A 72089-nucleotide genomic window follows, 5' to 3' on the forward strand; every position below is an offset into this window, starting at 1 on the left:
AAAGGCCTTCAATTGGAGTGTTGTATTAGGGTTTCAACTACTCTTTTCTGTTGCCATATGGAGACGCTACTAGAGTGTTCCAAACACCTTACCTTTAATTGGAGTGTTGTATTAGGGTGGCGAGTACCGTCTTCTATTTTCATATGGAGACACTACTTGCGTGCCAAAAATGCCTTCAATTGGAGTGTTGCATTAAGGTTGCAAGTACCGTCTACTTTTACCATATGGAGACACTATTTGTGTTCTGCGAAGGCCTTCAATTGGAGTGTTGTATTAGGGTTGCAACCACTCTCTTTTCTTGTCATCTAGGAACACTACTAATGTGCTGTGAAGACCTTCAATTAGAGTGTTGTATTAAGGTTCCAACTACTCTCTTTTGTTGCCATCTGGAGACACTAAAAGAGTGCTCCAAACACCTTTAATTGGAGTGTAGTAATAGGCTTACAACCACCCTCTTCTCTTGCTTCTGGAGACATTACTATAGTGCTTTAAAGACCTTCAATTGGAGTATTGTGTTGGTGTTCTAAGCACCTTCAATTTGAGTGTTGTATTAAGGTTGCTATTACCCTCTTCTCCTGCCATATGGAGACACTACTTGTGTACCGAAAAGGCCTTTAATTGGAGTGCTGTATTAGGGTTGCAACCACCATCTTCTCTTTCTATCCGGAGACACTATTAGAGTGTTGCAAAAACATTTATTTGAAGTGTTGTATTAGCATTGCCATTACCCTCTTCTGTTGCCGTATGAAGACTCTACTACAGTGCTGCAAAGACCTTCAATTGGAGTTTTGTATTAGGGTTGCAACTGCCCACTTCTCTTGCCATCTGAAGACACTACTTGGGTTGCAACTACCCAATTCTCTTGCCATTTGGAGACACTACTTTAGATAGAAAGAGAAGAGGGTGGTTGCAATCTTAATACAACACTCCATTTGAAGTGTTGTATTAGCATTGCAACTACCCTCTTCTATTGCCATATGAAGACACTACTACAGTGCTGCAAAGACCTTCAATTGGAGTGTTGAATTAGGTTTGAAACTACCCACTTCGCTTGCCATCTGGAGACATTACTAGTGTGCTGCAAAGACCTTCAATTGGAGTGTTACATTATATTTATAACTATCATCTTTTCTTGCCATCTAAGAACACTACTGATGTGCTGCAAAGACCTTCAGTGGGAGTGTTGTATTCCAACTACCATAGTTTGTTGCCATATGGAGACACAACTATAGTGCTCCAAACACCTTCAGTTAGAGTGTTGTATTAGTGTACTGCAAATAACTTCAATTGGAGTGTGGTATTAGATTTTCAACCACCCTTTTTTTCTTACCATTCGGGGACACAACTAGTGTGCTGCAAAGACCTTCAAACTAACCCCTTTTGTTGCCATCTAGAGACACTACTAGAGTACTACAAAGACCTTCGATTGGAGTATTGTATTAGGGTTGCAACCACCCTCTTTTCTTGCCATCTGGGGATACTACTGATGTGTTGCAAAGACCTTCAATTGGAGTGTTTTATTAGGGTTGTAACTACCCTCTTTGGTTGCCAATCTTGTGACACTATTAGGCTGCTCCAAGCACCTTTTATTGGAGTATTGTATTGGGGTTGCAGCCAGTGTTGTAAACAACATCCGTTTAGGCCATTTAATCGTCCGACTAGTCATTAACGGTGACCAAACCATCATAGATTTTTTTGATTAATCGATTGATTATTTTTTATTATAGCCAATTATTCCCGATTAATCGCTTGGCGGTACCCTATCCGTCCCACGACCGCATACCATTATTTACAACACTGGTTGCAACTATCCTGTTTTCTTGCCATCTGTGCACACTTCTAGAGTGCTAGAAAGACCTTCAGTTGGAGTATTGTATTAGGGTTTCAACTACCATTTTCTCTTGCCATCTAAAGACAATACTAGAGTTCTGCAAAGACCTTCAATTGAAGTGTGGTATTGAAGTTGCAACTACCATCTTCTCTTGCCATATAAAGAGACTACAAGAGTACTACAAAGATCTTCAATTGGAATATTGTATTATTGTTGCAACTACCCTCTTCTCTTGCCATCTAGAGACAATACTAGAGTTCTGCAGAGAACTTCAATTGGAGTGTTGTATTGAAATTGCAACCATCCTCTTCTATTGCCATATAGAGACACTACTAGAGTGCTAAAAAGATCCTTCAATTGAAATCTTGTGTTAGTGTTGCAACTACCCTCTTCTCTTGCCATCTGGAGACACTAATCGAGTGCTTCACTGACCTTTAATTAGAGTGTTGTATAAGATTGCAACTACCCTTTTCTCATATCATATGAAAACACTAGTAGAGTGGTACAAAGAATTTCAATTGGAATGTTGTAAGAGGGTTGCAACTACCATCTTCTCTTGTCATATGGAGACACTACTAGTGTGCTGCAAAAATCTTCAATTGGAATGTTTTATTAGGGTTGCAAGTACCCTATTCTCTTGCCATATGGAGACAATACTAGTGTGCTACAAAGACCTTCAATTGGAGAGTTGTATTCGGTTTGCAACAACCCTCTTCTCTTGTCATATAGAGACACAACTAGAGTGCTACAAATACCTTAAATGGGAGTGTTGTTTTAGGGTTGCAACTACCCTCTTCTCTTGCCATCATGAGACACTACTTGTGTGCTGCTAAGGCCTTCAATTGCAGAGTTGTATTAGGGTTGTAACCAACCTCTTCTCTTGCCATTTGGAGACACTACTAGTATGTTGCAAAGACCTTTATTTGGAGTATTGTATTAGAGTTGGAACTACCCTCTTCTCTTGTTATTTGGAGACACTACTAGAGTGCTGTAAAGACCTTCAATTGGAGTGTTGTATTTGGGTTGCAACTACTCTCTTCTCTTACCATCAGAAGACACTACTAATGTGCTGCAAAGACCTTCAATTGGAGTATCGTATTAGGTTTACAATTACATTCTTCTCTTGCAATCTAGAGACACTACTAGTGTGCTGCAAAGGCATACAATTGGAGTTTTATATTATGGTTGCAACCACCCTCTTCCTTTGCTATTTGAAGGCACTACCGGTGTGCCGGAAAGACCTTCAATTGGTGTATTGTATTAGGGTTGCAACCACCCTCTTTTCTTGCCATCTGGAGACACTACTAGTGTGCTACAAATAACTTCAATTGGAATGTTGTATTAGGGTTGCAACTACCCTCTTCTGTTTTTATCTGGAGACACTACAAGCGTGCTACAAAGACCTTCAATTAAAGTGTTGTGCTCGGGTTGCAACTACTCTCTTCTTTGCCATCTGAAGACATTACTAGAGTACTACGAAGACCTTCAATTGGAGTGTTGTATTGGGGCTGCAACTACACTCTTTTCTTTCCATCTGGGGACCCTACTTATGTTCTACAAAGACCTTCAATTATAGTATTGTATTAGGGTTGAAACTACCATCTTCTCTTTCCATATAGAAACATTACTAGAGTAATGTCTTGACCTTTAATTAGAGTGTTGCATTAGGATTACATCTACCCTCTTCTCTTGATATATGGAGACACGACTAGAGTGCTCTAAAGACCTTTAATTGGAGTGTTGTATTAGGGTTGCAACTATCCTATTATCTTGCTATATGGAGATAATACTAGTGTGCTGCAAAGACCATCAATTAGAGTATTGTATTAGGGTTGCAACCAACCTCTTCCCTTGCCATCTGGAGATGCTACTAGTGTGCTGAAAGACCTTTACTTGGAGTGATGTATTAGCGTTGGAACTACCCTCTTCTCTTGATATTTTGAGACACTATTAGAGTGTTGTAAAGACCTTCAATTGGTGTGTTTGGAGCCACTACTAGTGTGCTGGAAAGACCTTCAATTGGGGTGTTGTATTAGGTTTGCAACTACCATCTTTTCTTGTTATTTGGGGACTCTACTAGTGTGCTATGAAGAACTTCAATTGGAGTGTTGTATTACTGTTGCAACTATTCTCTTGCCATCTGGAGACACTACAAGAGTGTTGCAATGACCTTCAATTAGAGTGTTGTATTGAGGTTGCAACTACCCTCTTTTCTTTGCATATGTGGACATTGCTATAGTGTTAGAAAGGCATTTTATTGGAGGGTTGTATTAGGGTTGCAACCACCCTCTTCTCTTTCTATCTGGAGACACTACTAGTGTGCTGCAAAAAACTTTATTTGGTGTGTTGTATTAGCATTGCAACTACCCTCTTATTTTGTCATATGAAGACACTAATAGAGTGTTGCAAAGACCAACAATTGGAGTGTTGTATTAGGGTTGCATCTACCCACTTCTCTTGTCATTTGGAGACACGACTAGTGTGTTACAAAGACCGTCAATTGGAGTGTTGTATTAGGTTTACAACTACCATCTTCTCTTGCCATCTAGGTACACTACTAATGTGCTGCAAAGATCTTCAATTGGAGTGTTGTATTAGGATTCCAACTACCCTCTTATTTTGTCATATGGAGACACTACTATAGTGCTCCAAGCACCTTCAATTAGAGTGTTGTATTAGGGTTGCAACCACCCTCTTCTCTTGTTATATGGAGACACTACTAGTGTACTGTAAAGAACTTCAATCGGAGTGTGGTATTAGGTTTTCAACCACCCTCTTTTCTTGCCATCTGAGGTTACAACTAGTGTGATGCAAAGACCTTCAATTGTAGTATTGTATTAAGGTTACAACTAAACTCTTTTGTTTCCATATGGAGAGAAACTACTAGAGTGCTACAAAGACCTTCGATTGGAGTATTGTATTAGGGTTGCAAGTACCCTATTATCTTGCCATATAGCGACCCTACTTGTGTGCTACAAATGCCTTCAATTGGAGTGTTGTATTAGAGTTGCAACCACTCTCTTTTCTTCTCATTTGGGGACACTATTGATGTGTTGCAAAGACATTCAATTGGAGTGTTGTATTAGAGTTGTAACTACCCTATTCGGTTGCTATCTGGAGACACTACTAGGGTGCTCTAAACACCTTTAATTAGAGTGTTGTATTGGGATTGCAACTACCATCTTTTCTTGCCTTCTGTGGACACTACTAGAGTGCTACAAAGACATTCAATTAGAGTGTTGTATTAGGGTTGCAACTACCCTCTTCTCTTAGCATTTGGAGATAATACTAGAGTTCTGCAAAGACCTTCAATTGGAGTGTTGTATTAGGTTGGAACTACCCTATTATCTTACTATATAGAGACACTACTAGAGTGCTACAAAGACCTTCAATTGAAATGTTATATTAGGGTTGAAACTATCATCTTCTCTTCCCATCTGGAGACACTAATAGAGTTTTGCACTGACCTTCAATTAGAATTTTGTATTAAGAATGCAACTACCCTCTTCTCTTGTCATATGAAAACACTACTAGACTGGTACAAAGACTTTCATTGGTAGTGTTGTATTAAGGTTGCAACTACAATTTTTTCTTGCCATATGGAGACAATACTAGTGTGCTACAAAGACCTTCAATTGGAGAGTTGTATTCGGTTTGCAACAACCCTCTTCTCTTGTCATATAGAGACACAACTAGAGTGCTACAAATACCTTAAATGGGAGTGTTGTTTTAGGGTTGCAACTACCCTCTTCTCTTGCCATCATGAGACACTACTTGTGTGCTGCTAAGGCCTTCAATTGCAGAGTTGTATTAGGGTTGTAACCAACCTCTTCTCTTGCCATTTGGAGACACTACTAGTATGTTGCAAAGACCTTTATTTGGAGTATTGTATTAGAGTTGGAACTACCCTCTTCTCTTGTTATTTGGAGACACTACTAGAGTGCTGTAAAGACCTTCAATTGGAGTGTTGTATTTGGGTTGCAACTACTCTCTTCTCTTACCATCAGAAGACACTACTAATGTGCTGCAAAGACCTTCAATTGGAGTATCGTATTAGGTTTACAATTACATTCTTCTCTTGCAATCTAGAGACACTACTAGTGTGCTGCAAAGGCATACAATTGGAGTTTTATATTATGGTTGCAACCACCCTCTTCCTTTGCTATTTGAAGGCACTACCGGTGTGCCGGAAAGACCTTCAATTGGTGTATTGTATTAGGGTTGCAACCACCCTCTTTTCTTGCCATCTGGAGACACTACTAGTGTGCTACAAATAACTTCAATTGGAATGTTGTATTAGGGTTGCAACTACCCTCTTCTGTTTTTATCTGGAGACACTACAAGCGTGCTACAAAGACCTTCAATTAAAGTGTTGTGCTCGGGTTGCAACTACTCTCTTCTTTGCCATCTGAAGACATTACTAGAGTACTACGAAGACCTTCAATTGGAGTGTTGTATTGGGGCTGCAACTACACTCTTTTCTTTCCATCTGGGGACCCTACTTATGTTCTACAAAGACCTTCAATTATAGTATTGTATTAGGGTTGAAACTACCATCTTCTCTTTCCATATAGAAACATTACTAGAGTAATGTCTTGACCTTTAATTAGAGTGTTGCATTAGGATTACATCTACCCTCTTCTCTTGATATATGGAGACACGACTAGAGTGCTCTAAAGACCTTTAATTGGAGTGTTGTATTAGGGTTGCAACTATCCTATTATCTTGCTATATGGAGATAATACTAGTGTGCTGCAAAGACCATCAATTAGAGTATTGTATTAGGGTTGCAACCAACCTCTTCCCTTGCCATCTGGAGATGCTACTAGTGTGCTGAAAGACCTTTACTTGGAGTGATGTATTAGCGTTGGAACTACCCTCTTCTCTTGATATTTTGAGACACTATTAGAGTGTTGTAAAGACCTTCAATTAGTGTGTTTGGAGCCACTACTAGTGTGCTGGAAAGACCTTCAATTGGGGTGTTGTATTAGGTTTGCAACTACCATCTTTTCTTGTTATTTGGGGACTCTACTAGTGTGCTATGAAGAACTTCAATTGGAGTGTTGTATTACTGTTGCAACTATTCTCTTGTCATCTGGAGACACTACAAGAGTGTTGCAATGACCTTCAATTAGAGTGTTGTATTGGGGTTGGAACTACCCTCTTTTCTTTGCATATGTGGACATTGCTATAGTGTTAGAAAGGCATTTTATTGGAGGGTTGTATTAGGGTTGCAACCACCCTCTTCTCTTTCTATCTGGAGACACTACTAGTGTGCTGCAAAAAACTTTATTTGGTGTGTTGTATTAGCATTGCAACTACCCTCTTATTTTGTCATATGAAGACACTAATAGAGTGTTGCAAAGACCAACAATTGGAGTGTTGTATTAGGGTTGCATCTACCCACTTCTCTTGTCATTTGGAGACACGACTAGTGTGTTACAAAGACCGTCAATTGGAGTGCTGTATTAGGTTTACAACTACCATCTTCTCTTGCCATCTAGGTACACTACTAATGTGCTGCAAAGATCTTCAATTGGAGTGTTGTATTAGGATTCCAACTACCCTCTTATTTTGTCATATGGAGACACTACTATAGTGCTCCAAGCACCTTCAATTAGAGTGTTGTATTAGGGTTGCAACCACCCTCTTCTCTTGTTATATGGAGACACTACTAGTGTACTGTAAAGAACTTCAATCGGAGTGTGGTATTAGGTTTTCAACCACCCTCTTTTCTTGCCATCTGAGGTTACAACTAGTGTGATGCAAAGACCTTCAATTGTAGTATTGTATTAAGGTTACAACTAAACTCTTTTGTTTCCATATGGAGAGAAACTACTAGAGTGCTACAAAGACCTTCGATTGGAGTATTGTATTAGGGTTGCAAGTACCCTATTATCTTGCCATATAGCGACCCTACTTGTGTGCTACAAATGCCTTCAATTGGAGTGTTGTATTAGAGTTGCAACCACTCTCTTTTCTTCTCATTTGGGGACACTATTGATGTGTTGCAAAGACCTTCAATTGGAGTGTTGTATTAGAGTTGTAACTACCCTATTCGGTTGCTATCTGGAGACACTACTAGGGTGCTCTAAACACCTTTAATTAGAGTGTTGTATTGGGATTGCAACTACCATCTTTTCTTGCCTTCTGTGGACACTACTAGAGTGCTACAAAGACATTCAATTAGAGTGTTGTATTAGGGTTGCAACTACCCTCTTCTCTTAGCATTTGGAGATAATACTAGAGTTCTGCAAAGACCTTCAATTGGAGTGTTGTATTAGGTTGGAACTACCCTATTATCTTACTATATAGAGACACTACTAGAGTGCTACAAAGACCTTCAATTGAAATGTTATATTAGGGTTGAAACTATCATCTTCTCTTCCCATCTGGAGACACTAATAGAGTTTTGCACTGACCTTCAATTAGAATTTTGTATTAAGAATGCAACTACCCTCTTCTCTTGTCATATGAAAACACTACTAGACTGGTACAAAGACTTTCATTGGTAGTGTTGTATTAAGGTTGCAACTACAATTTTTTCTTGCCATATGGAGACAATACTAGTGTGCTACAAAGACCTTCAATTGGAGAGTTGTATTCGGTTTGCAACAACCCTCTTCTCTTGTCATATAGAGACACAACTAGAGTGCTACAAATACCTTAAATGGGAGTGTTGTTTTAGGGTTGCAACTACCCTCTTCTCTTGCCATCATGAGACACTACTTGTGTGCTGCTAAGGCCTTCAATTGCAGAGTTGTATTAGGGTTGTAACCAACCTCTTCTCTTGCCATTTGGAGACACTACTAGTATGTTGCAAAGACCTTTATTTGGAGTATTGTATTAGAGTTGGAACTACCCTCTTCTCTTGTTATTTGGAGACACTACTAGAGTGCTGTAAAGACCTTCAATTGGAGTGTTGTATTTGGGTTGCAACTACTCTCTTCTCTTACCATCAGAAGACACTACTAATGTGCTGCAAAGACCTTCAATTGGAGTATCGTATTAGGTTTACAATTACATTCTTCTCTTGCAATCTAGAGACACTACTAGTGTGCTGCAAAGGCATACAATTGGAGTTTTATATTATGGTTGCAACCACCCTCTTCCTTTGCTATTTGAAGGCACTACCGGTGTGCCGGAAAGACCTTCAATTGGTGTATTGTATTAGGGTTGCAACCACCCTCTTTTCTTGCCATCTGGAGACACTACTAGTGTGCTACAAATAACTTCAATTGGAATGTTGTATTAGGGTTGCAACTACCCTCTTCTGTTTTTATCTGGAGACACTACAAGCGTGCTACAAAGACCTTCAATTAAAGTGTTGTGCTCGGGTTGCAACTACTCTCTTCTTTGCCATCTGAAGACATTACTAGAGTATTACGAAGACCTTCAATTGGAGTGTTGTATTGGGGCTGCAACTACACTCTTTTCTTTCCATCTGGGGACCCTACTTATGTTCTACAAAGACCTTCAATTATAGTATTGTATTAGGGTTGAAACTACCATCTTCTCTTTCCATATAGAAACATTACTAGAGTAATGTCTTGACCTTTAATTAGAGTGTTGCATTAGGATTACATCTACCCTCTTCTCTTGATATATGGAGACACGACTAGAGTGCTCTAAAGACCTTTAATTGGAGTGTTGTATTAGGGTTGCAACTATCCTATTATCTTGCTATATGGAGATAATACTAGTGTGCTGCAAAGACCATCAATTAGAGTATTGTATTAGGGTTGCAACCAACCTCTTCCCTTGCCATCTGGAGATGCTACTAGTGTGCTGAAAGACCTTTACTTGGAGTGATGTATTAGCGTTGGAACTACCCTCTTCTCTTGATATTTTGAGACACTATTAGAGTGTTGTAAAGACCTTCAATTGGTGTGTTTGGAGCCACTACTAGTGTGCTGGAAAGACCTTCAATTGGGGTGTTGTATTAGGTTTGCAACTACCATCTTTTCTTGTTATTTGGGGACTCTACTAGTGTGCTATGAAGAACTTCAATTGGAGTGTTGTATTACTGTTGCAACTATTCTCTTGTCATCTGGAGACACTACAAGAGTGTTGCAATGACCTTCAATTAGAGTGTTGTATTGGGGTTGCAACTACCCTCTTTTCTTTGCATATGTGGACATTGCTATAGTGTTAGAAAGGCATTTTATTGGAGGGTTGTATTAGGGTTGCAACCACCCTCTTCTCTTTCTATCTGGAGACACTACTAGTGTGCTGCAAAAAACTTTATTTGGTGTGTTGTATTAGCATTGCAACTACCCTCTTATTTTGTCATATGAAGACACTAATAGAGTGTTGCAAAGACCAACAATTGGAGTGTTGTATTAGGGTTGCATCTACCCACTTCTCTTGTCATTTGGAGACACGACTAGTGTGTTACAAAGACCGTCAATTGGAGTGCTGTATTAGGTTTACAACTACCATCTTCTCTTGCCATCTAGGTACACTACTAATGTGCTGCAAAGATCTTCAATTGGAGTGTTGTATTAGGATTCCAACTACCCTCTTATTTTGTCATATGGAGACACTACTATAGTGCTCCAAGCACCTTCAATTAGAGTGTTGTATTAGGGTTGCAACCACCCTCTTCTCTTGTTATATGGAGACACTACTAGTGTACTGTAAAGAACTTCAATCGGAGTGTGGTATTAGGTTTTCAACCACCCTCTTTTCTTGCCATCTGAGGTTACAACTAGTGTGATGCAAAGACCTTCAATTGTAGTATTGTATTAAGGTTACAACTAAACTCTTTTGTTTCCATATGGAGAGAAACTACTAGAGTGCTACAAAGACCTTCGATTGGAGTATTGTATTAGGGTTGCAAGTACCCTATTATCTTGCCATATAGCGACCCTACTTGTGTGCTACAAATGCCTTCAATTGGAGTGTTGTATTAGAGTTGCAACCACTCTCTTTTCTTCTCATTTGGGGACACTATTGATGTGTTGCAAAGACCTTCAATTGGAGTGTTGTATTAGAGTTGTAACTACCCTATTCGGTTGCTATCTGGAGACACTACTAGGGTGCTCTAAACACCTTTAATTAGAGTGTTGTATTGGGATTGCAACTACCATCTTTTCTTGCCTTCTGTGGACACTACTAGAGTGCTACAAAGACATTCAATTAGAGTGTTGTATTAGGGTTGCAACTACCCTCTTCTCTTAGCATTTGGAGATAATACTAGAGTTCTGCAAAGACCTTCAATTGGAGTGTTGTATTAGGTTGGAACTACCCTATTATCTTACTATATAGAGACACTACTAGAGTGCTACAAAGACCTTCAATTGAAATGTTATATTAGGGTTGAAACTATCATCTTCTCTTCCCATCTGGAGACACTAATAGAGTTTTGCACTGACCTTCAATTAGAATTTTGTATTAAGAATGCAACTACCCTCTTCTCTTGTCATATGAAAACACTACTAGACTGGTACAAAGACTTTCATTGGTAGTGTTGTATTAAGGTTGCAACTACAATTTTTTCTTGCCATATGGAGACAATACTAGTGTGCTACAAAGACCTTCAATTGGAGAGTTGTATTCGGTTTGCAACAACCCTCTTCTCTTGTCATATAGAGACACAACTAGAGTGCTACAAATACCTTAAATGGGAGTGTTGTTTTAGGGTTGCAACTACCCTCTTCTCTTGCCATCATGAGACACTACTAGTATGGTACAATTGTAGGGTGGTATTAGGTTTTCAACCACCCTCATTTCCTTTCATCCAGGGACACAACTAATGTGATGCAAAGACTTTCAATTGGAGTGTTGTATTAAGGCTACAACTATTTTTTTTTTTGTCATCTGGATACACTACTAGAGTGATGCAAAAACCTTCTATTGGAGTGTTTTATTTGGGTTGGAAGTACCCTCTTGTCTTGCTATATGGAGACATTACTTATGTGCTGCAAAGGCCTTCAATTGGAGAGTTGTTAAATTAGGGTTTCAACTACTCTCTTCTATTGGTATCTGGAGACACTACTAGAGTGCTCCACATACCTTCAATTGGTGTGTTGTATTAGGTTGCAACCACCATCTTCTCTTGCTATCTAGAGACACTACTAGTGTATTGCAAAGACCTTCAATTGGAGTGTGGTATTAGGTTTTCAACCACCCTTTTTTCTTGCCATTTACGGACTTTGTGTGCCATAAAGACATCCAATTGGAGTGTGGTATTAGGTTTTCAACGACCCTCTTTTCTTACCATCTAGGGACAGAACTAATGTGATGCAAAGATCTTCAATTGGAGTGTTGTATTAAGGTTGCAACTAAACTCTTTTGTTGTGATCTGGAGACACCACTACAGTGCTGCAAAGACCTTCAATTGGAGTGTTATATTAGGATTGCAAGTACCCTCTTCTCTTGCCATATGGAGACACTACTTGTGTGCTGCAAAGGCCTTCAATTGGAGTGTTGTATTTATGTTGCTACCAACCTTCAATTGGAGTGTTATATTAGGATTGCAAGTACCCCTTTCTCTTGCCATTTGGAGACACTACTTGTGTGCTGCAAAGGCCTTCAATTGGAGTGTTGTATTTATGTTGCTACCATCCTCTTTTCTTGCAATCTAGGGACACTACTGATGTGCTGCAAATGCCATCAATTGGAGTGTTGTATTAGAGTTGCAACCACCCTCTTCTCTCACTACCTAGAGACACTACTAGTGAGCTGCAAAGACCTTCATTGGAATGTTGTATTAGCATTGCAACTACCCTCTTCTCTTACCATCTGGAGACACAACGATAGTGTTACAAAGACCTTCAATTGGAGTGTGGTAATAGGGTTGCAACTGTTAGGTAGTAATCTAGTAGTCAATCATAATTGTACTTTGTTCATTAATTGGATGATTAATATATATCATTTTGTTCCATGAGTTTTATTGCCTTTATGAATCATTTTAAGTTCATGACTGAAATTGTGAAACTTCATAATATAGATGATAAATACTCTAAATAGTCACTAATCGTGGTAATTAGCAGGAACACTAATTAGTCATTATAAGGTTAGTATGTTGATTAAATGATGGTTAAGTTTCACAGATCATAGACAAAGTTGTCATTTAATCACATAGATACAGTTAAGAATATGGTATTTGACTGACCCTAAATGAGACGTTAAATGGTAATGTGTTTGTGTCATTAATGATTTTATTTCAGTGTTAAGTTCTACAGTATGAGGTGTGGTCTTTTTTTTTTTTGATTGAAAGTGAGGTGTGGTCTTTCCTACATGAGAAATGTGTATTCTTAAGTGTTATCAAACGCTATCTGTAAAAAGTAGTTATAAAGGTGACATTTCAGTACACATGACTTGTGCGGAGGAAGAGATGCTCATCAAAAGTACTATCGTCCCTCGTATTATTATATGAGTGATAGTAACACTGGGCCCCTTGATAGGAGTAGGATTATACGTATACGGTATGATTAATAGAGATTAATCATATAAAATAATCTACTCAAAGATCAAGAAAAGATTAGGTTTGCAGGGATGACACATACCTACCCTGAACCTGATCTGTTGCTATGAGACGATGAAATTAACACAAGTAAATTAATAAGTTTATTGCAGGATCGTGATATTGTAATGGACAACATCATCTATGTAATTGGGGGCCATACTGTACTGCCAGGTGCCACCTATCATCTATAGAAGTTAAAATAGTTTTAACTCTATTGCCAACATAACACAGATCCTATCGGGTCACACCGCATAGGAACCAAATCAGAGAGTCTTATTATTAATTATAAACAGTTATAATTAATTAATAAGATGGCTAAATATTAATTATAAATATTATAATTAATATAGAAATGTCATAGAGTAGACAAGCTTAATTAGATTAAAATTCTAAGCGTGTATGACACGTTGTACAATAGTTATCACAACTCAGACCGAAAAGGAATATAATTGTTCAGAATAATTATATATTTGGGCCTTAATTATATTTAGAATATAATTAAGAAAGCTCAAGAGTTAAAGCCCAGGTCCAATACTATTCATTATGGGCCCTAAACTATTCATTTTGGGCCATGTAAATACAATATTGGGCCAGGGGCATTTTGGTCATTGGGCAAACCAACCTTATCCCTTGAAACCGCCATAATAACCTTATAAATAGGGGTGGAGGGTGGTGGTAAAGGCATACCAATTTCCATTGAAAGATAGGAAAGTCTGACTGATCGTCTACAGAAGCCAAGTTCCTTTCTTTCTCGGTTTTTCCTCTCAAATAGTGTTTGGGTTAGGAAAGAAATATATATGTATAGACGTATATATTTTGAGTGGTGAGTGAGTTGTAATCTCATGAAGTCAACAGTAACTCTACTTTTGCACGTGGTTGTGAATCAGAATATCTGCAGATCGTGAGACAACTGTTTTAGCTGAGTGCTACAGGTAGAGTATTTCTGGAAAAAGAAATACCTGCTCTCTGGTTGTTCCTGATGGATTATTGATAGAGGCACTGGACGTCTGGTGCTCTTGTCCATAGCAGCAGCAGCAGCGAGGCAAGCTCAGTAGCAATTCTAATTAGAATTTGGAACCAAGGTATAATATATTAATTTATTTAATTGTTAAATAAATTTAGTTTTAGAAACCAATTATGGAGATAGATCATCGGCTTAAGTTAGACGTAAAATTTTTGATTTTCGGTCTTTTTCCGCACTTAAGCCAGTACAAGGGTAACAACAAAACCCAACAGCAACTACCCTCTTCTCTTTAGATCTAGAGACACTACTAGTGTGCTGAAAAGGCCTTCAATTGGACTATTATATTAGGGTTGCAACCACCCTCTTCTCTTGTTATTTGGAGACGCTACTAGTATGCTGGAAAGAGTTTCAATTGGGATGTCGTATTAGGGTTGCAACCACCCTCTTTTATTGCCATCTGGGGACATTACTAATGTGTTGCAAAGACCTTCAATTGAAGTGTTGTAACTGCCCTCTTATGTTGTCATATGGAGACACTACTAGAGTGGTGCAAAGACCTTTAATTGGAGTGTTGTATTGGAGTTGCAACTATCTTCTTTTCTTGCCATCTGGGGACACTACTTATGTGCTACAAAGACCTTCAATTGGAGAATTTTATTAGGGTTGCAACTACCTCTTTTTCTTGCCATGTAGAGACACTACTAGAGTGCTGCCCTGACCTTCAATTCGAGTGTTGTATTTGGATTGCAACTATCTTCTTCTCTTGATATTTGGATTGCAACTATCTTTTTCTCTTGACATATGGAAAAACTACTAGATTGCAACTACACTATTGTCTTGCTTTATGTAGACAATACTAGTGTACTGCAAAGACCTTCAATTGGAGGGTTGTATTCGGATTGCAACAACCCTCTTCTCTTGTCATATGGAGATACGACTAGAGTGCTACAAAGGCCTTCGATGGGAGCATTGTTTTAGGGTTACAACTATCATCTTCTCTTGCTATCTAGAGACACTACTTGTGCTGCAAAGACCTTCAATTTAAGTGCTGTATTAAAGTTGCAACCAACCTCTTCTCTTGTCATCTGGAGATACTACTGGAGACACTTTATGATATTATGTAATGAGGTTTTTAATATATTTATTTATTTGCTATATCTTTAAAAAGTAAAACTGGAGTGTGATGTGCTCACCAAGAGGGGTTGGTGAGAGCACATCTTCAAAAGATTATCGGATTAACTTCGAACTATGAGTCTAAATCGTTCAAATCCAAGTACTTCATGAGTGATGCATGTACATGCAAAAAATTTAAAGTTTCGAATTCATTTAGTACATGGTCAAGCGGTCAAAAAAATGATAAAAAATTAATACATAAAACATTTAAAAAAAATTATAAAATGTTCATTATTTTGACCGCTTGACCATGTACTCAATGAATTTGAAACTTAAATTTTTTTTCATGTACATATCTCACAAAATATTTGGTTTTGAACTGTTTAGATTCGTAGTTCAAAGTCAATCCGATAGTCTTTTGTAGGTGTGCTCACCAACTCCTCTTGGTGAGCACATCACACCCTAGTTTTGCTCATCTTTAAATTATATTACAAAAGCTATTAATTTATTCGATAATTATCTATTATTTAATTTGTTATATGTTATCTTAACAAGTGTAGTATGAAAGTACCTCAATCTATTGATAAGAATCAATATTTAATCTAGTGGTAAAAGATAACTTTTTATGTGTAGAGGTCGCAAAATTAAAATTTAAATGGGAAAAATCCACAAAACGTACTTGAATTCGAACGGCAAAATTAAAAAAAAAAATACTCGCGCTTCCTTCGCTCAATAGTCAATACATGCAATTCTTGATTTTTGCGCTAGCACATTTAAAAAGCATGTTCCAATGGTAGTGAACATCTGGTTTTTGTTTCTTATCATATAGATTTTAATTATCTGGTTTTGTGCTATTGCAAAAAAGTAACAGCTACTAACAAAATTTATTGATCGAAAGTGCAATTTACTGCCGTTTTATGTAAAATATCTAAAAATAATTCTTATTATTACCCTTTGTTATGCGACATTGGCACATTGCGTAACTAACACCGAACGGTTCATCAGTAGAGAACAATTTATCCCAGTGCCAGTATAACAGTACAACAAATACTCACATTTTTGTGAAACTTTCCCTCAACTATATACATCAAAAAAAATTATTCAAAATTTTAATTCAAATTTGCTTGACATTCACATGTATGTCCAAAGGAGCGTCTCAGTAAAATCCTTTTGGTAAAACTGGTGTGTTGCAAAAGAAATCTGTACCCATATGCTGCTCAGTCTTGAGATTCAATCCACATGTTGCTTAGTCTTAAGACGAAGATTTACATACCATGTGGCCAGAAAGCGAAGAAGTAAAATTACAAGCGTCTTAAAAACTGCGAGCGTAATGTAGGTCAAACTAGACCATACTATAATCCAAAAAACCCTCCAATGAAAGGGGCCACTTGGAAGAAATGTAGCATACACTGGGGTTAGAACTCTTATCACCTGTATGGTATAAGAAATGAAGTATTAATTTCAAATAAATGTGACTTTGTAAGGTTATTACAGTATCTTCTCTCTTTTAGAAAGTATGTTGGACAATTATGTTATATGAGGGCGTCTTGGTCATTTTGCATTTAGAAACATATGGTTGGTTCTATAGATCTTACCACACATGCAGGTGCGAGAGGAATGAAGGTGAGATCCTTTTGGCGTTCGTCAGGCTTGTCATTTAGTATCTGCACCAAAAAGTGTTGTTTAGTTATTCTTTTGTTTTTAGTTTTTACTGTGCATAAGATAATATATGAGGCTATCATAGTAGGAAGGAAAGAAAATGACCTGTCTGCAAAGGTCTTCCAAGAAGTCAGAATATGCAACAGGTTTAATCTCATTAAATTTCGCAAGAAATGAATGCTTCACTGCATCTATAAATATTTCACAAACATATACTTCCAGTGCATTCTGCACAAGTAATGAAAATATATATATAAGTAATGCAGAAGTAATAAACACAAATATATAACATAAAAGGCGTATGAAGAACATTTGTTCTCATTATTTCCAAGATGTGCCTACTTCCTGTTTGGTACCAGTGAAGTATCACTTCTAATTGTCCGGTAGCAACTGGCAGGCAGTAGATTTATCCTAATTGTTCTGTAATGATCAACATTATTGTCGTGTACCCTTTCTGACATGAAACGGCTGGTAAAATAACATATGACAGCTACTGGAAAACTTACCCAAACAAAAGTGCTGAACCAGGGTCCCTCAGCCTCCAATAAATTTTGAGCAAGCACAAATAATAAAAATGCCATTATGTGAAACCTCTCGATTATATCTGTTCAACACATAAATAACATATTAGTGACATGCATATGACTTAGCCATCAAATCTAAAAAGTTCACAAATGCAACTTAAACCTTCCCTAGTATATGACAGACAATTACAAACTTGAAAGTTAAAAAAAAAGAAGAAGAAGACATCTACATAAATATGTTCAGAGTAACTAACCATAGTACACTAAATTGTGCAGGTTCTCCTTGCTAACACGCTTGAACACGTTACTTTTTATCTCGGCAAAATTGTTTGACACCAAAAGTGCAAGCAAGGCATTGTTGTGGGCTATAATACAGGTAGATAACGTAATAGCCTGAGCTAATAACACAAAAGAATGCACAAGTACTGAGTAGTTAAGGAATTCCAAATTGTTTGTATATACTAAAGTTTCGCATATAGTACCAAGGAAAGACAGATGCATATACTATGCATTTGAAATAAGTTCAACAACCCATATCCTAATCCCTATAAACATATCCAGCACAAACCCTTAAAAGAGATGACAAAATATCCTGAACCCTTAAAAAAGCTGATTCCGCATCCTCACTGTTTCTCTCCACGGGAAGAAAATGAAAAATTAGGGGCTTGTTGGGCATGTTCTGGAAAGTGAGGAAATATTATTCTTTTGCAAGGACGTGCAAAACATATTCAAATTTCTGCAGATGAAGTTTTTATCTACCATGTTTGCTGTTATTAGTGTTTCAATTTTTCAGATCCCCTCTTGTATTTGCTTGCCAATGTGTCAACAATGAGGAACGAGCAAATAGACAAATACTGAAAAAAACAATTGAGAAGTAGAAAAATGTTGAAATCATTAGAAAGGATATCAAATGCTATGACAGCTATAGCTTCATCTAAAACAAACTGCATCAGTTCAGAAGTGAGATTATCTTTCGAACAACTTGAAAGTCCCTCAGCAGAGTTAAATAGAACTTGAAGCACATCCTCACCAAAAGACTGGCATAACTTATCAAAAATCTGTCCAAATTTCACAAAACCAAAAATTTAATATCAACAAATATAAAAGCAAGGTTGGGCGTGTGGTCATATATTCACAAATTCTTCTGTCATAGCATAATTTTGTTTTACCTGCCAAAACTTCAACTATTTCGAAACATACCCATCAAAACTTTTCATTATAAGTACTCATCAAAATTTCAGTCCTGTAGATAATCCTTTATAATCTTAATTTCAGTAAACATTTAACTTATTTTTGGTCGGTAAGGAGAACTATTTCTACCTTTTGTTAATCTCAGTTATAAACAAACCAACAATACATACTTTTGAGCTCTTCCCCACCACCTTCCTCACTAAAACAAAATAAGTTTTCTAGTAAACGAGCTGTTTCTCAGAGGAACAGGGGTAATGGTGGGCTTAAACCTTAAAGGTGAGAGAAAATAGAAAATGCTGAAATTTTTATTCATAATAAATAGAAAAAATTAAAAATGAGAAGACATGGGGAAATTTCAAAAATGAAAAGACATATAAGGTATGGCATCCCTGTGAGATGCCATACCATACCCAGCCCCCGCCCAAAAAAAAAAAAAAAAACCCAAAGTGGGATGCCATACCATCTAAAAAGTTGGAAAAAAAAAAATTAAGTGGGATGCCCTGTTTTTGGCGTTCCACGGGGACGCTATACCATATTTCTATCTTCTCATTTTTTAAATTTCCCCATGTCTTTTATCATTTTCAATTTTTCTTTTTTTTTCTATTTATCATGAATAAAAATTCCTGTACAAAATGAATTTGATAAGCTTTTCCTTTTTTACCACTAGTACCAAAGTAATGGTAAGCTTCTATTTTTTTATTTTTGAAACAAACCATCAACAACAACAACCAAGCCTTTAGTCCCAAACAAGTTGGGGTAGGCTAGAAATGAAATCCAATCACAATCATAAAATAAAGATAAGTAGTAATAAAGTAGTAGTAAAAAAAAAAAAGTGAACGTGAAAGTGATAGTAATAGTAATAGTGATAGTAATAATACTTATACTAATATTAACTATATTCTACCTAAATTATCAATCGTAGAGGTCAAAGTCCTAAGCTTACATCCTTGACTCCAAATTCCTAGTCCGATGACCTAAGACCTATAATACTACTCCTAAATAATCCCTAACTACTACTAGGTCATGATTATGGTACGTGGATCGCTTTCACTTTATTGGGAATATGTTCAACAATTTACCAAATTTATTGGGAACATCAATTTTGATGGGTAAATATCAAATTTTGAAGTATAAATCAGGAAACATATAATAGAGAAGAACTGATAATTATAAATTTAATTTTTCCAGGAAAATATAGAGACTGTCAGACAAAAACTTGTGCCACCTCCTGAACTATTACAGTCGGTGGCCAATAGCATTAAAAAAATTGCAACTTTCATAGCCAATAGAAGGGCTTCTTGAAAGTTCTCCCAATAAAAAAATCAGTCATTTTGCTAAAACTACTCACCTCTAGTACATTGTAAACAACATATAGAGACTGTCATTTCCAGGAAAATATAGAGACTGTCAGACAAAAACTTGTGCCACCTCCTGAACTATTACAGTCAGTGGCCAATAGCATTAAAAAAATTGCAACTTTCATAGCCAATAGAAGGGCTTCTTGAAAATTCTCCCAATAAAAAATCAGTCACTTTGCTAAAACTACTCACCTCTAGTACATTGTAAACAACATAGAGCTTAATTGTTCCCTGACCACGAATGACATGATAAATCAAGCTAATATCTGACAAAGGAAAAATTAAGATCTCAGAACAAGAAGATGTATGACAAGTATATTTGAAATTTTTGGAAAATCAAATAGAGGTTACCTATCATTTGCAAAGAAGCAACACCTAAACCTAATACAATGAAACAGCCATAATCAGCTAACTCAGCAGCGTTCGGCCTTAGTAACTGCCTGTCACAAAACTAACTCGTTAGTGGAAATTGTCAAGTTAAACTGAACAAAAAGATATGTAGAAACTTTGGTGAAGAGGTTAAACCTACCGGGTCTTAAGCAATTTCCAAATGGTCATTAAAATTCTTGCCGGCATGATTGTTAGGAGAGAGAGAAATGAGTCCAAGCACACAAAGAATCCTGCAACTATGAGCTACACAATTTTTAAAATTATAAATTGGTAAGAATGAGCTTATGCTAAATTTTGAGGGTCTCTACTAGAAAAATAATCAGCTGTAAATCTTGTCTATTAGCAGTAGCACTAACCTTATTTGGTTTAAAGTTGACAAGTTTTTGCAACATCCAATAATCCATTTTTCCTAGGTCTGTATTAAACACCATATCAAACCGATATGATTTAAATGTTGGGTTCCAGGCAGCTATGAAGCAATTTAATTAGAACAGAAAGTCATGCATAATTTGCTCACCTTTTTATTCTAGGTTAATGCTGATAACAGCAATTGGATGTCATTTAGATATAATCCAACAAAATTAGTTGGTCCTTTATCACTAGCTGATAGTTAACAGATCAAACTTACTCTTTCACATCTCCATGGTACATGAAACATAGAGTTATATACTCTCTGTCGTTTCTTATCATTTCCTACAGAGATGGTGCTCCTCAATGAATTCCCACTATATACCTCTCCCAAGAAGTACTTCAATGGTGATTTCTCCAAAAATGATGAATCTGAAATCAATAGTGGACTATGACAATCTGCATTTTCTATATGACATCAACTCAACTAACAAAACAGAGAGTAAAAATTAAATTTACCATGTGGAAAACCAGTATTATCTTTCATAACCTGATTCCAATCCAGAGACTTCTCCTTTTCCAATCCCTTAAATCGAACATCAACATCATGACCTTCCCTCTTAAATCCAGCATTAACATCTTGTACGTCCTTGTTATTTCCCAATTCATCTGACACGTCAGCATCGCCCAATCCACCATTGACATTTCTTTGTCTCAACTCAAAACGAACACAACTCACGCTAGGGCTATCATCAACCTGGTTCACCACTGTAGTGGAGCCCCCACACACTGATCTGGAGCTCTCCAGGACCTTAAATCCAATATCTTGCGCATGCAACAACAGCGACTCGTCGTCTGAGTTGGGGATCGTCTCCAAGGTGATGTTACTGTCCGTGTTGTGTTTTTTCTTTCTTGGCTTGCGTTTGCGTTTGCGGCGAGGAGTGACCTCACCGGGGGGCGGCTCTCCGGACGATGGGATATAGTCGGAGAGGATCTCGAAGGAGAGGTTTCGGCCGTTGGATCTGAAAGACATGGCGCGGCAGGGCTTAGACTCAGCTCCAGACGAAGGGAACGGAAGGGAGGAAAAGGGAAGGGGTGGGAAATGTCGGAGAGTTACTCGCTCCACAAAAAGAAATCGGAAGGGAGAGGAACTCAGTTACGCTAGACAGACGAAGGGAAAGAGGGCCCACCACGAAAATTGACTGAATTTACTGGTTTGAGGATTTTAGAGCTGGTTCAAATGCTTCATGGTTTTGGTCATGTTTGGTTGTGGAGTAAAGTTAAACCGGATTAAATTTCTTACTTCAAGCTAAATCAGAGTAAGTTAAATCACCTCTTTAGATGGTGTAAATTATTCCGGTTTAACTCAAATCTTACTCCATCTTAAACCGCCTATGTTACTCCTCGTTTGACTCTTTAAACGTGGAGTAAGAGGTTTACTCCATCTCTTACTCCACAATCAAACATGGCCTTTGTAGTTAAATTGGCTTTTGGTTTTGATCCATGTGTGGTGATTGGGTTTGTTGATTCATATACTAAATGTATAAATCTTATGAATGCACACAAGTTGTTTGATGAAATACCCATTAAGAGCCCAGTTGATTGCAATGCCATGGTTCAACTTCAATTTGAATGCGTACAAAGAAAAAGCTACAAGTATTTTTACTTGCTTATGCTTTGGATGAATATGTTTTCCACACTAAGGACTTCATTTTTTGCAACTTTGTGAAATGAATAATTGCTAATCAATGAGTCAAAACTGAAAAAGATCATCAGAAATCAGACTGCACAAGTTGTGCCCAAAATAGTGTCTCATGTTGTATAGTTAATCAATGAGTCAAAACTTCTTGTCTACGTCAATTTGTAGTAAATTATGCATGGATAATATGATAAAATTTGTAGTCTCTATACAATTGTTAATGAGTGCAATTTGTAGTAGCTAGCTATCTCATTTATCTCTTTCTTTATGTTAACCTTTTAACTTAAAATTAACATTTGACTTAAATATGCTTTCGCAGCTTTGCAATGGCAAAAGGGAACGATCCAAACTCTGCTCGAATTGGTAAGATAAAATCCTTTATTTAAAATCACTGAACTTGGAGTTAGAATTGAAATAAGTAATTTTTGGTAATCCTTTATCTACAAGCTGATTTATATCATTGGTTTAAGCTGATTTTTTAAAGTTCGGAGACAGTTAATGATTTGACTAATATTGTACCCGTGTGTTGCAACGGAAATACATTATAAGATTGAGTATAAAATAAAGAGACTTTTTTTATTTGACATTCACACAAAATTAAGAAAATATATACTTAAATGAAAATAAAGACACAAATTAGAAAAAAAAATGGAAATACAAATAATAAATAACAATAAAAGAAACAACAACAAATGAAAAAAAATATCAACTATAATATGAAAAAAATTCTTGAAGTATCATTGAAATTTGATATCTAATTTTCTCCACAAGCAAAACAAGTTATTAAATGATTTAGAGAAGAAATAATATGTAAAGAAACAAAATTGGGAAAGATATGATTAAATGATTCAAATAAGAATTTTCTCTACATTTATATTCTTGATGGAAATTATTTTAACAATAAAAATTTATCTATAAATTATTTTTCTACACAAAAGTTCTAGATATTCTTCATTTTATCTTTAGATCGGAAATATCAAATATATGATTGTTTCCATCAGCACAAAATCTGCTATTCATCTATTAAAAAAAATACAATAGCCCTAAACAAAATCCGGAAAGATATGATTGTTTCTATTTTAATTGTCGAAACTATAAAAGAAGAGGAGAAATAAAATGGAGAAAACAGAGAAATAAGAAAATAATGTAATTGTAGGAATTGGAGATAGCTATAAATAGAAATAAGGAAACAGATCGCTAGTGATTCATTTAATTTTAATTGTGACAAACTATGTAGCAGTCTGTGTGACAAGTTTGTTTTTAACTAAATTTAGACTTCTACATATAAAATAAATGTATTTAATCAAAATAAGACAGATTATGTAATTGAAGGGTTGATATTCAATTTGAAAGTTCATCTTTCAATCTCAGCTGTTGACGGATCAGGACAACTACGTGCATAATATAAGAATGGAGATATCAGGTTAAAACCTTGCATACTGAGAGACAGTTTTCTTTTTCTTTTTCTTTATATTTTTAATTAGCATTTTCATGCTTCAATTTTTGGTACTACAGGTTGCCGCAACATTAGTTCACCGTTAATAGTAAAGAGATCGACTAACAGTCCTCCTACTTCAGTCTTCTATCTGTCCCCCGCACTAAAAGACAAAAAAAAAAGTTAAAACGTGCTAACTACCACCAAAGAGCAAGATTAATGCTATTTTATTAATAGTCAAAACGTATAGTATTCATACCTACGAATTTATAGTATTCATACTTATTATCAGAATCATTCGTCATATGTAAACACAAGCTGGAGGGGACCAGTAACAACCAGGGGGACCGCTGACGTCTTGTGACAGCCTGGATTGGGGACCGCAATCGTCTGAAAGCGACATTTGCCAAGATTGGGGACCACTACAGCGAATCTATATATTATTTATATCTAAATAAAGAAGTATTCATATCTAAACAAATGAAGTATTCATACTGACGATTACGAAGTATTCATACATGTTTGAAATAATTTATACAATTCAAAATTCAAAGTCAGATTCATCTCTCTCACCCCACCTCTTCCAAGAAGTATTCATACATGTTCGAAATAATTTATACAATTCAAAATTCATTGTCAAATTTATCTCTCTCACCCACCTTTTCCAAGAAGTATTCATATCTAACATGAAGTATGCATATCTAACAAATGAAGTATTCATATCTAACTAATGAAGTATTCACACATGACACTAACAATATTCACATCTGACACTAATAATATTCACACCTGCCCAGATTGGAACCAAGAAATATTCTCAACAGACTAGTATGCATATCTAAAACAATGAAGTATTCATATATCTAACTAAAGAATTATTCATACTGACGATTACGAAGTATTCATACATGTTCGAAATAATTTATACAATTCAAAATTCAAAGTCAGATTCATCTCTCTCATCTCACCTCTTCCAAGAAGTATTCATATGTAACATGAAGTATGCATATCTAACAACTGAAGTATTCATATCTAACAACTGAAGTATTCATATCTAACTAATGAAGTATTCATATGTTGCACTGTGACAACCTTCGCTGGGCTAGCATGGACCCCCTCCAATGGTGCACCACGCTCTCCCCACCGAATCTTGACGGTGCACCATGCTCTCCTCGTCGGATCTTGACGGTGCCCCACGCTCGCCTCACCGGATCTCGACCGCCATCACAACTGTCGACGTGGGTAGATGGTGACGAGCAGTAGAGGAGAAGAATAGGGTGAGTTTTGAGTTGTGTTAAATTTTTTTTTTCTTTCTAAGAGAAGATTGAAGAGGGTGGGTTTTGACCACGTGAGGAAACAAAAAATGAAGGTTGTTAGGAGGACAGATAGGGGACAGATTCAAGGGGGACAACATCTTTACTCAATAGTAAAAATATGAATTCATGCAATGCATGGTTGCCGTTGATATTAATCTTTGTGATAAGAAAAGTGCAGTTGCCATAAGTTCCTTTATCATCTACATTAATTTTTTTGGCTTCTCATGTTTTGTATTTTTTTGCCAGATATTTGTTAGACAAGCCTAGCTAGAATCAAACCTATTGTAGAATATCCGGTGTGAGAAAAACTGCCTAGCCATATTATCTGAAAGGATTCAAAACACAGGTACGCTAATGGAAATTGTAAGCTCAAAGCTCAAAGCTGATTTCCCATTTTGCTGGGGTAAAAAATAAATCAAGTCTATTGTTAAAGAGGTTGCTGTTAGGAAAATATGATGATCTCCTTTGCTTCTTTTCTCTACCATTATATGCAAATAGCATGGTTGCCGTTGATATTATATGATAATGATATCACTGTACTATGGTATGATGTTGTATGTAGTTTGAGGGGGTGTTGTTCCACTGTATCGGTATCGTATCGTACCACTATACCAGTATGGAAATTATTTATATATTGAAGGAAGAAAGGTACAGGTCATCAGAACAAATATCAGAGAAGCAATTTATATGATTTGTAAAGTTGTACATGATTTATCTAATTATTATGATATGTAACCTAAGCAAAGGAGAAGCCATGAGAGAAGGTCGTGAAGGGATGCAAGTATGTAAAAAATGTTGATTATCAGAGCAAGTTGTGAAGAGCTTCTCTATTTTGTTGACATGAGGGTAAAATAGTCATTTTAGATAAATTATAAGTTGAATTAAAAAATGTACCCAGCTCCTTCCCTTCCTTGGTATACTTTTTTGGAGCAAGTAAATATCTTAAAAATTTCCCCTCCCTCTCTACTTAAACTTATGGAGCACAGCCTTAGAGAGAAAGGGGTAAGGATAATATAGAGAGAGAGAAGCCGAGAAGGGGTTAAGAAGTAAATTTTATAGGTGGTCTATTCACCGTAGACCATACCACTGAAAGTGGAACCCATGGTCTCCTGACCTAGCAAGGCCTATGTTGTAGACTTGTAGTGATGTCAAGCTTTCGAGGTGGGTCCCGGAAGGCTCCGTAATTCGTAACGAAAGGAGATTGGTTCTTACGCGGACAGCATAAGACAAAAGTGTGAAATGCTTCTTAAAATGCTCTTAAAGGTGGTCCAACTGTCCAAGAGGATACATACAGGTTTCAGAAATCAAATAACTTTTCCGATTCTCATAAACCTAGAGGTCCATGTCTATAACGAATTCAGATCCTCCCAGTATCATAATAGGAAAACTTTTAGAATTAGTGGATCTGGACTGTTTTTCTTTTTAACTTGACACAGCTCTCAAAGCCAACTAATATTGCTTCCACGTTAGTCCGAATCTCAAAGCAGCTGAAAGTTAATCTCAAACAATAAAGTGAGAGAAATCTTTTAGGTACCTGGGAGGATACTTTTCCGTTCTACGGCACGTTCGGCTTGTTAAAAAAATTTGTTTAAATCGATTAATCGGTCAATTAGTCATTAAGAGTGATTAAATTGGATTTTTTTCTAACTAATCAATTTATTAATTTTAATTATGACTGATTATTTTTAATTATTTACCGGTACCCTATCTGTTTAATGAGCACATACAATTATTTACAATACTGCAACTCATATCCTCAAGTTCTAAATTATACTGTTTAATCAGACTTTAAAATAATTGTAGTTGATTTGTCAAAGTTCAACTTGATAAAGATTCAAAGAGAAAAGATCTGGCCCCGGTCTTCCATCCCTCATTCTGTCATTCGTGCGCACTTCTCTTTTTAAACTTTCATACCTTCATTTTTATTGAATTAATGTTTATATATATTTTTTCTCATCACTCACTCTTCTCTTTATATTTCAATGAGATTCATATTAGAATATTCTTTTAAAATTAATTATTAGATTTACATACTTGAAATCAACACTAAACATAATTATGTAATAAGATTTACAGATTTAAAATATTCGATTTATTAGCTAGATGCAACAACTTGAAATCAGCACTTGACAGAGCTGTGCAGTAAGGTTTATAAACTTGAAATCTTGGATTTAAATAATTTTATGCAGCAGCTAGCGTCATATCTAAAAAGATAAAATTCATAAATTATTTGTTAGGTTTACAAATTTGAAATCAACACTTATATAGTTGTATAGAAAATTTACAGACTTGAAAACTTGAATTTAATTTTTTTGATACAGCAGCTAGTGCCATATCTAAAAAGATAAAATTTTGAAATTACTTATTAGATTTATATATTTAAAATCAGAACTTTACAAAGTTGTATACCAAAGTTAACATATTTGAAATACGTTATCTTATAATATAATAATAATAATAATAATTACTCTCACTGCTTATTCTAAAAAAAAAAGTAAGATCGATAAAATGCTAAACATTAAGGTTGGGCCTTATTAATACAAATAACATATTCTAACATGCCAACCAAACGAAACAAGATGATGGGGACAAATAAAAATTCAGAAAAAAAATAAAACAAATTAATATTGAGTAAATAATTACTATAATTTTAAAAAGATCAATTAAGTAAATGGGTTATCTCAGAAAAGCTGATAGTATCACAGTAATACAGTGTAAAATCAAAGAGAGGAGGTATAGAATTATGTCAGAGTGGAATGACTTGTGATCAATATATTGCTAAAATAGTTGGCGTACAAGGTTTTAAATAGTGCGCTGTAACAGCGCTATAATGTTGTTATAGTGTTTTTGAACCATAAAAACTATGGCGCTATAGCGCGTTATTCTACACTATAGCGGCATTATATGGACATAGCACCCATTTTTTAGCTATTCCGTTATGACGCGATAAATGTTATTTAAACCTTTGACATAAACTAAGTTATGGAAACATATGTCAAGTTTCTATCCGAATTGTGTGATATCACATATCTTTAAAATTATTTGGCTTCATATATTTTTTAAAGGGTAATTATAATTTTTTCCGTCCTCCCATCCCCCGTTCCATCTCCCAGATTATATCCTTCCTTAATTAATGGAATTACAACTATTTTAAACTGATTTTAACTAAATAGTGGGGCCCTCTTATTAATTACTGTATATTAGTCAAGGATTGACTACATTTTTTGAATTTTTTTGTGCAGTGAGCTATACTGCCATTCGTGATTTCCTTCCGGGCGATTTTTGCGAGGCGATATTCGGAGGCGATATTCTCAGGCGATCTCCCCAGGCGATTCTCACAGGCGATCTCCCTTGACGATCCTCCCAGGCGATCCTTCCCCGGCAATCTTTTCCCAGGTGAATTTTTCAGGCGATCTTCCCAGTCTATCTTACAAGCTATCTGACAGGCAATCTTACAGTCGATCGGTATTTCAGAGGTTGTTTATCGATAATTTTCTCAGGTAATTCGATCTATTTTTATCGTTTTAATAATTTTGATCATCGTTTTGAATTATTGAATCATACAAGTTTTGAATTATTGATTGTGATATTATATTGAAACTTTTAATACTTCAGTAGAAAGGATGAATATAAGACATTTTGTGAATTTTATATCTTTGTTTTGAATTTGTGAATCTGTGATTATATCTATTTTATGAATCTTGTATTTTTGTTATGAGTTTGAGAATAGTGAATACTTATATAAGGAGGATGATTACTACAATTGTTAATGATGAAAACTTGATACTGTTGTATATAATTCGATGGATGTGTACTTTATACAATTGAGGTTATTTTGTCATTCAATTGAATAATTCGAACTAAACTGATCAATTTAGCAATATGTGAATATGTTGATATTATTTCATATAAAGAGGATGAATACTAGAAATGTTAAAGATGAACAATCGAGGTTGTTGTTGATAATTGGATTAATTTTTTTTTAATCGAGGGTCATTATGTATAGATTTTTTGTTGCATATTGTATTGTTCTTCTGAAGGTGAATACTTTTGTTGTATGATGTAAATACTTTTGATCCATGGGATGAATCTATATGTCTTTCATGTTGTTTTTTTCATGATGAGTTTTGATCTTAATGAAGTATGTGGAAGTGACATGTGGTTTGAAAACAGTAGTATTGATGTTGAAAAGGTTTATCGTGCAAGTGAAATAGTGGTTGATAATGTTGGCAGCAGGGAGGTTATTTTTGAATTGGATTTAAATGTGGAACCTGTAGACGATGATTTAAATGTTGTTGTCAACAATGGTTTATACGATGGGGTTGAAGTTGAAGTAGGGAATGGTGATGAAGTTTCTGATGATAATGATGGTGATGATAAGGATCATCATGTAAGAGAACCAGCAGTTGGGGATGAGTTTGATTCCATTGATGATGCACATTCGTATTATCAATTATATGGATATCAATCTGGATTTGGTATTTGCAAAAGGTCGAACCACAAGATTGGTAATGTAATCACTCATTATGTGTTTACATGCGCTAAGTGGCCAAAAAAAGAAACATCGAACAATGGTCGTATCCCAATTAGGAAGAGGGGTTGTGTAGGAACCGGTTGTCCTGCTTGTGTTAAGTTGAAACCTTCTAACTTCGGTGGTGGATGGGAAGTAGTAGAATATGTTGGGCATCACAACCACATTTTGCAACCCCAATCTGCATTTCTGATATATGGATTCCGATACATCCCTGTTAAATATCAGAATATGTTTGAGTTTAATGATGATCAGGGTTTGGGTGTCTCAATTAATATAAAATTGGTAATAAAGAGTGCTGGAGGTTACATGAGGTGCCCATTTTACGAAGAAAGATGCACAAAATCATATTGAAAAGTACAAGAGGATTAAGTTACGGACATTTGAAGGAGATGATGCGAGTTTAATATTTCAATTTTTTCACAACAAATCTCTGATTGATAGAGATTTCTTTTATGCACACGATCATACAAACGAAGGTCGATTATGGAGCATTGTAGGTCTCGGTGTTTTAATGATGTACACGATCCTACAACTTTAAATTTGATTGAATTTGTTCTGTTCAAATATAGTTATTTTAATGATGTAAGTTGCGTTGTAGGTCTCGGTGTACTATGTTTTTTTTTTAGAATATAAAATAAATCTTTGCAGAAGCTGCAAAGTCGTGAGGGGGAATCGAATTCTCGACCTTTAGTTACAACAACTCTAGAATTTTTTTTCTAGCCAATTGTACTACCTCCCCTTTCTCCTTGGTGTACTATACTGATCAGGACGGACTCATATGGTCTGAGGGAGGGACATGTGCTTTCTCCTAAATTGACATCTCGATCGATTTTGCCTTCTCCTTAGAATTTTTTTTTTGCCTCCTTTAAGATGTTTGATTTGTAATTCAGTTTAAATTTAGAGTTAAAATTAAAATAAATTTCTTGAATAATGATTGGTAATTAGAATTATAAGTTAGGACATCAGATATTACAAGTCAGAGCATTGGAAAGTACAAGTTAAAGTATTATTTTTTATCAAATACCTAATTAGTTCATGAGTTTAAATCTAATTAGCTATTTAAATCCGATTCAATATTTTTTCGCCTCCCTCTCTTTCAAGAGGGCGACATGTCAAGCCCTGGTAAGGTTCTTCGCTCTGCATCGAATTAAGCCACGTCTCCTAACAAAAATCCAAAATATGCCCCTAACACCGACAGCTATTTACTCGGCGCCAAATAAAAATACTGTTTTTTCTCTATAGTTCTCTAAAAAATCATATTATTCTGAAGCGAAAAGGAAAAAAGTAAAACATAAATCATGAACACTGGAATTACACGTAATTATTAGAAGATCTAAGCTCAAGACATTTCTCAGTACATTACTGCACAAACTCATATTAATTAATGCGGGAGAAAAATATAAAATCTCCGAGTGTATATATTAAATACCGTGCCATATGCACGAACGTTATACAAATTAAAGCAACAATTAAAAATGTTCAGTTGGTAATTAAGAAATTTGAAGCTGTGGACAACTGTCACGAGGGCTATTTTATTTGATAAACTTCCTTTTGACTCAGATGAATGGGAGACTAAGCAAAAAAATCATTCCAAATCACTCCACCGTGTCACCAAAAATTTTATATTTACTATTAAAGAGGATTTTTTTTTTTTTTTGAAATGAAAGGTAGAGGTCTAGTCTAGTCTACCAGTTTGAGATAGTTTGCATTACATAAGGGCTATCAATGATATTACCAATTTGAAAGGATAAATTTATAAGAGTAGAACTAGGGTGCTCTTAAGCTCACCAAAGTTTTGGTGAGCTTAATTCTAAAACTCTTCAAATCGATTTTAAATAATGAATCCGAACCGTTGAAACCCGCCTACCTTACGTGTGATGCATCTACATGTGAAATTTTTAAACATTTAAATTAATTTAGTATTAAGTCAAGCGGTCAAAATTAGAAGGTTAATAAATTAATTTTAGTGCATTCATTTTTGAACGTTTTTTGACCGCTTGATTTTATACTAAATTAATTCGAATGTTTAAAAATCTCACATGTAGATGCATCACACGTAAAGTTGGCGAGTTTCAACAGTTCGGATTCGTCATTTAAAATCGATTTGATGAGTTTTAGAATTAAGCTCACCAAAACTTTGGTGAGCTTAAGAGCACCCTAGTGTTGGGGTTTCGCGCGGTGTGCTAACCGGAAACCCGTTTTAGGCTTAAGTTGCGGAATGACCGTAGAACAAAAATTTCTACGGCCAACTTAAGCTCAGGATTAAACGGGGTATGTCAGGAAACTTTCCAAGGCGGTCCACCTTCAGTATTCCTTTGGCATCAAAACCCAATTTAATCATTTTACAGATCTACTCCATGATTGATTTCTAAAACTTTAATCTACTTACAAATTAAATAGATTAATATAACATATTTATACCTTGTTTCCAAATCACAGTTGGAATGCAGACCGAGCGAGTAGAGCCTCACCAGGGAAGGAATCGACTCGGAGTATCACACGTGTGATACCTCTATCGGTTATCCACCAGGACTAACCGGAGAGCGGTTTATTTCTTCTGCCAGAAATACCGTAAACCGCGGAATTCTGCAAAAACACTATTCACGGGGAAAAGACGAAAACCCGTAAACACGAATTTTCGGTTGCTCAGTTTCATCAATATGCAAAACTGACATACCGCTAAATTCGGTAAAACACTATTCATCGATCCCGTAAATATTCTCCACAACAACCCGCAAGATTATACGTCAACTACGTATAACTTTATTTTCTCAACCGAAACACTATTTGGGAGAGAAACCGAGAAAGAGAGAAAATACCGATTCGTTTCTGCACGAAAAGATACATGTGAATGTGCATATGTATATATGTGAATATATCTTTCTCTCTCTACCCCTCCACCCCTATTTATAGTGTTTAGATTCGGTTGCAAAAGACCAAAATGCCCTCCAAGTTCGGCCTATTTACAAGATATGCCATTGACACCTCATCCTTTTATATGTGAAATGACCAAAATACCCCTTCCACACCCTTCCACATTCTTCTCCATGCTTCTACACATGCAAGGTGGCATAGGTGTGAAATGACCATTTTGCCCTTGTGGATAGGATTGATGACATGTCATCTGGATAGGATCAATGACGTGTCATGCGGATAAACACGAATCTGAAAAGACCCGAATGCCCTCGGCCCGAACACAAATAATATTCGTATAATTATTCTGAACAATTATATATATATTTTTCTTTCGGTTATTTGTTTCGGTATCGATGACGTGTCATCTGGATAGGATCGATGACGTGTCATGCGGATAAGGACGAATCTGAAAAGACTCGAATGCCCTCGGCCCGAACACAAATAATATTCGTATAATTATTCTGAATAATTATATATATTTTTCTTGCGGTTATTTGTTGTTTCGATAATTTATACAATGTGTCCTGCACATTTATAAATTAACCGGTTAACTTTTATACAACGTGTCATACACGTTTATAAATTAACCAATGTTTTTGCTTGTTATTTTTACATAACATTTATAATTTAATTATAACACGTATAATTAATTATAACCATCTTAATATTAATTATAATCAATTTATAATTAATCAGTAAGATTCTCCGAGTAGCTCCTATATGGTGTGACCCAATAGGATCTGTGTTATGTTGGTAAACAGAGTTAAAACTGTTTTAACTTCTGTTAGTCATGGGTGGCATCTGGCAACACATCATGACCATCCAATTACACAGATGATGCTGTACTGTACAATATCACGATCCAGTAAACAATTTACTTGTGTCTGTTCTTCTGTCTCATAGCTATCAGATTAGTTTCAAGATAGATGTGTGTCATCCTTGCTAACTGAATCTTTTCTTGATCTTGAGCAGATTATCAAATATAATTACTCTTGTAATTATACCGCTAGCAGATAATCTAACTCTATCAAGGGGCCCAGTGATGCTATAGGTCGTATAGAGATACGAGGGACAAATAGTATTCTTGGTAAACTATCACTTCCTCAGCTAAGCTATACATATGGAAAAGCTACCGTTATGACTGCTTTTTACGGACAGCGGTGGATAACAATCACACATACATATTTCTCAGTGGGAACGATAAATACCTCATACTGTAGAACGTGACACTGAATGAAAACATAAATGACACGAACACAATTCTATTTAATGTTTCATTCGGGGTCTGTCAAATACCATGTTTCTAAAACATGTATCTATGTGATTAAAATGACATCTCGTGTCAGGTGGTTTGTAAAACTTAACCATCTTTTAATCCACATACTAACCTTATCGCGGTAATTAGTGTTCCTGCTAATTACCTTGGTCAGTGACCTTTTAAGAGTATATATCATCTATATTATGGAGTTTCACAATTTCAGTCATGAACTCGAAATGATCCATAAATTCAATAATACTCAAGGCAACAAAATGCTATATAAATAAACATTCAATTCATGAACAAAGCTTTATGATAAACTATCGTATTATTGACTTCTAGATTATTACAAACTAACAATCTCCCACTTAAGCTAGGAGCCAATCATCGTAGGCCCTACTTATATACAAAATTCTTTATTCTCTAAGATCTCGTAGATCCTGAGAAAATCACACAGCCAATCTTCTATGTGTTCCAGACCCATAGAAGCATTAAGCATCTCGTGCTTGGCTTGAGGAAGAGATTTTGTGAGTGGATCAGCTGTGTTGCTGACTGTGTCAACTCTACTTATCTTTACATCACCTTTATATTAATTATATCTTTTATAATTAATTATAAGCATCTTATGATGTTTACGATCTCTCGTATTAGGTGATAACGTTGTAGACGAGAAACATATCCTTAGTTCTCCTCAAGAACTTAAGGATATTCTTTACAGCATTCCAGTGCTTTATGCCTGGATTAACCTGATATCTACTCGTCACACTCAAAGCATACGAGACATCTGGGCGAGTGCACAACATGGCGCATATGATAGAGCCAATAGCCGAAGCGTATGGTACTCTACTCATAGTGCTTTGCTCATCAGTTGTCGAAGGAAACTGAGTCTTGCTAAGCAGTGCACCATGATTCATTGGCAGGAATTCTCTCTTAGAATCCTGCATGCTGAACCGATTCAGCACTTTGTCAATGTACGTGCTTTGACTTAATCCTATAAGTCTCTTTGATCTACCTCAGTAGATCTTTATGCCTAGTATATAGACATCCTCGCCCAAGTCCTTCATCGAGAAAACTTTTCTTTAATGAAGACTTGGCTAATTGCAATAGAGGAATATCGTTTCCTATTAAGAGTATGTTATCTACATATAAGATTTAAGAAAGACGATGACACTCCCACTAGTTTTTCTGTACATATAAGATTCTTCTTCGCATCTGACAAAGTCAAGCTTTTTGACTTCTTCGCCAAATCGAAGATTCCAACTCCGTGATGCATGCTTCAATCCATAAATGGATTCAAGAAGCTTGCATATCTTCCCAGCATTCTCTGGATCTTCAAAACCCGTAGGCTGTGTCATATACACACCCTCTTCTTAAATTTTCATTTAAGAAGGCGGTTTTGACATCCATTTGCCATATTTCATCATCATGAAATGCGGCAATTGCTAGGAGTATCCGAATTGACTTAAACATAGCCACGGGTGAAAAAGTTTCATAAATTCCCAGAATTTGTTTGAAACCTTTTCGCTACTAGCCGTGCTTTGTAAATAGTCATATTGTCATCCATGTCTATTTTCTTTTGAAAACCCACTTGTTAGCTATGGGTTTCACCTCATCAAGTGGTACAACTAGGTTCCAGACCGTGTTGTCATACATGGACTGTATTTCGGATCTCATGGCCTCCAGCCATTTATCAGAGTCGGGTCTATCCATTGCTTCCGCATAGGTCAGAGGATCTTCAGTGTCAAAACTGAGACCTCGTGCAGTCCCAAGTACCTCTCGGGTGCATGGACTGTTCTCATTGACCTACGTAGCACTTGTTCTTCAGGCTGTCGAACTTGATCCACAACTGTCTGCGGATCCAGTTCTACTTCAACTTGCGTTGAAGCACTTGAGCTCGAGACTAGAACCTCATCCACAACTATTTGTGGACTTGGTACTTCCAGATGCTCATCAGCCAAAAATCAAGAGGTGGGTTAATCTGATCTAGTTCAGATATTGTATTGTGTGATGTATCTTGAATTTCTTCAAGTATTACATTACTCCCACTACTTCCTTTTGCAAGAAACTTGTTCTCCAAAAGTATACCATGACGAGCAACAACTAATTTGTTCTCGGACTGGTAATAGAAGTAATATCCTTTCGTTTCCTTAGGATACTCTACGAAAAAGCACTTGTCAGATTTGGGACCAAGTTTGTCAGACGTTTGACAAATACTTCGCAACCCCATTTTTAAGATAAGACATATTTGGGATTTACCAAACCATAACTCGTATGGAGTCTTTTCAACTGACTTGGATGGAACCATATTTATCGTTAGTGCGGCAGTATCTAGTGCGTGTCCCCAAAATGATTTTGGGAAGGGTGGCGTTACTCATCATGGAACGAATCATGTCCAGCATGGTTTGTTTCATTTTCTTGGCAACACTGTAACATTGCGGTGTTCCTAGAGGTGTGAGTTGTGAGACTATCTCACATTCCTTTAAGTACGTTTTGAAAACCATAACTCAAGTATTTGCTATCACGGTCCTACCGTAATGCCTTAATACTTTTGTTCAGTTGATTTTCTACTTTAGTCTTAAATTCCTTGAACTCGTCAAAGGATTCAGACTTATGTCTCATGTAAGTCAATACTTTCATGAAACGTTTTGAGTCTTTTGTTATTGATGTTAAACACGTGGTTTTCCATTTCTAGCATATAAAGATCATTTAACAAGTAAGATGATCCATAATATGTCTCATTTTTATAAATAGAACATCTATTGTCCTTTATAACAAACGAGAAACCATTCATCTCTAAACACGAGATTGATATGATATTTCTAGAAATGGTAGGAACAAAATAGACATTTTCTAGTTCCAGAATAAACCCGCTAGGCAAGTACAATTCTATCCTACCGACTGTAACGGCTGCAACTTATGCTCCGTTTCCAACTCGGAGTTGTACTTCCTTATTGCGTAACTTCCTTTTAGTGCGTGCATATTCATGCAAATATGAGCACATGATCCAGTAGCCAGTACCCAATCATTAAAAGAGGTCGCAACATTAATTTCAATAACATAAATACTTGAGACTGAGACTTTTGAGACATTCTCAAACTTCATATCTCCAAGATACTCCGGGCAGTTTCTCTTCCAGTGACCTTTGCTATTGCTAAAATAGCAGTCAGAGTTAGCAGAAACATTTATCTTGGGAGAGTTCGTTCCTGGAACCAACTTCCCTTTGCCTTTGTACTTAATCGCCGTTTTTCCCTTTTGCTTTCTTGATCTTCCTCCCACCTTCTTGGATCATGAGGACATGAGAGCTATTCTCGATGTCTTTATCAGTGATCCTCAGCATCCCTTGGGGCTCCTGCAAACTTTTATCCAACTCTTGCTTATGGGAGTTCACAATGAACTCCGAATAGCTGGGAGGAAATGAGTTCAGGATAACTTCTGTGGCCAACTCGTGGCTCAACGGACAGTTAAGCTTTTACAGTTTCTCATCATTGCTTGTCATACGAAGCGTGTGAATACTGACAGAGCTGCTCTCTACTATTTCAGCAGGGACCGGTGTATTTAGGATATATTCATTTTTCTCACGTATGTCTACCTTTTCGAGTAGGGAGCGTAAAGAGAAAGACGTTTCTTTAGCCATATTTCTACAACATTTAAAGTAAAGATTTTAGCTTTGTTCATGTAATGTTTTATTCTAATAATAAAACTCCCACTGCAAATTTGTTCTATTCCCGTTTGCAGTAGGACCAAGATCCATATTTTCACCAATAACCAAGGCAGTGTATGCATATCATGGCTATCAGTTATCTTAGGTAAGCAAACTTGCTAATCACATCTCTTTGTGATTCTTGGTTTCGTTAAAACATCACGTGTTTTTAACGAAGACTTTGCCCCGAGCCCAAAACTGTTTTGGAAATCATCGGTAAGTAACCTCACTCTATTTGGTTTGATATGTCGGACATAACCCTCGACCACCAAAGGTAAAAGGCGATGTCTACTGAGTAGTTTAATCATCAACCAATGAACAATGGTTTGAGGAGGATAGAGTGGGAAGGGCATACTACTTAATATTTAATGGGTTGGTGTTTATGCTTAATAGTGCCAGCAATCTCCAAAGGGGTATGTGAGAAAGAACGACTAATGTGATTCTATTCGTATCTTTATAACGACTTCTTTCATATGCTTCATTAAGCAATTATAGAAAGAAAGTCTTGAATACTGAATGTGATCTCCATTTCTTTTCTTAGCTTATGTCAGAAAGAACGACTAATGTGATTCTATTCGTATTTTTTATAGCGACCTCTTTCATATGCTTCATTAAGCAGTCGTGGAAAGGAAGTCTAAAATATCGAATGTGATCCCCATTACTTTCTTTTCTTAGCATATGCAAGAATGACTAAATGTGATTATATTCGTATCTTTATAACGACCTCTTTCATATGCTTCATTACGCAGTCGTGGAAAGGAAGTCTTGAATACGAAATGTGATCTCCATTAGTTTATGTTCTTATCAGTACCTCTTTGATACGCTTAGCTTTGTTAAGCAGTCAGTTCTTGTAACTGACTTTAGCTATTCTTTCGGACACGTGAAAGTCGTCTGCCAGAAAGACAACGGTGAGTTCCTTCACAAATCTTTCTTTGACATCACGTTCTTTCACGGTTCCTTTGAAAGCAATAAATCTAATTTATTGAATTCATATCAAAGCAGTAAATCTAATTTACTTATATACGGGAGCAAGTCAGGTATATTATTTATCAGTTCCTAATTCTTTATTTTGCAGCTATGCTCAGTTCTTATTTATACCATTTAAAGCACATAAACAATTTATATGTTTTAAAATCAGATATTCTTTTCGGTCCATAAAGCAATTTGGTAACGTGACAAAGTTCCTTTTGGGCCAGCCATTAGGACACGTGAAAGGGGCTCCCAGGAAAGATTGGGGTCACGAGGACCGCTTAGACTCAATCTTTCCTAGACAGAACCATCTCTTTCTTGTGTGGAAATGACAGCTCTTACTCAGGTACTTTATTGCTTCATCACATTCTTCGATGAACTTTACTTATCCGAAGGTTTTCGAAAAGGCGAAAAACTTACACTAAATTTTGCCATTTCAAAAGCATAGAGTAATTTGGTAACGTGACAAAGTCCCCTTTGGGCCAGCTATCAGGACACGTAAACGAGGGTTAGACGAAAAGCCGAGACTTTTCTTGTCATTAACCTTGTCGTTTACGGGTGGAGATTAGCAGTTCTTACTTGGGTACTTTATTGCTTCATCACATTCTTAGATGAACTTTAACGCAATCAAAAGTTTTGAAAACGAAAACATAAAGAAAGCATAAAATCCTATTTTATCTTTCTCGGTCGGAAAACCGATCCAAGAAATGTAAAAGTTTACATTTCATAAGAAAGCATAAAGAAAGCTTAAATCTAATTTAACTTTCTTAGTCGGTAGAACCGATCCAAGAAAATCTCATTTCTAATCGGTTTTGGACTTAAGCTGCAAATGTAAGAATTAAACTGATATGCGGTATATGCACCTAATTTGCATAAGTTATAACTTTTAGAAAATCAATCAGCGGGAGAGCCTTGTGCTCTGATACCACTGTTGGGGTTTCGGGGTGGTATCCAAAACCCCTTTTAGGCTTAGGTTGCGGAATGACCGTAGAACAAAAATTTCTACGGCCAACTTAAGCTCAGGATTAAACGGGGTATGTCAGGAAACTTTCCAAGGCGGTCCACCTTCAGTATTCCTTTGGCATCAAAACCCAATTTAATCATTTTACAGATCTACTCCATGATTGATTTCTAAAACTTTAATCTACTTACAAATTAAATAGATTAATATAACATATTTATACCTTGTTTCCAAATCACAGTTGGAATGCAGACCGAGCGAGTAGAGCCTCACCAGGGAAGGAATCGACTCGGAGTATCACACGTGTGATACCTCTATCGGTTATCCACCAGGACTAACCGGAGAGCGGTTTATTTCTTCTGCCAGAAATACCGTAAACCGCGGAATTCTGCAAAAACACTATTCACGGGGAAAAGACGAAAACCCGTAAACACGAATTTTCGGTTGCTCAGTTTCATCAATATGCAAAACTGACATACCGCTAAATTCGGTAAAACACTATTCATCGATCCCGTAAATATTCTCCACAACAACCCGCAAGATTATACGTCAACTACGTATAACTTTCTTTTCTCAACCGAAACACTATTTGGGAGAGAAACCGAGAAAGAGAGAAAATACCGATTCGTTTCTGCACGAAAAGATACATGTGAATGTGCATATGTATATATGTGAATATATCTTTCTCTCTCTACCCCTCCACCCCTATTTATAGTGTTTAGATTCGGTTGCAAAAGACCAAAATGCCCTCCAAGTTCGGCCTATTTACAAGATATGCCATTGACACCTCATCCTTTTATATGTGAAATGACCAAAATACCCCTTCCACACCCTTCCACATTCTTCTCCATGCTTCTACACATGCAAGGTGGCATAGGTGTGAAATGACCATTTTGCCCTTGTGGATAGGATTGATGACATGTCATCTGGATAGGATCAATGACGTGTCATGCGGATAAGCACGAATCTGAAAAGACCCGAATGCCCTCGGCCCGAACACAAATAATATTCGTATAATTATTCTGAACAATTATATATATATTTTTCTTTCGGTTATTTGTTTCGGTATCGATGACGTGTCATCTGGATAGGATCGATGACGTGTCATGCGGATAAGGACGAATCTGAAAAGACTCGAATGCCCTCGGCCCGAACACAAATAATATTCGTATAATTATTCTGAATAATTATATATATTTTTCTTGCGGTTATTTGTTGTTTCGATAATTTATACAATGTGTCCTGCACATTTATAAATTAACCGGTTAACTTTTATACAACGTGTCATACACGTTTATAAATTAACCAATGTTTTTGCTTGTTATTTTTACATAACATTTATAATTTAATTATAACACGTATAATTAATTATAACCATCTTAATATTAATTATAATCAATTTATAATTAATCAGTAAGATTCTCCGAGTAGCTCCTATATGGTGTGACCCAATAGGATCTGTGTTATGTTGGTAAACAGAGTTAAAACTGTTTTAACTTCTGTTAGTCATGGGTGGCATCTGGCAACACATCATGACCATCCAATTACACAGATGATGCTGTACTGTACAATATCACGATCCAGTAAACAATTTACTTGTGTCTGTTCTTCTGTCTCATAGCTATCAGATTAGTTTCAAGATAGATGTGTGTCATCCTTGCTAACTGAATCTTTTCTTGATCTTGAGCAGATTATCAAATATAATTACTCTTGTAATTATACCGCTAGCAGATAATCTAACTCTATCAAGGGGCCCAGTGATGCTATAGGTCGTATAGAGATACGAGGGACAAATAGTATTCTTGGTAAACTATCACTTCCTCAGCTAAGCTATACATATGGAAAAGCTACCGTTATGACTGCTTTTTACGGACAGCGGTGGATAACAATCACACATACATATTTCTCAGTGGGAACGATAAATACCTCATACTGTAGAACGTGACACTGAATGAAAACATAAATGACACGAACACAATTCTATTTAATGTTTCATTCGGGGTCTGTCAAATACCATGTTTCTAAAACATGTATCTATGTGATTAAAATGACATCTCGTGTCAGGTGGTTTGTAAAACTTAACCATCTTTTAATCCACATACTAACCTTATCGCGGTAATTAGTGTTCCTGCTAATTACCTTGGTCAGTGACCTTTTAAGAGTATATATCATCTATATTATGGAGTTTCACAATTTCAGTCATGAACTCGAAATGATCCATAAATTCAATAATACTCAAGGCAACAAAATGCTATATAAATAAACATTCAATTCATGAACAAAGCTTTATGATAAACTATCGTATTATTGACTTCTAGATTATTACAAACTAACACCTAGTTCTACTCAATTTATAATATTAAGTTTTCAAATATTATATATTAAATTTTGTATAAAATTCAGGACCGTGCAATACAAGATTCTTAACATTACCTCATAATGTTACAATTTGATCGTTCTTTACATTGTTATTCCAAAGATAAATGCACTTATTATACAATATTGACAGTATAATTTACATCGCTTTAGTTTGGAAATATTTTATCCATATAAACTATATAAAATTCTGATATATAGAAATAGAAAAAGTGTCTCGTTTTTATTAAATATAGTAATAAATTGTGCAGAGAATTTGCAAAAAAAAAAATTATGAATAATGAACAACAATTTTGATCTATAAAGGGATTGATTTTTTGTGGCATAAAACTCTCTGTATCTACGAACACAGAGAGTCTGGTATCACGGAAAATCAACCAGTTAGTGAATAGATCGTGAACATTGATTCCGATCCATAGAGGGATTGATTTTTAGCAGCACAAAACACTTTGTATCTGTAGAAAATCAATGGTTACAGAGGATTTTGTACTACATAAAATCAACCCATTTATGGATCGGAATCACTGTTCACGATCCATAATTTTTTTTTCCCAACTACGGAGTTTAAAAAAAAAATTAATGGATCGGACTCAATAAATCTGATCTTACTATATTTGACAAAAACAAAATACTCTTTCTATTTCTGTATGTCCGATTTTTATAATTTCTATTGATAAAAAATTCTCATGAGTTTTGGAGACGCAACAAAGTCAAATATGTGGCATTGAATATTCACGAACCCTATTCTTTCCTCATCTGTTTCTGTTAAAAATTATAAATGTGCTCTCCGCAAACCAATCCACAATCACAGTCGGCTCAAACAAATATATTCTATTTTTCCATTTAAAATTGTTATTACGTAGGCTCTAAACTTTTTGTCAACATTTTATCCCATCAACTTAAGCTAATGTAGTTATTCAAAACTTACAAACTATGTTACTTCGTGCTATTAGGGCTGGCAACGAACCGGCTCGGTCTGAACTAGATCAAGCTCATGGAGTCATGGCTCGCTCGTTTTAGCAATGAGCGAGTCATGAGCGAGCCAACATTTGGACCCGAACTGAAAAAGTAGCTCGTGGCTCGTTTGTTTTGACAACAAGTGAGTCGAATCAGCTCGTGAAATGGACCAAAATTTCAAATATATTAGATAATGTATTATAAAATCAATTACCATAAATTAAGTTTGTAACTAAATTCATACATACTAAAATACTAAATCTCTAAATTCATACAAACATAGTTCACAAAATAAATTCATGCATACTAAATTCACACAAATTCATACCAATTCACGAATTCATACTTGGATCGAGCTGGTTCACCAGCTCAACCTTGCTAATTCATACTTGGATCGAGCTAGTGATGACCTGGCTCGGTAACAGCTCAGTCTACTAACGAACAAATTGTTAGTGAGCGAGTCAAATAAAAGTCACGATAGATCCACGAGATATGAGTTTTTTTGCCACTCCTAGGAGCCATCAATTACCCATTTAACTTTTATTAAATAAATTTAATAATGGAGTTTAGTTTTATTTGATTTATCAATATTTCATAATATTTCTTGGAGATTTACATATTTAGGAAAAAAAAACTAACATTTAGAACGTATTAGGAAAAGCATTATATGATTTGGCACAAGTCAAAATGCCATGTCATCAATTATTTTATGTGTAGCTCTAATTGTGTTGATGAAGTATTGTCTAGCCTATATTTATACAAAAATATACTTATTAGAGAAAATAGCTATCATTTTCCCCTCTCTCCCTCTTTCTCTCTCTTCTCTTTATCTTTCTCTCTCTGGCAATGAAGACGAACTCTCCAAGGTATGTGTCTCTATCTCTCTCCTCTTTTATTCTTCTCTCTCATCTTTCTTCTTTCTCTCTCCTGTTTTCCTTCTCAGTTTTTTTTGAAAAAAAATGATTAATTTAAAAAACAAACCCTCCAATAATCCTCTTCCTTCCATTTTAAGTTTCTCTCTCTTGTTCCCTTTCAACAACTATAAAGCTTCCATACCTTGGCCTCACAAATTCACAATAAACCCAATCCATTCCTCCATTTTTTTTTTTTGTTATTGTGTTTGTTTTATACTATCCATTCTTTATCATGCTTCTATTTTGTCTTTATTAAGTATATTTATTACATTTTGGATAAAATTGAGGAGAAGAAAAGCTTTGGAATTAGGGTTAAAGTACTCAATTTGTTCTTCCTAATCTTACTCTGATTGAAATAGATCTTGTCCACATTTGATTCCTCATTCATCAACTATTTTCCATTTCATGTTTCTTTTCTTTCAAATCTAGAAACTGAAAATGTGCTATTAGATTAAATTAAGAACTTTTAGATTTCAATCAGAGCCGGGATCGGAGCTAGGATCATCTGATCGGGAGGTCAAACCGGTAGATTTATCGATTATTCTTTTTGATTTCTTATTTCAAAATTCCGAAGCATGTACAAATGATAAGCATGATCACTTTTCCATCAAAATTTAATTTCAGTTAGAAAAATGAAATAAATCATTAAAAAATTTAAATAGATTTATTCGATAACATATTTTGACAATTTTTTTCTATATATAGCAAGTTAAGTTTTAGAATCATTCACATTACCAGTAATACAATTTAAGTAAGAATTAAGTAATATTGAATTACAGTCCACCAATTATTCTTATTCTATTTTTTTCTCTCTTTATCTCTCACCTTCTCTCTCTGTATAAATTTATACTTTTGTGAATGCTAATTTTTAAAAACTTGGTTCATTATTTTTTGAATCAAACGATAACGGTAATGGTATTCTTTTGACAATATAATGATGCTCTGTTTCATTTATTGACGAACATGGTTTGAGGATTTTTTTTTAATAGAAATAAACAAACTTATTTAATAAAAAAAAAACATCCAATATGCTAAATTTTCGAAAAGCAAATCCACCTGCCTTTCGTACAATTGAAAAATATATATATTTGTATTCAGTATCTTCTACCCTCCACTGCTAGAATTCACATCGGCTGAAATTCAGAGAGAATTTCAACGATTCTGAAATCTCTCTCCTCTCTCTTCCTGAACTTTTTGATGAGAGGAGAGGAATTTCAGGGTTGCTGAAATTCTGAGAGGATTTCAACAGATGCGGGCTCCCACTGCTACGGTGGTGTTTTTGGAAATGCAACACATTGGATGCTTGTTTCGTTTAAATGAGTTTGTTTATTTCTATTTTTAAAAAATTCTTATTTGAGCATTCAAGAGTACAATCAAAGGATGTATATTTTTTTTTCTTTTATTAGTTTTTAAAGGAGAAATAGACTGAAGCCTCGCTAAAAGCTCAAAATGAGAAAAAGGGGTAAAGCTTTTAACAGAGTAGGTTTGGCTTCATACAGCGCACGAACCATAGGCAGTGCTGTTTCGATTCTAGAGTTTGTGCGCTGCATGAAGCTAAACCTGCTCTCTTCAAATATTTACCCAGAAAAAGACTTAGCTCCGCTTAAGAGGCTCATAAAAATGCGTTCTACGCAGTCAACTCGTTTGTCTTCCGGCCCATATTTCTATTTCCGAATTCCGATCGTTAGAATTGCGGCAATTCAAAATCCAACTTTCATTTGAGCTTTTAGCGATCAAAGCCCAAAAAACCCCATGATAATGAATCCCCATCCCCCCAGGTACCTGAGGTGCAAGTGCTGAATTTGGACCATTCATTTCACTTGGCACGAATCTCAAAGCAGGCCCCTATAGCCTCAACTGCTACCGGATTGAATTTAGCCTGGATGGAATTAATCTGGGCCGTCCATTTTTATTAATTGCACCTCAGGTACCTGGGCGGATACGGACTCCATGATAATGGTATGGTACTTGGGAGTAGGGGTGTTTATTGGGTCCAGTTTAGTGAGCTTTGAACTGAACCGAATTAGTTTGGACTAAATAGTTTGATTTTTCCGATTTAATTGTTCAGTTCGGTTTGCTTTTTAAAATCAAACTTTTATATATTATGAATTTGATTCGGACCGTTCCAGTTTATTTTTTAATCAATTGCTTTAAATATTTCAGTTTATTTTTTTAATATTTGGTTTATTCCTTAATATATTATTATATTTTGATTTATTATAAATCAATTGTTTTAAATAAAAAATAATATATTTTGGTTTCAACAGAACAAACTGAAATAAAACTTTGGTTCTGTTCGGTCCAATTGCAATGCTAAATTGGTTCGGTTCGGTTATTTTGAACTTTTAATCTGCCTGAACCGAACCAATGAACACCAATTGGGAGAGATGAAATAATGAGCGTCAGATCTCCTGCGCTGGAATTTGACTGCGAAGGAAACGATAAGATCCATCGACGGACCCATCTTCTTTCTTCTCCTTTTAATTAACAAAACATACTCACTCGTTAGAAGGTCAGATGCTATTGCTACCTCCAATCCAAATCTCTCTTTCGATCATCAATCACATCCACCTTTGAAGAACCTTTCAGTCGCAAACAAAACTACAAGCAACAACAACAGCGTAACTCGGACGAACGGTGAGTCTCTTCCGATTCAACCGTTTTCCATTCGGTTTGGAAAATCTCCCCAATTATCGGATCGGATCGGGGCTGCCTATAGATAGATTTTCTCAACCATCGTAGCAACGCAACAATGGCCTGTTGCTTGCTACGGTAGAAGGTTGTAATTTTATTTTTAAGGTAACAATAGAATTGGTTGTGTGGGGAGGATGGGGGGTTGGAGCTGAAGCTCCGCTAGCTGCCCTCTAGCTATGGGCGTTACTTTAGAACTTCAGATCTGATTATTGCAAGTCAGAATTTTTTTCATCTGTGTTTCTTTCCTTTATCGTGATTATTGTGTTTATTTTTCCAAATGAATTTCTTTTGTTAGATTATCCAAATTTGGCCTGACATTGACCTGTTTATTGTGAAAATGATACATCTTTCTTAAGTCTTCTGATCCGATCTGTAGCTTTCTTAATATTCGATTGGCTTTTTCAAATTAGGGTTTCCTTGAAAATGCACTTGCTTCTCCTGACGACCTTTTTTTTTTTTTTTTTGCCTTTTCCATCAATTTTAATGTTTCTGATTAGGTTTTGATCTTGGATTGTTTGGAAAGAGAATAAGCAAAATCTATCTAGGTATGCTAACTAGTTAATTTAGTCTTTGAAAAAATGTCAGGCATTGGCCAGTTGATATGTTCTACCTGGCTTGTGTCAATAATCAATTTCATTGCATAACCTGTCTGGTACCTGAGAGGTTTTAAACTGCATGCTGGCTATGTAAGGTGAATATATGAAAAGGAAAAGGAATGCATTTTTTTCACTATTTTTCAAGGCTGATTAACCTAAGAAAAATCAATCCTAGTTCATAGGTTTCCTCTTATTTGATTTCATGAAAGGGGTTTATTCCTTTTATTTTATGTTTTTTCGTAGTCCACCAAATATTCTCTCTTACTAAGATAATACGGTTGACTAATCACATTTTTTCTTTCTTTCCTGGAACAGCTATAAGACAGCATTCTAGCTTGGTGAAGGAAAAATATATCTGTATATCTGAGAATATCAAATTCTCTGGAATTTTTGGTTAAGAATAAACTTTCCAAACTGACGGGTTCAAATTTCAAATTACAAAATGGACGATGATAGCAATATGCGTTGGGGCAGTTTGTTCGATCATTCCATCAAGAGTACCAATTTGGGGCATGGCCTTCAACTGATGCCATCTGTCAATGACCGAGAAACCAAGCCGCATCTTTTCTTCTCCAGTCCTGGCAATGCATTCAATGCTGAACCTGCCGTACCGACGTCAGTGGGTTTCATGCGTGACTTGTTTCTGCACCCCTATAGAGACTCCTCCTCCACTAACCTTAACCCTGGTATGCACCACACTAACCATGTCAACAGAATCCCTCAGTTTTATGAATCCCCCATGGTTGACTCTTCCATGGCACAAACATTGCAAATTCTGAACCCTGATGGGGTCCAGCTACCAGAGACCAATCCATTGGATGGTCTGAACGATAACCCGAAGAAAAAGAAAAAGAAAAAGAAGCCCCAAGGTGAGCCGGTGGAGAAGCAACCCAAACCGAAGAAGCCAAAGAAGGAGGCATCAAGTTCTGATGGGGTAGGCAAGAAGGAGAGGAATAAGGATGGAGAAATGGAGAGGATCCTTATAAATGGAATGGAGATTGACCTGGCTAAGTTACCGACTCCTGTCTGTTCCTGTACTGGTTCCGCACAACAGTGCTATAGGTGGGGGGTGGGTGGATGGCAATCTGCATGTTGCACCAACACCATGTCAAGGTACCCGCTACCGTTGAGTGACAAGAGGCGTGGGGCCCGCATTGCTGGGAGAAAGATGAGCCTTGGAGCATTCCGGAAGGTTCTAGAGCGGATTGCTGGAGAAGGGATCGATTTGTCACAGCCAATTGATCTGAGGAATTTTTGGGCTAAGCATGGGACTAATAAGTTTGTTACTATCCGGTGAAGGCAGGGGGTAACATGGTAATTTGCATAATTTGCGCATTTGTCAGTCTGTTTAATGAAATGAACCCTTTAGGAGCAGCTTCTTTTTGTACTATTTTTAATTACCCTTCTTTTCTTTTTGTTGTAAGATGACCCTTTTATGGTTTAATTAATGTGGTATTAACAAGGAAAGAGGTTGTGGGTTAAATGTAAGTTGGTTTTTATTCCTTTGTTGTATTAACCTGTTGTGGCTGTAAGCTGTTGCTTAGTTGTATCAATCAAAATTGAACATTTGATAAGTTAATATAGGATCATTTATTTTTTTTTAACTATCTAACATTTGAATTTATTTGTTGCTTTATTTACTGCTGTGCTTGTATTTTCAATTATTCAAAGATATTGAAAACCATTTTGGTATGACAACTGCAATACGGATAAATTTAAAAAGTTGAATTGTAGATATATGCTTTATAGTTTAAATTGGTCTTGTATCAATTTTGATACGATTTAGAAATTATTCGCTCATTTATCAATTATCGTAGAATTGAACTGTTAATTTTTCAATAAAATTAGCAAAATAGCTAATCGGTTTTCAAATTGCACCAAATTTAATATGTAAGATATCTCTCTCTTTTTTCTTTTTAAATCCAATATGTAAGATATCTAGACTGTACATAAGGTATCAATAATTTTACTTTTCTAATTTTTCTAACTTTGATAATTATTTAATCAGCTGTCGCATTTATCAAAATAATTTATTGTGAAATAAAACCTATTTCTTTTAGTTACTATTGATTTATTATATAACATGTTAATATGTTACGAGTAGAACTAAAATGTTCATAAGTTCACCAATTTTTTTTGTGAATTCAACTCTAAAGATTGACTTCAAATAACAAATCCGAACCATTAAAATCCGTCCAACTTAGAAGTGATGCAAGTAATTAAGCGCAGTTAAAATTAATTTTTCTTTTTCTCTCCTTCCTAATTACTAGAATTAGAATATTACTAATGAATCAAAAATTTGAGATAATTATGTTGGAATCTGGTTCAATTTATCAAACTAACGAGAAAGAAAGAAGAGAATTGTTCTCAATTTCATTCATAGCAAAACAAAACTATGAAACAACCCTTTGACATTATTGATCACTAAAAATATAAAATCTCTACATTTAATTCATTCTCCACATTGCAACAAGAACTAGACAATTCTTTTATTTTTCTTCCTTTACCGAGACATGATCCCTTTAATTTAACTCTTTTAAATAATGCTTGAAACACCTCCATCATAGGAAACGAGACCATACAATTGTCTATTTGTTGTCTTTTGTGCATTTTTCAATCTTATATTTCCTAATTTTATTCTAATTTTTGTTAAACCTAAATTATTAGAGAGAGAATCTCCGAACAACACTTTAAGGGCATGTTCAGCTGTCACAGTGCCCGTGAGAAAAAAAGAATTCACTCAGAGTGAATTTTTTTTTCCACACGCACAATGTTTCGGCCATTCAAATTGGATCCGAATCCAAATCCATTTTCGTTCCCGCTTAGCAGCCGAACGAATCCTAAATAAATGTTGCCACGATAAGTTTGTTGCCATATCACTACATTGTTGTTTGTACAAAGTGAACAAACTGCCCTTCTCTCACATCTTTTCTCTTCTTTCTTCGTCCTTGGTCTTAGATAAAGACCATTTTTTTATGGGATAAAAGTTTGCTATGCAACAACAGACGAGCTTTTCTAATGCTAGAATTGAAAGCTTCTCAGCTATATTATGAAAATTTTGTAGATCTCTTCACAAGCTTTTCAGATTGAGAAATTGAGACCATAATATATTATTGGATCGAATAAAACTATCGTTGTAAATAACGGTATGCGGTCGTCAGACGAACAGGATACCGTCAAGAGATTAATCGGGAATAATTGAGAATAATCGGTTATAATCGAAAATAATCACCTGATTAATCAGAAAAAATCATAACGGTTTGGTCACCACTAATTACTAATCGGCCTAGACGGACTTTTTTTACAATACTGGATAAAACATTAATATACTATTTTTTCATTTTTAAATCTTTTTTTTGTCAACTTGACGAGACAAGAATTGACATTTTTGTTTTTCTCGTCTTAATTTTTTTTTTTGTCGTGTTGTTGCAATTTTATCTTTATTTACTCAGTCTCGCATTTAATGTTGAAAATCACTTCAGAGTACTAAAAATAGATAGTTACGCTAATTTATTATGCTTAAATTGTTGTAATACGAGAATTTCTTTTTCACCCTTTGGTGAGGCGAGTATTAGTTTTATTAAATGTGAAACATGACTAAGAGCAATATAATGAAATTAGTTAAAAGAAAGGAAAATAAAATAATTAATCGACGAGATTTTATTTTATTTTTTACTTTTTTGGTGAAGCAAGTGAGGGTGGCAACGAGCTGGGTCTAACTTGAACTCGTTACGAGCTGTCTCGTTCGAGTCACGAGTGAGTTGATTTTAGAAGTCCGAGCTAAAATCTCAGTTTAAAATCGTCACGAGCTAATTCGCGAGCTGACAAACTAGCTCACTAAGTCTTACTGGATCTTGTTTTAAGAAGAAAATAAATTATACAATTTTTTTGGACCGAGTTGAACCGAGTTGGACGAAGCTGAACAGTGTAAAATGCACACAAATTCACAAATTGATGCCTAGCCGAGCTAGCTCGCAAGTTGGCGAGCAAGCTAGACCCCTGCTTAAAATCGTTAATTCTAGATCGAGCTAGTGGCAAACTGACTCGTTAACAGCTTGGTCCAGTAACAAACAAGTTATTAGCGAGCGAGTCAGATACAAGTCACAAACGAGGCACGAGCTACGAGATTTTTTGCCACCCCTAGCAAGTCGCTTCTTTTTTATGCTGTAATGTGAGATATGGAAAGAAAAATGAGAAATTGCAACCAAATTAACAAGGGAAAAAAATAGAAAAAAGAGTTTAAAGGCGGAATTTTGTTTTGACTTATTTATTATTTTGAAATGTTAAACATCATGTAACAGAAAGTTACAATGAAATTATTATAAAAAGGACGAGAAAAAAAAAAAACAGAACTTATTACACAATTAGTAAGTTGGTCTCATCGTAAATATTTTATTTATGAGGGTTTTTACAAAATCTCCTCTTTCTGGGGTAAAGATTTTAACAGAGTAGTTTTAGCTTCATGCAGTGAACAGACTGTAGAATCAAAACAACGCTATCTATTCATTTTGCGCTGCATGAAGCTAAATATACTTTGTTAAAATCTTTACCCTCCATCTGTCTCGGATCCGTATCCTCCCAGGTACCTGACTCAACACAATTGAAAAGGACGGTCCAGATTTAATTTCATCCTGTTCTGGCTCGGGATGGCTGGGGGAAAAGTATTATTTTTGCTTTGAGATTCGTGCCATGTTAAAAAGAACAATTTTGGACCATTCGATTCAATTGTAATCAGTCTCGGGAACTTGAGAGGATGTGAATTCCTTTCTGCGAGACCCATCTTTCTTCTTTCCCCCTCTTCATTTAACGAATCATACTTTACGCTACCTGCTATTCTGCTACCCCAAATTTCTTTTCCGATCATCAATCACATGATTCACCTTTGAAGAATCGGTAAAAGAAATCAATCTGAAATCTCAATCAGTCACAAAAAAAGACTAGGAGGAAGAATCGGCGTCATTCGGACGGTGAGTCTCTTCCGATCCAAGATTTTTTTTATCCAAATCATGGTAACGATAATGGAATGAACTATTTGTTGATATGTAGCGTACTAGGGTTGCATATTGTTTGATGTTGTTACCAGCAAAAACTGGTTCCATAATAACTGCAGTTAAGTTGTTGTATTGTTTCCCATGTTTTAGCCTTGTTGTTGTGTTGACATGGAAAATCCTTCAAGTGATGATGAAGGCTCACTAAGAGACAACAATGTAGACCTGAATGATGCAACTTTAGTTGACCCACACCAACTTGAGCTAGAAGTCACTGCACAACTAACCGAACCCATACCTATTTCAACTGACCCATTTTCAACCTCAGAGCAACCCAAAACCATTAACTCAAGCCCTGTTGAACCCTTTATCGGCATGGAATTTGAGTCAGAGGAAGATGCAAAGCTCTTTTACATGGCTTATGCAAGCCGAGTTGGATTTTCAGTTCGAATTAGCAAGTCTCGCCGTTCCCGGAATGACGAGTCGATAATTATGCGGAGATTTGTGTGTTCAAAAGAAGGATTTCACCTGAAGAAGTCTGGTGATTTAGATGAAGGTAAAAAGAAGAGAAAACGTGCCACCATAAGAGAAGGATGCAAAGCCATGATAGAGGTTATACAAAAATACTATGGTAGATGGGTTGTCAGTAAGTTAGTTAAAGAGCATAACCACATAGTTGAGCCACCAAGTCGGGTCCGATTTGTTGCTCCAGAGGAGTATGCACATGCCGACCCATATTTGGGCATGGAGTTCTCTTCCCATGAGGCAGCCCAAACATTCTACTATGCATATGCCAGTAGGGTTGGGTTTGATGTGCGAATAAGGCTTTCAAGGAGATCAACTAAGGATGAGTCGTTTGTCATGAGGCGATTTGTGTGTACCAAAGAGGGGTTTACACCTTCGGAAGAGAATGGAGAAGATGTGGCAACAGGAAAGAAGAAGAGAAGCAGGACCCCTGCTCGGGAAGGTTGCAAAGCTATGTTTGAGGTAATAAAAAAGGAGTTTGACAAATGGATTGTGTCAAAACTTGTTTTAGATCACACACATGAGTTGGCGGTTATGCCAAGTAAGGTGCATTATATACAATCGCAGAGTGAAGTTGTTGTTCTCTCAAAAACTTCTGGTGAACAATTGGGGATGCTCAACAACGGTGCCAAGACTGCTGCTTATGATAATAATATTCCACTTTGGAATGAAACAAAGTTGCCCCAAAATTTCTCTTTCAATGTAGATGATACCCAAAAGCTTTTGGGTTATTTCAAGCGCATGAATGGGGAGAATAATACCTTTTCTTATGCATACCGAGTGGACAATAACAATTGCCTCACACATGCATTTTGGGCTGATGTCAGGGCCCGGGGTTCATACTACTATTTTGGCGATGCAGTTACACTTGACACTGATTTTAAAGCAGATTCGAACATGTTGCCGTTTGTGATGTTAACGGGTGTAAACCACCATTTCCAGTCCATCTTGTTTGGATGTGGTTTGCTTGTAGACCAATCGGAGGAATCATTTGTTTGGCTTTTGGAGAACTGGATAACTTCCATGGGCGCTCACCACCCAGCCTCTTTGAAAACCGTGCATGATGAAGCACTCAGCACAGCAGTTTCTAGTGTGTTCCCTGAGACCCGTCATAGATTTTGCCTGAATGACATGTTCAACAAGTGTGCTGAGAGGTTGGCCAACATGTACTCTCTTTATCCATCATTTGAGGAAGAATTTAAGAATGCAATTAACAGACCTGAATCAGTCGAAGAGTTTGAATTTAGTTGGAACTCACTGCTTGAAAAGTATGATCTGGGTAATAACATCTGGATTCAATATTTGTATAGTATTCGCGGGAAGTGGGTCCCAGCATTTTTGAAAGGTACTTTCACAGCTGAATTACCAGATTTAAAACCTGAGAGCCTTAGAGAAGTACTTTTCAACAAGTATTTTAATATAAAGACGCCTTTACCAGTTTTTATCACACTACTGGACCAAGCAATGGTTGGTTGGTCAGAAAGAGAATCGCTAGAAGATTTGGCTGCTTCCTTCACAAAGCCAATTTTAAATTTCCCCTCTAATTTACTAAAACAAGTATCTGAGGTATACACTCGGGCTGCATATAACATATTTGAAAAGGAGTTTATTGATTCGTTGGGTTATCATGTTGAAAAAATTGAGGATGGCTTAGTTGGCAAATTTAAAGTGATAAAAGATGGTGCTGGTGCCAGTACCACTACCACTATAACACGCATGGTGAGTTGTGATTTTTCGGATAAAAGGGTGAGGTGTAGTTGTGGTAAATTTGAGGAGTGTGGGATCTTGTGTAGGCATATTCTACGGGTATATTTAATGGTTGATGTGAGGTCATTACCTGAGTTTTATGTGGTAAAAAGGTGGACCAAAGATGCCAAAAGTGGGTTTGTGTTAGATGAGGTTTTGAGGTTTAACAATCTCTATAGAGATGCAGTCAGATTTGCAAAGGAGGGGTCTACATCAGATGAGGTTTTTAATTTGGCACAACAACATTTACAATTAGCTTATGCTGAGGTTGTGAATGTGAAGCAAAGATATGGCTAGGCAATTTGTAGTAGCACTGTATATTGTTGTTGTTAGAGAATTAGTTAGAGCAGCTTTGCTTTTCCATTTTCTTTTTTTTTTCAATTTTTTTTATTCCTTCTTTTGGCGGTGTTGGTACAGACTTTTACTGTTATAAGGCCGGATTAGAGATTATAACTCGAATTTTGTTGATCTGCTCCTTCGTCATTTTTTACAAAACTTATCCGAGCCACTTTTACCAATAGGCTACCAAAAAGAAATCTGTTTTGAAATCCATGTATAGTTAATTAAATCTTAGTTTATTTTTTTGTAAACAAAAATATGTTATTATTTCAATTAAATCAATGGTTTATGCCAGCACCTGATGTTTGAGCCCACTGTCACTGGTTTCGGCAGTTCAAGGGGCAACGGACTGTCGCACCAGCTTTCATTTATTTTTGTTTTGGATGATTGGATCTAATCTAAGAGATGGATTTCACATTTTTTATCTTTTTTAACATTCTTTTTACCATTTCATTATTGTTTTGTAATGAAGACTCCGTGTCATATAGTAACCTTATTCGGGAAAATGTTTGGTACCACTGTACCTCCAGTCGAGAAATATTCATTTTCTCCTACTCTTATCCCGGATTCATCTCTTTCACACCTATTTAATCCAGATTCCTTATTTTTTCTTTTTTGAAAATGCTGTCTGGGGCTGACAGTGTACCAGTACAAGAAAAAAAAAAAAAAACTAATTACAGCACCAGGTAGCAATCAAATTAAAATTTCACCCTTCTCACAACTCTTATTTACCCTCTTTTTTTTTGTTCCCATTATCTAGTATAAAAAACATGTTACAATAATACGAAGAAACATCTGTCGCCATCCCCCCTGCTCCCTTTTAACTTAAATTGTAATCTCCCTTTTACTCCGATTTTTTTATTAATAGAAATATAATAAAAAAAATATTTAAAAAGAGCATTACTTTAATTTTTTTGCGAAAAGTAGGTAGATTGGGTTTTGTTAACCCGTCCCACCGGACGGGACTAGACAACCCGTCCCGGTTAATCATCGTTAACCAACATCACGGAAAAAAAAAAAAAATTCTGGACAGGTGCTCTCAACCCGTCCCGCTCCGTAAAAAAAAAAAAAAAAAAAAAACCTTGGACGGACCCTCTTAACCCGTCCCCCACTTCTTTTTACTTTCCCTTCGTTATTTTTTTCTTTCTTCCACCGCGCTTCTGAAGCTTCTCCGCTCTGTAGGCAGCACAGCGCATGGGACGGATTAACGCAACCCGTCCGGATCTTTCGTAAAAATTCCTGCTGCACCGCTTCTGTCATCTCAAACCGTCTCTGTCATCGATTATTTTAGGTTTGTTTTAAATATAATTAAATTAAATTAGTATAGAAATGTGTTAATTTCTAATTTGATTTGTTATCAAATTATTGATTATAGTAAACTTAATTAATTTGTTAACTGCATTTTAAAAGAATTAATTAGGAGTGTTCAAACGGTTCGGTTTTGGATCGAACCGAATTAGTTCGGTTATTTCGGTTTATTGGATCGGTTCGGTTATTTCAGTTTATTAGATCAATTCGGTTGGTTTTTCAAAATCGAATTATAACTTCGGTTCAATTCGGTTTGAAAAAAATTTAAAACCGAAATAACTGGTTTATTTCTAAATATCTTAGTTTATTTCTTAATAGTCCGGTTTATAATCAATTGTTTTAATTAAAAAATTAATATATTTCGGTTTGAACCGAACAAGCAAACCGAAAGAAAACTTTGGTTCGGTTCGGTTGCAATGCTAATTCGGGTCGGTTCGGTTCTATTTTTAAAACTGAATGATAACTTTGGTTTGCCAAGTTCGGTTCGGTTTCACGAATATCATGCATGCAGAATGTCATTAATTTTTATTAGTGGTTAGTAATTTTAGTAATTTATTTAATAATATTCTTAATTTTTATTAGTGGTTTGCCAAGTTCGGTTCGGTTCGGTTCTATTCTTAATTTAGTAATTTATTTAATAATGTTAGTGGTTAGTAAATTTAGATTGTTATTTTTTTTTAAAAATATCATGCATGCAGAATGTCAAGTAGTCGTGATCCGGGTGGCCCTTCACATGCTGCAGCTGCACATGATGATTTTGGTTTTCAATCGGCATGGTCAGCAAATAATTTTAGCAAATTATTATGGGTGCCGCATGACCAACATAAGGTCTCACGAATCCATGATGATGTAAGTTACTCCATGAATCATATAATTTTTTTTTTTATAGAATGATATAACTATTTGAATTACAATATTTTACTTTAATTAAATTGTATGACATTGACAGGATTACAGAGATGTAGGAGTGGACCCTCGAGGTATCTGGACTGGGATTAAGTACAATGACCTTTGCAAACAATTCTTGCTTAGTCTCGATTTGTATCAGGTTTCTCAAATGGCTCACATAAAAATTGACCCAGCACTCCTCGCTGGTCTCGTGGAGCGATGGAGACCAGAGACCCACAGTTTTCATCTTCCCGTGGGAGAGATGACAATTACGCTACATGATGTTTCTTGTCTCTGGGCGCTACCGATCGTAGGGTTACCGGTGACAGGTCCTTCAGACCGTACTTGGTCTATCTTAGTGGATCAACTTCTTGGAAATGGGACCGCAAGTGCGGTGCTTAAAAAGAAAAAGAGATCGGGGCCAAACGAAACGCAAGAGGTTCAAACAATTTCTGGGTATGCTATAAGTTTGAAGGAGTTGCGTATTCGATTTGCTGCAATACCAAATACGAACCCGGGTGAGCCGACAGAGGAGCAGATACGCCAGTACACAAGGGCGTATGTACTCGATTTGTTCGGGTCTATGTTTTTTGCTGATTCGTCGGGAGATTCGGTTCCGGCAATGTATTTGCAATTTCTACAAGATCTTGATTCCCCGGAACAGTACAACTGGGGTGGGGCTGTTCTAGCTTATCTCTACAGAAGCCTTTGTGTTGCGGTTCAGCGTAAAACAAAGCTTATGTCAGGGCCAACTGTGCTTCTACAACATTGGTGTTGGTCTCGTTTACCGACCGGCCGTCCTCGTCCCTTAAATGATTGGAGTCCAAATTGGGCCAATCCAAATGAGCAAGAGTGTCCAGCATTCGGAGATAAGTGGTGTTGTCTTCATGATTATCGCCAAGGTCACAATCGGAGTGGAGTTAGTTACTTCCGCAACGAACTGCAGAAGCTCGAAGATTACATGGTAAATTGGGATACCGTGTAAGCTGCCATCACGAGTTAATGACGAAAGGGGTGTATGGCTAGCTCGTGTGCCACTTGTGCATTTTTGGATAATTGAGCATTATTATCCAGATCGTGTGATGAGGCAATTTGGGTATGCACAGCCGCTCCCGCCACCACTGCCGCTCCCCGAGGATGAGGTACGCCGGTTACATAAATTTGTTCACAGTTCCATTGAGTGCTTTTAGGTTATACTCATTCTCGGAATATCCAAGTTGGCGATAAATTTCACCTTTCACATCATACCAACCGTGTTCATCAGTCACACTCAATGAAAATTGAGGACTAATACTATACTCTACTCCTTTACGACCCTGTCGTATTTCACCACCAAAATAAATCCTCAACATCAACATGATTAATTATTTTTATAAATTAACCTGCACAATAATAAATAAATCACATATTATTATTATTATAATAATAATAACAACTAATATTAATTAAATTATTTTACAAAAATTACTGAATGACATAGCAGAAAATAACAAAATCATTTAATTGAACAAATATAAAATTCAATAATTACGTAAAAACAAATTAAGTTTGATAACATTTTACTGATACCATTACAAAATTTACCTATTGAAATATATTTGTAACTAATATTAATTAAATAAAAATTACATATTATTAACCTACACAATAATGAATAAATTATATATTATTATTATTACATTAATAAAAACTAATATTAATTAAATTATTTTACAAAAAATACTGAATAACACAACATAAAATATAATTTTAATGTTACATGTTTGAAATTTAATTTCGCTATCAACAACAATCACCTCTCTGTCTGAGTCTGATGAGCTTCTGTCTCTGTCTGAACGTTATCTTCGTGTGTTGTTATTTAAGTGAAAGTGAGCGAGACTTCTGCGTGGGGAAGAAACATCTCGTATAAAAAGAATCCCCGGACGGGTTTAAGCATAGCGTCCGGGTATTTATTTTTATTTTTTTTTGCGCCGGGACGGGTTCAAGCAAACTGTCCGGACTTTTTCTTTTTTTTTGGCGCCGGGACGGGACGGGATAAAGCAAACCGTCCGGGTTTCTTTTTTTTTTTTTTCAGGCCCGGGACGGGATGCTTAAACCCGTCCGGGAATTTTTTTTTTTTTTTCCGTGATTAAGGCTAATTAGATTAACCGGGACGGGTCAATTGGACCCGTCCGGTGGGACGGGTTTACAGGGCCCGATCTACTTAGTTTTCGCAAAAACTGAAAAGTAGTGTTGTTTTTAAATATTTAATTTATTTTATTTCTATTAATAAAAAATTTTACTGTGAAAAGTTAGTCATGGAGAGAGAGAGAGAGAGAGGAGGTCATCACTGTGAAGTAGTGGAGAGATATCACTGTGAAATGACATGTTTAGAAATAAAAAATAAATTGTAAATGTAGAGGTTTAGAAATTAAGATTACTTTAATTATATTTGATACTTGACGGTTGTTTTTTTCTTTTAATAATTTAATGATGTAGATCTCTTAGTCATTAGAAAGCATCTCAGATACAGCTAGTTTTTAATCCATAAAATTACACACTGTTTAACAAAATGGTAAAATTAATAAAAGATGAGTCCCACAACTTCACCAGCAGCTTTTTTTTTTCACAAAATCGGAATAAACCATTAGAGGTTTAACAAAACATCACAAAAAATGTTAGAACCACAGTGCATACATGCATCATGAAATTGCTGCGAAGGCCATCAAAACAAATAATCACACTACCATGTACAACAAAAGATCACACCAGTTGCAGACCACCAAGTTAAAATAATAACCTACATGCTACATTGTTTTACTCAAAACAGCAACAAGAAAATAAAACCCTGAGTGGTTATAGTACAACAAAAAGAGAGCACGGTTGGTTGCCAATAAACCGCCTTCATTCTGACCTTCCTTAGAAGGAAATCCAATGCAACTGGGTTCCAGGTAAGCTCATTTGCAGGAATAACTAACGAAACAGATAAAATATTAGGGGGGCAGGGGGATTAACCTTTCATTTCATGAGGAAATGGGTTCATAGGGAAATGAAAGCCAGGGGTGTTTCAATGCCTCTGATGCACTAGGACGCTTTTTAGGGTTTATCTCAAGAAGGTAGCCCACAAAATCTATAAACCCTCTGTCAGCCATGGCTAGACGGTGATTTAGTGACGTCTTTTTTGGAATTAAGTACTCTAGCCGAGTTGTATCCTGGGAAAAAAGAAAAGAAAATGAAGAATGTCATTATACAGTTCCTATTCATACATATTCATATTAGTTCAACAATGGCATCATGTGTATTGAGGTGCATGAAACCACCAAACCAGAAGCCTAGTTCACCAGACATACCAGTCATAGACCTCATTCATGAAGTAATTATTAATTGACGTTTTGTTTTGTGTATTCTTTCTTTGTTTCTTTTTTTTTTCTCTGTTTATATCATCTTTGGGCTTGTGTGTGTTGTGGGGGGGGGGGGGGGGGGGGGTTGACAGGTTTACTGGGTTGTGCACTTTCAAGCATCAATTTCCTCGTGCAAACAATAAATAATTTGGAACAAACGAATGCTAGTAGTAGTAACAGGGAAACAGAAATAAAATAAAGCTGGTAGATGTCCAATAATAGAATAGAATCCATATGGAATCATTACTCATACTAAAATGATATAAAACGTTTTGGTAACCTTTTGCTTTGGATATGAGGGAGCAATCGACTTTATTGCGTTAAATACAGGCATGCCAGTAAATTTTCAGTTAGTATAGAGAATCGGAGCCACAACTGTGAAATTCAGTCTTTGCTTTCTTAAGGATAAAAGGCTCACAAATGAACAGTGCCCTTTCTTTTGATCTCTTGGATTTTACATCAAATTTTGAATCACGTTCCATACACATATTGTCAGGTACATCACGATGAACAATTTAATTATCTCCATTGGGTTCCGATTTTAAATATCGTGTGAGGTTGTGGAAACTATGTCAAAACATTGTGGAACCGTAACACTCATGAATATACGTGTATATTACATATAATGATCTTCAATAGAATATATGTACGCCATATATAATGATGATAATAAACGATATGTATATATATAACATACATAAGGAGCCATACCTGATTTCTTTCATACAGCATGTGGTTCTTGGTGAAATATTTGTAGGTATCGCGTCCCTTAGCTAGCATGCCTTGATCTATCTGGCCTATTATCCCTATTACACGTGCTAGTAGAGTCGCAGGTGAATCATTTTGAAACAGCACCTGACAGAAAACAAAAATTAATCACATTAGGCATACAGCTAGGCAAACTATTAAATAATGACAGTAACTTGCATCACCTCTTACATAATTCAGAACTATCCAATTATAAATTCCCATTTTGTTTATCCTTTTTTACTGTTTAACTTTATTCATTTCATGTCTTTATAATTGGTTGTTTGATCTATATTTCAATTGGAATTGCTTCAAATTTTACTTAAGACTACAAGCTATTTCAGTAAAGATGAAAATATATTTTTTCCCAATCCAATACAAAAACAAGCTTAGTGGATCCTTCTTATCTTCAGAGTGAGCTAATGAAACAATTTCAAGCGCAATTAATCATTGGATCAGTTGCAACTCCGAGATAAGTAACCAAGTGCAGTGCAGATATTTAAAAGCTGCAATTGCCAAAATTATGTAATGAAAAATCTACTCACATTTCCAGTGCATAATTCAGAAAGAATGCAACCAAGTGACCAAATGTCTATTTTCTTATCATAAGATAGGCCAAGTATGACCTCTGGGGCCCGGTAAGAGCGAGACTGCACATAGGAGCAGAGATGGTCGGTTTCAAAGCAGCTGCTCCCAAGGTCGATGACCTTGACCTCACAACGACTATAGCTCTTCACTAGTATGTTCTCTGGCTTTAGGTCACAATGGATTAGTCCAAGGCTGTGCAAGAACTGGAGAGCTTCCAAGCACTGGATTGCTATAGACTGCAGGGCATCATTTTGTGGCAAGGTCCATCAGATACTTAAAACGTATACATGATAAGTAAAATGCATTTAAACCTTAAAAAAAAAAAGTAAAATGCATTTGGTAGGTTATTACAACAGATACGGACTTTGCTCTTCAGGGGGTAAAGCATCAAATTATCACTTTTTTTGTAATGGGCAGCCATATGAGGTGAAAAATCTCACACGCAGGTTGGGGGTACTGACCTGTAGCCTTGGCATAGTAAAGTAGACTTCACCACCAGATTCTCTGTTGAACTTCTGAAACTCATATAGGTTCGCTTTAAGAAGCTCACAGACTATAAGCAAGTGTTCCTATAACAGTTTTTCACAATCAAATAAAAAATAATGACAATAAGAATTGAGAATTAAATAATCAGATAAATACGAACTAGTGCTCCCACATGATATATTCAACTTTAGATAAGATGTTGATATTCAAACATATTTTTTTGATAACCAAGAATAATCACTCTTAAGGATCAAGATTTATACTTGAATAAGGCACATTTACTGTTCAGAATAGAGAATCAGGGAAGGAACAAAACATATAAATCCATGCAGATTTTTTAACTGTTAAGAACTGTGGGTTAGATCTTGGTTCTGGAACAATTCAAACTTAAATTGACAGTACAATACTTTTTACATACCCGATAGTAAAAATAATCGTAGAGGCGCAAGAGATGGTACTTGTCAGCTGGGTCATGCTTATTCACATACTTCAAGAGCTTGATCTCATCCAAGCTTTGGTCGAAAAAATCTTTGTTATTTTTTATAATTTTGACACAGACATCCATGCCAGTGTGTAGGTCATGTGCTTGTATGGCCTTGCTGAACGCAGCTGAGCCCAAATATTCGGTTACGTGGTAGCGGCCTGCAATGACGGAATTCAGGACCACATGGAAGTTTTTGTCTTCTTCAAACCCAGTTCTGTAAATTTAGGGTTAGAGAAAGAAGTGAAAATTAGTAAAATGTTCTCAAGTTGTAAGGGATTGAAAACAAACTATCACTTGCTACAAACTGCCATGGAATGCGCCACATTCCCAGGATATTAATAAAAAGCATCATAAAACTTAGTAGGGAAAGAAGATGCAACTTTTGATTTTGGAACAACTTCATCTGTACTGTCAAACATTAAAATATCATGTATATCATAGTGAAACAAGAAAGAACTCACTAACTCCCATATGCAAATAAAATTCCATCTTAACCTCTTCCATCATTAATCATGAAAATAATGATTTATACTAGACCAATTTCCCAGATATTTGAACAGTAAAATGGCAAAGGAGAAGGCACTACCTATTCTTCCGGTGCACAATTTTAAGATTGAATGTTTCAAACTCTTCCTCTTGCGCCTTAATCTGCCTAACTTGTTCCTGAAGTGCGGCCACTTCTTCATCCTCCATAGCTGCAGCCCCTGCCTCTTCTTCCTCCTCTTGTATCTTCTTCATATCCTCAGCCTCATCAAACCCATCATTCGAGTCTGATGAACCTGACTGTGTACCCGACCCTACCTGTGCCGGCGACGAATCCTCGCTCTCCTTCTTGCGCCATGTGGCGAGCATATCCTCAGATGAAGCTATCATGCTGTTATTCCCACAATCATCCAGAGTATTATCAGCACCTACAATAAGTGCAGTGCTATCATTATCCTTGCTCGAAGGAGAAGGGAAAGAGAAGCCGCTATCAGCAAAACCAGGTGCCAATGGTGGCAACATCCCTTTCTTAGATCGGTTCATCTTAAGCTTACTGGGCTGTGGGTCGCGCCGGTTACTTATGCTCACACTATCCGCTTCACTGCTTCCTCCAATTAAACTCTCACGCACCTCACTGCCCATATCAGCTGTGTCGCTGCTCGGGCCCACACCAATCGACCGCACTGATCCATGATGCTCATCCTCCACCCCAAATGGGTCATGCTCGTCAGGCTGGGGCCCATTACCCAGGAGCACCAGTTCATTGCTCTGTGATACAAATCCCTGCCAAACAGGCTCCGCATGCATTAAATTCAACTCCTCAGTGTCCATCAGCTGACCATCATACTGAGCAATCAGTTCATTTTCACCAGGCCCAGCGAACATGGGCCCCTCAGAGTGGTATGAATCCTCATCAGCAAATGAATTATCATCCGTATCCTTGGTGGCGGTATTTTGGTCATTTCGAGTGGTGGGATCAGGGGATGGCTTTTCAGTGTCGCTGGGGTAGTCAATCTCATGGGCTAGAAACCAGGGCTCGTCTTCAATTGGTTGGCGCATATAGCCGACATCTTCATCATCATCGTATTCATCAGAGTCCCAATAGTCATTTGGGTAGTCGAGGGAATCATCCCCAATAGTCGCAAATCCAGAAACAAGATCCGAAGCGTCCTCGGTTATCCCCTGGCTGACAGAGAGCCAGCTGGCTCCCATCATGCGCTTCCCTCCTGGTAATGTTATTTACAATTTCAGATGTTATATGGTCTCCTTTTTTCTAATGGTTGTTTCAAGTATGCTTATTTGGGGGTATTATGACTGAATAACTACCTTACCAGTGACAGTTATATCTATTCATAGATATGGTGTGGTATGGACATAACCCAGTAACTGTTGGTGCAGCAGTCCATTTTACAATGTATACAGCTCTTAAACTTTGGCAATCTAATAAATTTAAATTAAAGGGCAGAAATATGTGTTATACAGTAGTCCAAATCAAACTATGTCATTTGTTTAAAAGGCTAGGGCAAAAGTAATAGTAACAGTAAAAAGTCAAACCAATGACAATACCTGAAGAGCTTATCTCCTGGCCAATTGGTACATCAAGAAAAGAACCAATCATAAAAGCATTATCCTCAGACTTCTTCGATCCTGATTTAACTGTCTTCTCCTCCTCCCAATTCATGCTAACCAATTTATCTTCAGACTTGAGCCTAACAGGGGGCAATCTTGGAAAGTCCTCCTTTTGGGTTACACCAATCAGAGGCAGCTCAAAGCTACCCACAGTACTATTCCCCTCATTAACATCCCCCTTCTTCTTCCCTTCTTTCCTTCCATCGCAGTAAACACTTGAAGATGCGTTATTAACATTATCTCCTGAGAAGGGCAAAACAGTCTTGACTGCACACCCGTTTAGGAGATCATCTCTCTCAGAAAAAGAGTTCGAGTTCGAGTTCGAGTTCGTGTTTGTGCTCAAGCACTTATCCTCTAATTTGGTTTTCCCTCTGACTATTCTCCGCTCTTCAGAGATTAAGAGATCGGCAAATTTCTCCATTGTGTTGTTGGAAATGTTATAGTTGTATGGGTAGAGATCCCCTTGACTTACAAAAGGCATGGCATTTTTTAATTCTGAGCCATTGTTAGATACTTCAATTTCTTTTACAATGTACTCCTTGGAAAGGTCCTTTGAATTATTGCTAGTAGTGATCAATCCATCATCTTCATCTGCCGTGACAGTTGCTTCGTATTTCTTAAGATCTGAATTAGGGATGGGATTCGAACAAGGGTTCGGGTTACCATTGCGACCAGTGAGCTCACCTCGCAAAGCAGCTTCAGCCTTTGCAAAGCGGTTTTTGCGAAGAAAGTCGAGCACAAGGTCAATTGATTCAGCCATTTTAAACTAGGATTCTATCTGGTGACAGAAAAATCAGAGAGAGAACTTAGCATAACACTGGATCAACTCAACTGGTTTTTCCCAGAAACCATCAGAAGACCCGAACCTTAGTTCACATTGAAAAAGTAAACTGAACAGAACTAGCTAAATCAGCTAGAAATGTAACAAATCCTCTCCAATTATGTAAGGCAGCAATCAGAGATACAAGTACCTGCAAAGATCAAATCAAATGCATATGTAAACAAAAATAGTGACTAAATGAATTCCCTGCAAGTCTCCGCTTATTACAAGTTTGAGAAAGCAAGAGGGATCCGAAGAACCTTACCGTTGCAAATGCTTGATGAGGTCGCCAAAAATTTGAATGAGAAACCCTAGAGAGACAAATCAAGACAGGAAGAGAAAGAATCGCAGAGAGAGATTAATGGAGGATTTGGTGGTGGAGCAGAGGAGGCATTGAGACTTGAGAGAGAAATAAAAGGGTACTATGGAGATTTTCTACGCCGGCGCTAAGCTTCTCTCTTCTCCGGAGTCCGGACAGGAAACAGCTTCCCCAATATCTCACGAGAAAGAGAGAGAGAGAGAGAGAGACCGGGTGATCCAGGAGCACGAGCTCATATCACTGATTTGTGGGGTCGGCTAGATTTCTATTTTGTGGGGCCCGGAGTCAGGAATAATTTGACGGGATCCAAGATAATCGAATTTATATTGCGGAGCTACTTTACACTTTCCAGTAATAACCCTACAAATTCGAACGTTTTTTTATATTTATCCAGATTTTTTTAAATGAATATTTCATTTTCAAATGTTATGCTAAATATTATTTTTACTGAGTTATAGCTCGATACATGTATTAATATCTTCTTATCCTTCAAATATCTTGATTTGTTTTTAATTTTAAATTGTAGCTGTCTAAATCAGTGTTGTAAATAACGGTATGTGCTCATCTAACGAACATGATACCGCCAAATGATTATTCAGGAATAATAGAGAATAATCGCACATAATCAGAAATAATTAACTGATTATTCGAGAAAATCCGTGACAGTTTGATCACCGCCAACGAATAATCGAACAATTAATCAGACGTTTTTTAGAACACTAATCTAAATATAACGTTCACAGTATGAACAGACTAAAAAACAATTCGTGTGTTTTGGAATTCCTATCCTATGCATTAACTTAAAAGGGAATCTTTTGAGTTAATGAATTATAACTATCTGATCTATTTTAAGATTCATGCAGACTAGTTCTGCACTAATATTAAAGAGTTTTATATCATAAGTAGAGATCAGATTAGCTCTGTTTAAAATCAGATGGTAGAAATTCATTAACTCAAGAGATTCCTTTTTGAGTTAATGCAGAGGATACGCATTCGTGTGTTTAGTAATCTGTAAAATCCTACGAACATTTGAATGCACAAACAATTATGTATTGTACTAAGAAGTTTTTTGCTTACACGTGCATTCAGATAGGTAATAAAACAAATAAACAAAATTAAGATATTTGATTGGAATACGAAGCATTGTTCTAAATAGCGTGTTATATCAACATAGCAGTGCTACAGTATTTTCAGATTTTAAATAATAAGTTATGGGATAAAAGTGCGCTATTTTAGCTACGACTGTTATTACGGTAATAGCGGTCTGCTATTTGCGCTATAGCGCACAGTATGCTACATAGGTTTTTATTTAAAGGTCCAAACTGAAAAAAATTTAAGAATTTTTTTTTCAAAATCTATATTGTTTTTGCTTAAAATAGAAAAAGATATATAGTTTATGCCATGATGTTTATTTTTTTTTAACATAAAAAGATATATAGTTTATGCCATAATGCTTATGTTATTTTGAATGTAATAAGATAAATAGTTTATGATATTATTAGGAATTTTTTGAATAACAATTTGGATTTTGTATTGGTTCAATATGACTATTCTAATTCCTTAATCAATTTTGTGTTACTTATCGTTCTATGAGATTTTAGATAATGTTGATAATTAGTAGAAATATAAAATATAATTTTTGAAACAAAAAATACTATGTAGGATAGTTTTTGTTATAACTTATAATTACACTATTCGCGATGACTCTTTTTTTTTTAACCTTTCCGTAATAATGCGATAATCGCTATTTATAACCTTAATACAAACACATTGATTTAAATATTACTTTTGACTGACTGACTGCAAAACTGCATACATAGAGAGAAAAAAAACACATCAAATTGTCAAACATTAACAATAAAAATTATTATTGTTATTCTGTTTATTAAATTAGGGTAGATAAAAAAATCCACAAAACTCTCTCGTATACCATAAAAGGAAACAAACCAGATAGTTAATATATGTTACACACTTGTCTATTTTTATAATTGTTTTGAACTTTCTGGCACTTTTCAAACTCTTAAATACATGTTTGATTTCTACAAAATACACAGTAGATAACTAACTGCATAATGTATGTTTGTTTTGATGACCTTCAATTCTTATTGTCCAGAGCATTCACAAAATGCACGCTAGAACTTAGAGTGGAAAAAACGTATTGTGTCGTGTCTTAATTAACACGCTGTGATTTTAGTTTCATGTCGTACTGTGATGAAGTTAATTTTTCACATGCCATGTCATGCTGTGATCAAAATATTAAAGGGTGGTCACGGTATGCGAATAGTCACGCCACATGAGTCACGCCGTGTCCAAACGTGACGTGATCAAAGTGACTCACGTGACCATTTTATCATAATTTAAGTTAATTTATTCAAGATTAACTATTTGGTCAAGATCTAACGGTCCTAATTACACGTGACTCGCGTGACCACATGTTGTGCTGTACCGTAACTAGATATTTCGCATGATCCATGCCAAATTTTTAAAAGATGATTACGGCACGTGAATGGTCACGGCACGGAACATGTGAATCACGGCATGTAACCGACACACGTGCCGTACCGTTCCATTTTGCATAAGTACGCGTTAAACTATTGTACAATGCATGCTTATCTATCTATATTTTTGTAAAAAAAAAAAAAAAATGAAATACGTATAAAATTCTCTAAAAAAATTGTATTGTTTGCTTCGAGAGCAGGGGAACTTGACGACATTGAGCTGATATAATAGCTAGCTAGAATCCATGGAAAGAAAAGAAATGGATTGTGTAACTGTAAAGCTAGTGCGGGAACAATTTCAATTTCAATGACCTTTAAAAATACAAATTACGGGAAGTGCGGTGCCACGACGAGAGGATGCTGAGCATAATGAGACTGATAAGTGGGCCCCACGATGGATCGACGACAAACTAGTAGCTGTAGGCCCATATCGTGTCTGAGATGGTGTTCCTCGGTCCTTGGGCCACGAAATATGCCTCTACAAGATATTGGGCCCAGAATACATTTTTAAGGTGTCCTCGGCCTTAGTGGCTTAGAATAATTTAAATCGGCTGAATTTTGTTTGATTGTTGATGAAAGAATACGAAGAGCTGCTAACCAATGTTATCTGAACCGGACCGGACGTTGAACCGGTAAACCTCCGGGTCAACGGTTTACTGGTCGGACCAGTGGGTCAACTGGTTGAACCGCTGATTTTTTTAAATAATTATAATTTATTAATTTATAATATAAAAATCCAAAATATCATTTATTATAATATACTTGAGACCTTTAACATGACCATACCACGTTCAAGCTCATAAAAAATTCACTTGTAAGTCGAGTTCGTAACTTTTATGACAGCATTTAATAATTTTTTAATTAATAAGATTCAAAAGTTCACTTGGAAGTTGGATCTGGACGTTCCATTTCATCTAATTTAATAAATAAATTTATAACTAAATGTCCAGATCCACCGTTCAGACTAAAAGTTACAAGCTTGCATCGGAAGAAGAGCATTTTCAAAAAGAAAAAAACACTGCATAGGAAGAAGAGAAACCAGAAAAAGTACAAAGCGCACAAAATCGGACGGTTTAGCAGCGTTTTTTTTATAAAAACCGGTCAATTGAACCGGATTTTATTGGTTTAATTACATAAACGGTCCTTTCAGTGAACCAAACCGGATTGATAATCGGGTCCGGTTTTTTCCGGTTGAACCATCCGGTCCGGTCCGGTTTTAATAACACTGCTGCTAACCCTTTAGCTATTGCAGTCTTGCCGACACCTGGATCCCCCAAAACTCAAAAGAATATATAGGATTGTTCTTTGTTCGTCTACATAAAATCTGCACCATTCTTTGAATTTCGGTGGCACGTACTATCACAGGATCTATATATGTGCCCTTCACTTGCTCGAGCACTTAAGTCCACACAAAACTCAGATAATTAATGCACTATTCTCTGGTATAAAAAAATTATTGAGTCAGCATTCTCATGACTTGGATAGTGGCTGTGCAGTTACCAGTTACAGCTACAATATTTCAAAATATGAACATAACAAAATAATAAAAAATAAATGAAAAAGCAGATGAGGTAGGATATATATAGTTGCTACCTTTCTTTTTCTCTGAAAATTTGACAATTGCTCCGTTTCTCGCGGCCGACTTTTGACGAAAATTGAAGGGAGAAGCTGATGTTGGTTCTCCGCCGTCTTTTGCAAGCTCTCCATGGATTCTCGCAAGTGCCACTGATGCTAACTGATTCAGGTCTGCAAAATTCAAAGAAAGATAAGGAAAAAGAGATGGGAGGGTATTTTAGTTATTAATTATTGGGGGAATTTCACGTATATCCTTCAAAAACTTCAAAATTACATATATCCTCCTCTAAAGTTTGAAATTACATATTTCCACCTCTAAACTTCAAATACTCACAAATTTATCCATTTTATTGTCTTTTATATTAAAACTCATTCTAAATTTATAAAATACCTATTTTACCCTTTTATTAAAATCATATAAAGCCCATCAAACTCAAAATTGAATCTGAACAATTTTTCTACCGTCCAAACTGTATTTAAATATGTGTGCGCAAGATCAGCAAGAAACTTGATGCGAACACACACGTATATTGATGTGACGTGCGCATATCTTAATGCGATGCGCACCAATCAATATTGCTTTAAGATCTGTGCATGCTAGATCAACACTATGCACAGATCAAACGGTAGAGGAACCCTTTAGATTTAAATTTGAGTTTGATGGGCTTTATATGCTTTTAATAGAGGGTAAAATGGGTATTTTAAGATTTTAGAATGAGTTTTAATATAAAATACAATAAAATGGGTAAATTTGTGAGTTTTTTGAAGTTTAGAGGGAGAAATACATAATTTTGAAGTTTTTGAGGGGTATACGTGAAATTCCCCCTTAATTATTTGGCGGCCATTGTTATTTGAAAACAAATTTAATTCTCTTTTATTGCTTTTTTTAAACTTGTCATAAATCAGTAGAATTATTAGAATTAAATCAAACCAATTTCTCTCACTTCTAGAATCCCAAGTAATTTTAAGACGAGTCCGGTTATTTTCTTCCGTCCCTGTGGATCGATACTTGAGCATACTCATCGATAGGATAGTGCACTTGCTATCTGATTTGACAGAGTATAACAAAGATTTAAAAGGTATAGCTTGTTATACTGAAACTTTGTAGCATATATTCTGTGCGAACAAAAACCACCGCACAGCACCGCAGGTAAAACCTCCGCAGAGGATAGCGTTCCACGAAAGTTTGTATTTGCTTTTTGCTTCCAGACGCTCTTCCGTTTCCGCCCTTTGGGAAGAAGCAATACCTACTTTTGCTTCTCGAGAAAAAGGCAAAGTTTTGAGTTCCATGTTAAAGTTACCATTGTCCTTGTGCGCTCCGGTGACGGTGACAAAGCAGTTGGAAAGCTCTTGTGTTCTACGATTAGCTAGATCGTGTATCATGCTTGTCCACGGGAAAAAACAGAGAATAAGACAATCAATAAGAAACAATTAATTTGTTAATTTTATACTTGGATAGAAGGTAAAGTCGATTGTGTGTATTTTATTTTGGAGCTTGATAATTGTTCCTCAAATAAATTTCTGAACGCGTTCCTCAAGTATTTAATGTTTAATTTTTATTTTCAACGTTCATATTCGAGATTCTAAAATTTTGTTTTTAACATTTTAAAATATCACTCACAAACATTTAAATCTATCTGTAAGCAACTAAATTCTAAACTTTTGAAATTTAGTTGCTTGCAGATAGAGTTTTAAATGCTTGCGAGTAATATTTTAAAATATTATAAATAAAACTTTAAAAGCTTAAATATAAGCGCTGGAAATGAAAGTTAGACAAAATTGAAAGACATTTTATGTTAAATTAGTTGGAGGACGCGCTCGGCTATGATGACTTGGGAAACCAAAACATTTCTCTTTTATTTTTTTTTCTGTGAAAAAGTGGAGCTCAGAGGTAGGGGTGTCTAAACAGTCGGTTCAATTAATACTGAACTAAAATAATCAAATCAAAATTTTCTATTTTCAAAAATAGAATCGGACTGAACCAATTAAACTTATAAACTGATTAAGAATCGAAACGAATAAATTGAAGTAATTTCGGTTTGTTCAGTTCAAGCCGTAGTAAACCTATTGGTGCAATTATTAACAAAAATTACACATGTTCATACACAAG

General features: G+C 36.0%; 3 protein-coding genes and 1 pseudogene across 10 annotated transcripts; 2 read left to right on the top strand and 2 right to left on the bottom strand.

The window, feature by feature from the left end:
- Positions 1-16405: 16405 nt before the first annotated feature.
- On the bottom strand, positions 16406-21932 carry LOC144565408 (protein POLLEN DEFECTIVE IN GUIDANCE 1-like). 2 transcript variants are annotated; one of them, XM_078315155.1, is made up of 11 exons: positions 21371-21932; positions 21132-21283; positions 20643-20746; positions 20465-20553; positions 20306-20379; positions 18472-18622; positions 17819-17986; positions 17547-17644; positions 17146-17268; positions 16977-17045; positions 16406-16812 (listed from the first exon to the last, which is right to left on the bottom strand). In XM_078315155.1, exons 1-11 carry the CDS (start codon positions 21882-21884, stop codon positions 16612-16614), a joined length of 1743 nt encoding a protein of 580 aa, XP_078171281.1. In that variant the 5' UTR covers positions 21885-21932; the 3' UTR covers positions 16406-16611. The 2 variants fall into 2 exon arrangements, with proteins under 2 accessions (XP_078171281.1, XP_078171283.1); XM_078315157.1 differs by lacking the exon at positions 20643-20746 and having other exon boundaries at positions 20465-20549; positions 21371-21930.
- A 21854-nt stretch (positions 21933-43786) lies between these two features.
- Positions 43787-48773, top strand: LOC144565790 (protein BASIC PENTACYSTEINE3 pseudogene; annotated as a pseudogene). 5 transcript variants are annotated; one of them, XR_013514972.1, is made up of 2 exons: positions 43787-43838; positions 47492-48773. The product of XR_013514972.1 is annotated as a protein BASIC PENTACYSTEINE3 pseudogene, transcript variant X3 (transcript). The 5 variants fall into 5 exon arrangements; XR_013514971.1 differs by lacking the exon at positions 43787-43838 and adding an exon at positions 46296-46523; XR_013514970.1 differs by lacking the exon at positions 43787-43838 and adding an exon at positions 46378-46665.
- A 3207-nt stretch (positions 48774-51980) lies between these two features.
- LOC144565791 (protein FAR1-RELATED SEQUENCE 9-like) lies at positions 51981-54905 on the top strand. Its single transcript, XM_078315627.1, has 2 exons — positions 51981-52143; positions 52318-54905. Exon 2 carries the CDS (start codon positions 52336-52338, stop codon positions 54730-54732), a length of 2397 nt encoding a protein of 798 aa, XP_078171753.1. The 5' UTR covers positions 51981-52143; positions 52318-52335; the 3' UTR covers positions 54733-54905.
- Positions 54906-59554: 4649 nt separating this feature from the next.
- On the bottom strand, positions 59555-66126 carry LOC144565792 (uncharacterized). Of its 2 annotated transcripts, XM_078315629.1 has the most exons (9): positions 65853-66126; positions 64705-65738; positions 63693-64364; positions 63242-63566; positions 62590-62869; positions 62147-62254; positions 61643-61921; positions 61062-61205; positions 59555-60161 (listed from the first exon to the last, which is right to left on the bottom strand). In XM_078315629.1, exons 2-9 carry the CDS (start codon positions 65525-65527, stop codon positions 59973-59975), a joined length of 2820 nt encoding a protein of 939 aa, XP_078171755.1. In that variant the 5' UTR covers positions 65528-65738; positions 65853-66126; the 3' UTR covers positions 59555-59972. The 2 variants fall into 2 exon arrangements, with proteins under 2 accessions (XP_078171755.1, XP_078171754.1); XM_078315628.1 differs by having other exon boundaries at positions 63242-64364.
- Between the last annotated feature and the right edge of the window lie 5963 nt (positions 66127-72089).

Source organism: Carex rostrata, chromosome 14 (genome assembly GCF_964058835.1).
Source record: "Carex rostrata chromosome 14, lpCarRost1.2, whole genome shotgun sequence".
Classification (NCBI taxonomy): domain Eukaryota; kingdom Viridiplantae; phylum Streptophyta; class Magnoliopsida; order Poales; family Cyperaceae; genus Carex; species Carex rostrata.

Coding starts and splice junctions, on each gene's coding strand:
- LOC144565408 (XM_078315155.1), bottom strand. CDS start 21,884: ATGTCTTTCAGATCCAACGGCCGAAACCTCTCCTTCGAGATCCTCTCC. Junction 20,747..21,131: donor TACCATGGAGATGTGAAAGA/GTAAGTTTGATC, acceptor AAAATTGTGTAG/CTCATAGTTGCAGGATTCTT. Junction 17,269..17,546: donor GGTTCAGCACTTTTGTTTGG/GTAAGTTTTCCA, acceptor TTACTTGTGCAG/AATGCACTGGAAGTATATGT.
- LOC144565791 (XM_078315627.1), top strand. CDS start 52,336: ATGGAAAATCCTTCAAGTGATGATGAAGGCTCACTAAGAGACAACAAT.
- LOC144565792 (XM_078315628.1), bottom strand. CDS start 65,527: ATGGCTGAATCAATTGACCTTGTGCTCGACTTTCTTCGCAAAAACCGC. Junction 61,922..62,146: donor TTACTATGCCAAGGCTACAG/GTCAGTACCCCC, acceptor GATGCCCTGCAG/TCTATAGCAATCCAGTGCTT. Junction 61,206..61,642: donor CTGAATTATGCACTGGAAAT/GTGAGTAGATTT, acceptor GTTTTCTGTCAG/GTGCTGTTTCAAAATGATTC.